The 72,089-nt window shown below is 44.1% G+C and overlaps 1 protein-coding gene and 1 pseudogene across 1 annotated transcript; both read right to left on the bottom strand.

The window, feature by feature from the left end:
• Positions 1-16,858: 16,858 nt before the first annotated feature.
• GRXCR1 (glutaredoxin and cysteine rich domain containing 1) lies at positions 16,859-59,479 on the bottom strand. Its single transcript, XM_066632835.1, has 4 exons — positions 59,078-59,479; positions 29,705-29,944; positions 19,831-19,896; positions 16,859-17,038 (listed from the first exon to the last, which is right to left on the bottom strand). Exons 1-4 carry the CDS (start codon positions 59,474-59,476, stop codon positions 16,859-16,861), a joined length of 885 nt encoding a protein of 294 aa, XP_066488932.1. The 5' UTR covers positions 59,477-59,479.
• LOC136656708 (5S ribosomal RNA) lies at positions 51,353-51,466 on the bottom strand (annotated as a pseudogene).
• Positions 59,480-72,089: the final 12,610 nt, after the last annotated feature.

A 72,089-nucleotide genomic window follows, 5' to 3' on the forward strand; every position in this document is an offset into this window, starting at 1 on the left:
GCATAATATTGCTCAGAGATTACATTCATTTCTTGCTATGTGACTCTTCATATTAACACAGAGGGTTGCATAATACAGTCTTGCCAGTTACAGTTATTACAGGCCTGACTACAGCATGTCACATCGCTGACTGTCAAAATGTAAACAGAGACTGTTTTCTCTCAGATCAGGTCTCCTCGACCAATGGTGATGCTGCCTAATTGGCATGGATGGATGACTTGACCCAAAAGACTCTGACCCGAGTTTTAAAACTTGCATTTTCCATAACTTATGCAGACTCAAGTTACGCATGTTTTGAAAGCGGAAGTGACTCGGGACTCGAGTTTTTCTTGGGAACAAAGAATGTGCAGTCCTAGTATCCTCTTCCATGGTCATCTGGGAAGAAGCCCCATTGACAGCAGTGAGGCTCAAATTGGGACTTCTGAGTAGAGCTGCAAAGCAGTGGGTCATGAGTCTCCCAGCTGCTATGGGTGATCCACACACCTGCCTGCCTGCCTGCCCATAAGCCACTTCTGTTCCCTTGCTCATGCTGCTCATCCTCTCTCTCAGAGCTGGAAGCCTCCTCCCTCCCTGTTAGTCTGTCCACGGTGCTTGGTGCTCTTTCTGAGGGTTGAATCAGGAGCTGTGATGTGAATGGGGTGGGGTGCATTGCTGGGGTTCTTAAGGAACCAGTTGGTGCTTTCTACATTGCTGCACTCTCTCTAAGAACAGCAGAACTTTGGTTTACAGATGGGATGGAACATCAGAGGAGTGTTAAATGAGAACTCTCACGCAAACACACACACAAACACACGTATACCTTAACTGAGCCTGACTCGTTCCAAAAGACTCTGACTTGAGTCAAACAGTCTCAAAAAGTCTCTCACCGATTCCCGAAGGCTGCCCATTAAGACTCATGCACAAATCAAGTCAAAGGAGGTAGGGGGTGGGGCTAGACTCAAGTGTCACCTCTGTGGATCAGCATATCCTTGCTAACTGGCCTGATTACATATCAAGTATCAAGGGTCTGTTTATGCATGTGATTGCAGTTCTTTCTATTGCACAGGAAAGTCAAGTACTGTGTACCTCAATTGAGGCAAAAGAAGAAGAATCCCCAGGCTAAAAAGATATTCATTTGTGGGGGGGGGGGGGGGAGGAAGTAGACAAATTACTCAAGAAGAAGGTATCAGAAGAAGATTCATCTGGTTGGAACTTGTTATGGAACAGACCACTGCTTGTCGTTCTTCCTATATGGCAGAAGTAGAAGATGATGGGAAGAGCTACTTCTGAGAAGATGAGCCAAGAAGATGGACCTCCAACCAATGTTGTGAGCCTTTGGAACTACAGGCTTCTTGCTGGAGAAGGCATCAAGGGTACATTGCCTTGCCTGCTGTTTTGTCTCCCAAAACATTCCATGGTAGTAAGTGATTGGCTTCTTGATATGCAAAATACACAGCTGTCACTGAAGCAACACTAGCCAGAATGCACCGCTTCCATTCTCTGAAAACACAATACACACAGCTGTACTTTCCTGCACCAAATGTTTGAATGGTTTTTCTGGATTTTAACCTTCTTCACTGTAAAAATTCACTGTGAAAATACCCTAAAAATTACAACCAGGATAAAGAGTGCTAGATCAAAATACTTTTGGCCTGCAAGTGCTGCTGGGATATATGTGGACGCAGGAGGTCTGTCGCAGGATGATTGGCACCACCTGAGGAGAGAATAGTTCAGCTTTCCCCTTGAAGAAAGCCCTGGGTTGCAGCAAACATGTGGTCACAAATCCCACGTGAGTTGAAACTCACAGATGTACATTCCCATGAAATAGCCACGCTTTTGGTTTGGTCCTCAGTGGCTTAACCACGGCTTGTATGTGCAAAATGGTTGCACAAGGCAACTGGCAAGAAAATCGTTTAGCGATGGATCTCTTTGGGATACTGCTTCATGTCACATTAATTATTTCTTTGTTGCCTGTTTTTCTTTTTCAAATTAAGTTGATGCATCAGCCACTCCCGGTCAAATTAATCAAATGTCCAAATTGACAAGAGCACACTCCTATCCAACTTTCCACAGGGTGTGCGCTGCAATCTGTGGTGGAGGGGCTGTAACAGAGGCCTCCTCAAAGTAAGGGAATGTTTGCTCCCTTACCTCAGGGCTGCATTGGCACCTGAAAGTGGGATAGGAAGGGGCTCTAAGCAAGCCCATGGAAATGTGCTTGAAACCAGTTTCACAGCTATGACTCCCTGTTTGTGGGTTGCTGAGAACCGTTTCTTACAGAGCCATTTCCGTTCTTTTGGCAGAAGTCAGGAGAATGAAAATGTGTTTAACTGGGTAAGACGCCAACAGCCATTCTATTCCTAACTGCACTGCTGGAGTACATATATTATTTTGTACCGGCAAAGGGAAATTCCTGATGACTCTGTTACTCAAAAGGCTATTTCTCTTGTGTGCCTTCAGACAAAGAGGTAGTTTCTCTATGACAGCTCCAAAAGCCAGCCCTGCTACCTTCTTTATTCTTTTAATTTATATTGAATTCCACTGTTGGGACATAGCTCTTTTTTATGCTACCTTTTCCGTGCAGTCGTAGGTATAGCGCTTTGCCATTTGTCACAGTATCTCTCAGGGTTCTGTGACCTTTTCCCTGTGCCATAAAAATAGCACTGTGACTTGACAACTCCCAGATCAAATATCTCCAGAATCATCAAGCCAAGTTGTCATTGTCCCCCCAAGCACACACACAGCTAGTTTTGATCTTGGACAATTGCTCCTTGCTACAGTCCTTGAGGTGAGAAATCAGAAATTCTTCAAAAAGGAGAAAAGTGATTGACATCACCTGATGCAATCCTCACCTTCTTGCAAACCTTTTTGGAGTATCTCAAAACTGGGGGGTCTGACCAACACTACTGCGACAGGACAAGTAAATCATGAGTAGATTTCCATTAGCACTGCAGCAAATTTTTGTTTGGTTTTTAATGAAAAATCTGAAGGTTAGAAGGGTACAAAAAGTCTGCAGGGAAAAAAAAATCCCTTTCTTCTCTTTTGTGAGTTTTACCCTGCCTGTTCACATGCAGCCCTTGTTCCTCTGTCTGCTGCTGAGTCTGTGTCATTTTTTGGTAACACTTGAAAGGATGTTCCTTGCATGCTAATTTCAGTCCTGTTGCTGTGCACATGTAATGCACATTAAAAGGTTCTTTTTCAGAAAAGCTGTGCGTTTATGTGCAGCCTAATGCATGTTACAAGACTTTTGAAGCCCATTGCTGTGTGCCAACAAGCATTAAAGGACTTTTAAGCACTGTAATTTTGCATCCGTGTACATAAATGCCTTGATTTATTTTTTTAAAGGTCCAGTAAAGCTCTTGCAAAAATTTTCATGCCTTTTGTGGGACGATAATGAAACTTGGCTGTTTTGGATTAATTTATTATTATTATTAGCTTAGCACTCATTTCAACCAGTTTGATAATTGAACTAACTGGCTAGAAACAATTGTATCAAAGTGCGCCATTTGCTTGATACAGAACGATTTTTAATTAATTTTATTTAATCTTGCAGACGTGTATTCAAAGGCACAGCTTTGTTTGAAGGCATTGATTAGGAGGAATGGAGATCCAAATTCCATTTATGAGTGGAATAAGCCCAGTTGTGTCACTAGAGGGGTGTGAGGGGTGCAGACCACAACAGGTGACACCTTTGGGGGGCTGACACCACTAGTGGCCACAGTTTTGGAAACCTTTTGGAAAATTTGTATTTATGAATAATATCATCATGTTATATACTATTGAAAAGGCAGTTTCATGCAGAGTGTAATGAAACAAAGTGGGGCATATCTGTATTCTATCTAATGTTTCTTTTCTAAACAAAGAAAACATATCTGTATTATATCTAATGTTATGGCCAAATAACCAGTAAAGGAAAACATAACTACCTTATGTAACAAAAAGTTGATTTCGTTAAATCCAAACTGATCAATGAGACTGATCGTTTCGAGAGCCAGTGAGGTGTTATTATGACACAGCAGGGAACCAATAAGGTATCAGTATGAGTCAGCTTTTATTTCCATGGATCAGAGCTAATACTAGAACTCTTATTCAGTTGTGTGAATGTCATCAAGTTGACCACCGGTTTTTTTTTTTTGTTGATTACTGATTTGTTGGGTGACCTATACGGCTATATTAAAATAAAGTAAATGGGAGTCACACCAACTCTAGTGATGCCACTGCATTTAGGTTGTTTGTATGATATTGTAATTTAGTCTGTGTGGTCTGGTATGTAAGGAGGTCCATCATGGGAGTGACACAATGTGAGCTCGCACCAGGTGATACAAATCTTAGGGATGCCTCTGATTAAGCCTGAAGCGTTTGTTACCCTGCACATGCCCCATCTTGTCTGATTCTCAGAAGCTAAGCAGGGTCAGGCCTGGTTAGGACTTGGATGGGAGACCGCCTGGGAATACCGGTGCTGTAGGCTTATACTATAGTCTTTCGAGACTGAAGGTTGCCAACCCTTTATTTCACCCTTAGAAACGCTGGAATTTCTATCAAAATTCCAGCGTTTCTAAGGGTGAAATGCTTCAGGCTTTTCGCCCTTAGAAACACTGGAATTTTGATAGCCCAACCCTATCCCATGCCAGCAAGCAGGATGCAGTGGCCGCTATTGCAGTGGCTGTTATACCCTGTGCACTGGCAGGGGACCTGAAAAACCTGAGCACTGGGACAGTAGATAAGAACAGCAGGAGAGGATGGGGGCTGAAGCAGGAGGGCTAGGACAATGAAAGGACTAGGAGTGAGGAGGACCAAGTTCCAGGCCTGAGATTCCCCAAGCTTGGGAAGGGCAGAGGGAAATTCCTACATCCCTCACCCCATTGAGTCTGTCACCTCCACCTTGTTAGGAAGTGGAAGGGGCCAGGACTTGACTTGTCCAACCCCTGACACTCGTCCTGGAATCAACATCAGTGTAAAACTTGATCTCATACATCCCTTCTGATATTTAGCCTGTAGACTATGAAACACAGCAATGAATTGCTTCAGGCAAAACAAGCACGAGTGCCTGAAAGAACACTGGGATGCATCTCCCATTTTAAAGTCAAGTCACACATCAACATCTCTGAAACACATTTTAAATAAAAACAATACCAAAGCTATTAGGTTTGGAATATACATAGGGAGGAGCTGAAGCAAATGGGTGGATTAGGCTTGGGAGGGGGAGGGTTTGCTGGCAGTGGCACAAACCAAATAGAAACCTCCTTTCCGGGCCTGGTCCACTTACAGGATCAATGTGAACTTGCACCAGCAATATTGTGGCACAGGTCTGGGTTGGCCCATAATGGCTGCTGGGGCTTACCCAGAGGGAAGGAAACAGAATGTCCTCTTATTCCGAGGACACCTCCAGCACTGAAAACTCCCCACAGGGTGTGGCAGAGTGCCACTTTGCCAGCATCACTGCATCACCTTGTGGGGAGTTGGGTAGGATTGGGCTGATAGTTGAAGTTGAACAGCAGTGCTCTCACTGGGGGGGGGGGGTTGTCTCTTCATTCAACATACAAGAGGAGGCCCAACAGTTCTTATCCTCACCATGATCCAGATGTGCTAGGGATCTGAAATTTGGTCCACTGACTCTTCCTTCTCTACATATCCGCCTCCTAGGACCACTTTCTTCTCACACCGGTGAGACAGTTCTTTAATACCATCGTCCTAGAAGTCCACATATTTGGAGGTAAACCAGCTGTCCACAGCGGTAATGACCTCATCATCATCATCCTGAAATTTTCTTCCCCGTAGATGTTCCTTCATATCTGAAAACAGGAGGAAGTCTGAAGGTGCCAGGTTGGGAGAATGGGACAGGGGGATGGGACAGGGGTTCATAGCCACCATTGCACACAAAAGTGACTGTTTCTGCATCTGACAATGAGTGGGCACATTGTCAGCCAGTAGCCACATACCTGTTGACAGCACACCATGGCTTTTTCATTAATAACATCCTGTATCTTTTGTAGCAAGTTCCCATAGTTTGCCCCATTATTGTCAACTCTTCTTGTAAGTAATCTGTCAATATGAGATCTTTGCTATCCCCAAACACAGACAACATGACCTTGCTGGTTGACCACTGCACCTTAGCCTTTTTTGTGGGTGGGTAGCAAGGCCTGTTTCCATATGATGCTAATTTCTTTGGTTCCAGGGTCATATAGTTATACCCAGCATTCATCCATGGTCACTAATCAGTTTTAAGTCCGCTTCATTCTTGTGGTACAGTTTCAAAATGCTTTGTGTGCATTCCATACATTGCTGTTTTTGGAAAGGCATCAGCAACCTGAGAATCCACCATGTGGCTACTTTGCTTGTGTGAAAGTTGTTGTACAGTACATTGTAGACTGATCCCCTGCCAATGTTCACCCAGTTAAGAAATTAACAGTCACACATCTGTCTGCAAGGACTAGCTGCTCAACTTTTGCCACCACACGTGGTTCTGCAGCTGTCAATGGATGGACTTCTCTTGGGTTATCTTTTAGACCAGTGGTTCCCAACCTTTAGGAGACTGTGGACCACTGAGGGAAAAATTGGAATTGTCATGGACCACATGCAACCCCCCCCCCACCCTTGAACACAAAAATGGTTGGCAACCTTCAGTCTCGAAAGACTATGGTGTAAGCCTACAGCACTCGGTATTCCCAAGCAGTCTCCCATCCAAGTACTAACCAGGCCTGAGGCTGCTTAGCTTCTGAGATCAGACAAGATCAGGCATGTGCAGGGTAACCAGCTGCATTAAAAATACATTTAAATTTGTCATATAGGTGGCCTTCATTATCCATGGGGATTCCAATTTCTGGAACCCCTGTGGGTAAAGAAAACCAAAAGTATTTGAAACCTGCAGTTTTTGCTCCCCTGAACCAGTCTGGAGCTAAGCTCCAGTCAGTCCGGAGGTTCTTCTGAATCCCACAGAGGCCTCAGGCAGATGTGCACAGCCTCTGCAGGCTTCAGAAGAGCCTACGGAGATGAGAGGAGCACAGCTCCCCTCACCTCTGGTGGCTCCAGGTTGGCCTGCACCGCAGACTCGGAAACCCATGGATGAAGTCATCCATGGGTACCAAACCTGCAGAGAATGCAGGTTGCCTGTAATTAGAAAAGATTTACTAGAGATTTATTATTAATACAGAAGATTTGTGATTTGCTGCTTTTGCTGCCAGCTGCGGGCGGTCCATTCTCCGCCCTCTCTGGTGTCCATGGGGGACTGCTTGCTCAGAGAGACACCGAAAGTGATCAAAACTTATTTTTTTTCCCTAAGACCTCACGGACCACTTCTCAGGGTCTTGCGGACCACCTGTGGTCCCCGGACCATGGGTTGGGAACCGGTGCTGTAGACCGATGAGACCACACTTGAATTACTGTTTCCATTGCTTGACAGACTCATATGATGGTCATTCTTCACCGTGCACAGCTGACATCCCTTCTTGGATTGCATGTGCAGATTTCCCTTGAAGGTGGAAGAACTGGATCACGGCTCAATACCCAGTATGACACCTTCTCCAACTCTCATGGTTCTAACTCCAAGAATCACAGAGTTAGAATGATCTGGGTTGATGATCTGGGTCCTCTATGATCTGGGTCCAGGCTACCTAAAAGACCACCTCCTTCCATACATTCCAGTCTACCCTCTTAGATCATTGAGAGGGCTCTTCTACAAGTGCCACCTTTGTCCCAAGTGAGAGGGGTGGCAGCTCAGGGCAAGCCTTCTCTGTAGTGGCACCACAACTATGGAATTCCCTCTCTCATGGCTTTTCAGCAAGGGCTCATACCTGTTTTGTCTGGCATTTGACTGCTGAATGGATATTTGCCCTCTATACCTCCAATAATACTACTGTGACTTGACTGCCTCCCTGGAATTTAACTGTTAGTTTTTTTATGCTGTTCCTTTTACTTTCCACTATGTGATGTGAAAATTTAATGTTTTTAATGCCATATTTGATGTTCTTACCTGTTACGAAACTTTGTATTTGTTTATAAGTTTTGTTAGGCGCCTTGGGCATTTGCTTTGGCATGGGAAAGGCGGTATATATATTTCTTAAATAAAAATAAATCAACTCCAATTTAACAGGATCTATAACACCAAAAACTGGCATGCATATTATGAAGGTCCCCACCTATAATTTTGTAAAATTACAGGGTCTTAGCACACCTACAACACAGTGAAGGTAAGAACTTTTTGGCCTCCCCTCGCAGAACTTCAAGCTAGATCACCTGAGAAGGCAGCTTGTAATCACTTCACATGATCTGTTTTGTTAGAGTAGAATACAACATGGTCTTCTTTTCATTGCGCATTTGGTTGCTGCTAATTGGATAATAAGGGAAGTTCCTTTACTGGGAGATGAATTGTCTCCTTCCGAAGGCAGCCTGGCTGTCAAAACAAGAAGTCTGTGTCAGTCTTCTGTGATCATCGCAAAGTGGCGAGGCTCTGCGGAGAACTTATTGGATTTCATAAATCTTTTAACTGGTTCGAAAGCCATTTTCACCCCAGCACTGATAAGCCAGAACCGTTTTATACAACATTGCTCTTTTCCTAACCCCTTTACGTTGAAGCAACATCATTTCCTGATTCAACACCCCCAGGAAACAAAGCCGATCAGAAGGAAGATCAGGATGAGAAGCATCAAGAATTATTTATTTCCCCGAATTTTCATGCTGCAAATTGCAGCTGGATTACAGTACTCCATCGTATCACCCCTGAATTATTTAAAGTAAGCTGAGCAATCTAAATTCTCCCACCACTTCAATTATTTAGGGCATAAATGTTTCCTGTTGAACGCTTTTGTGGTCACATTATGTGTCTTACTCCTAAGTGAATAAAATGAGCTTTAATGCCATAATACAAAGCAGAGCTTGAAATAATACAGGAAGCTTCTGCCAGTCTCTTTTTAGCCATGGTGATGGTGGTGAAGCGTGGTTCATAAACATCCATTGATGAGTTTTCTCCTTCAATATCCAGCAGTTCTGAGAAATGGATCTGTCTTTTAGCATGGAGGAAGATGAAAGTACAGGCATTCCCTTGTATCCACGGATCTAGTTATCCATGGTTTTCTTTGTCACATCCACCCCTGTGCCCATTACCTCCCTGTTAACATTCTGCTGTGTCCCTCTAACATTCCGGCTGCCCGCTTGCTTGTCTTTCTATAAACTTGCATGCTTCATTCCTCTCTCTTCCTTTTACAGACGCTATAAGCATGCACGCTTATAAGGAAGAGAGATAAATGAAGGTAATGGTTGCGGAGGTGGCACAGAGATAGAATTCCCTTTTATCTGTGACTTTGAGTATCCACTGGGGGGCAGGAACATATCCCCCATGGATACTGGGAGATGCCTATACAATGTAGTAAAGTTTTCTCTCAACTTCTGGTGTAGCCAAACAATGGGGAAAACATATACAATCAGACCAAACAAGCACAAGGGAGGAAAAGAAAAAGATAATTTCTTTGAAATTTAGTAACTTAATTGTAGTGCAACAAATCCACAGAATCCAATTAAATATTGTTCTCATTACAGGCATGTATTGTGTGTCTCTTGAGGCTGAAAGCAAAATCCTAAACATGTTTACTCAGATGCAAGTCTCACTGTGCAGAATTGGGCTTGCTCCTGAGTAAATATGTTTAGGATGGCAGCCTTAGTCCATCCTTTTTGCACAGGATCCTGCAATAACAGGCCATTGTGCTGCAGTGTGCTAGAGAAAAAGCCCCTTACTGTGCTCCTTTGCATTGTTTCTACAAATCAGGAAGTACAGGCCTGCCAGTTTTATTTAAAAGGAATGTATAAACAAAGGTCCCATCACATAAAACTATAATTCCTGCAGAAATCATGTAATGGATCACAGTACGGAAGTGGTGGTACTGTGGTACAAAGTGGTATGGGGCTGCTCGGTTTTACTGAGTGTGAAGTGGATCAATGTGGCTCACATCCTGCAGCAGAGTGGAGAAGAACCATGAGTGGCCTTTAAGCAACTATAAAACACTGCAGGTGTCAACTAGAGGGATTAAGGGAAAGGGGGGAATTAAAATAGGATGCAAGGAAATTGGTCTGTTTGAGCACTGAGCACATAGCAGCTCCCAGGGGAGAGATATTAGAGGATGGGGGGGTTGGGTGCAAGCCACATATTCTTGATGTGGATAATGATAAAAAATTGTGTAAGAAATATGAAATAGCATCAGTAAAGAAATGACAGAACACCTGTCTGAAAAAGGTGGTAGAAACTTAGAACAAGTCATAATCTTGTGGGTCTTCAAAATACAGACAAAAAAATGGAACACAACACACCCAATATAACTGGCTGAGAAGAAACAAGTGACACTTATTGATGTGGCTATTCCAGGAGATAATCGAATTGAGGAGAAACAATAGGACAAGATCACAAAACACAAAGACCCAGAAATTGAAATATTGCACCTCTGGGAAAGAAAACAACAACTACCTCTATGGTCATTGGTGCACTATGCGCAGCCAATGCCCCTAAGAAATATCTGGCCAATGTAGGCATTGACACGATAATAACTGAACATCTGCAACGAGCTGCATTACTAGGAAGATTAAACATAATAAAGTGGTATCTTGCCAGTCCTTACAGTCTTGGGTAGGATTCGAACTAGTGAGCACCCAAAAACCACAGGCCAGTGGGCTGTGACACCACTGATAATGAAGGTGATGGTAACCCCTCCTCTAAGTCTAGGATGGGACAAGCTATTCAGTGCTCTGATCACTTCAAAGATAAAAGAGTCCCAAAAGCACTTCCTATGATCTAGCTTAGAGCAGCAGGAATGTGAAGTAAGAGAAATAAAATGAGGGTTTGAGAATGCAAGCCCGGAAGGAATTTTTCTCTGTTTCCCATTTCTCCCCCCCCCCTCAGGTTTTTCCATATGCCACAGGGAGAGCTCTATCCCCTACCTCATGCTCTACTTCTCAGGCACATGATGTGCCTTCCACTAGTGTAGCTCCAATCTCAACACTCACTGCTGCAGAGTCCGCATCCTGCTGAGCATCAGGAATAGTAGGTAAGCAAGATGCTACTCAGCTAACCCCAGAGCTCAGTGCACGCATGCCGTTGTGCAAATAGGGGCAAGGTTTGCATGATTGTCCAATTCACTGCCCCAGTTACCCCTCGTGTGCCCTATTTGTTCCTTCAAATAATGACCTCGATGGTCCTGTGTCTACCTCATTACCTCAGTAGCTCAGAGCACCAACCTTGCCCAGGACTGCCCTGGGATCAAAGGTACAAAAGCCACCCCAAATGAAATGGGTGGACATCCAGCTGGAAGGTGTTCCAACTAAACCATGAGTCATCACTGGAGTAGCCAAAGCTCATCCCAGCAAGGACGAGAAGAGCTGCTTGAACATCTCCCCCTCCCCAGGGGGTTGTTGGCCCAGAGCCTTCAACAGGACTGCTGGGCCGGGGCACCGCCTGACCATTTGCCTCAGTTGGGGTGAGAATGGTGTGGCACCAGGAACCAACGCCACCGTTTCTCTGCCTTGGAAGTTAGCCTGGGAAGACAGTGAGGAGGCTGCCCCCACCACCCTTCTGGACCCCAGAGCTCACCCCAAACTGAAAACCTACTGGGACTAAGACAAAGGAGCAGACAAAATGCAACTGGCATGAATATCTTACTGGCTGTGTGGCAGCGTATCTGGCATCAGTGCCCTGCCCAGGATGGGACTGATGCTATTGCTGTGATCCTTTGCCCCCCTTTTCCCCTTGGTGAAGTAAACAAGGTCAAAAACCAATAAACCCAGTCGTGTTCAGTACTGCTCTCTCCTGTCTTGGACTCAGAACCAGGAACCCCAGATATGTTCAGCCTGAATCCTTTTGATGCCCCCTTCCTCCCTAGCGGTTTAGGATGGCTGCTACAGCTGCAGAAGTGACAGGTACTATTCCTGTGAGGGCCCAATACTATCTAACTGTCCAGTGCTGATGTAACTGCAATGCAGCCGTTTTGCCAGATTCCCAGCCCAAGCTTCACTTAGAGAACTACGCCCACTTTAAGCTAATTAGGTCCCCTTCTTTCTCCAGCAGTGACCCTAGTTCTGCACTGCTGGACCCCACCACCAGGGTCGCTTGCCTGCAGAGGTCCTCCGTCCTCCTCTCTCCTGCCAGCAGCTTCTCCAGCCACTACAGCAACACCTTGGTCCTCAGCAGGTCTTAGGCATGGCAGCCACACATCAGTCTCCAGCAGTCTCTTTTCCAGCAGTCTCCAAAGTCCATTCACGCATCTGCCTTTAAGTCAGTTAGTCCACCAGTAGTTCCTCAGTCTCCTTCCTCCAGCTTTCCTTCTTCTACTACCCACCAAACTCTCCCTTCATCAGCTGCTGCTTTTATCCCTGAGGGCCCTATTGCCTTCAAGAGGCCGCAGCTGTGCAGCACACTCACTGCCATCTAAGGCCCTGGTGTTAACCCCATGCTTGCCTGCCAGAGCAAGGGGCCACTGTTCACCACACCCTATATCCTCGAGTGATCTTGCGCATTTCCATTACAGCAGCCCAGAGATAAGGGAGCACGTGTTCCCTTACCTTAAGGAAGCCTCTGTGACTGCCCCCTTCCCCACTACAGGATGCAGTGCATTTGGTTGGCCACATGGGAAAAAAGGGCTGGATTAGAAGACCCTGGACTTGATCCTGCAGGGCTCTTCTTATGAAAAGGGAAAACACTCCCCAGAATGGCCCATCAAAAACTGTGCAAGTGCAGTGCTCTCCAGGCACAAAACATTGAGGAAAGCTGAAGAAGAAGAACATGCAGGGCACAGGCATAACCACTGCCCCCCAGTGCCCGGGGCAAATATGTCACATGGGCTTTACACTGCAGTGGTTTCACACTTGCTGCAGTGGCTTCTCACCCCCATTCTTTCTCCTGTGGAGGTTCCCTTTTGAAGGAGAAGGAATGAGGGGCACAAAGACACCTCCTCCATAACTAGAACCCCCACCTCCCCTGAGCATAGCGCCTGGGGCACATGCCCCTCAGGCTCCACCCTAGTTATGCCTCTGATGGAAGGGGAGGTTGTCCTGAAGAAGCCTGGTAAACAGCAAACCAGGCTTCTTCAGTAGTCTAGTAATAAATCCATCTTCTCCATAACTGTTGGCCAGCTTAACTCTGCTTAGATTATACAAAGACATTTTTTTGGATCTGTTCATTCAGTGGCGTAAAAACATCTGTAATTCTCCAAGGTTTGATCTCCAAGGTTTCAAAGGCTGAGCCATCGTGGGCTGTGGCAGTCATCACAGTAGCACAAAACATGTTATTAATTTAGCCTATTATGGGACCTGACAGAATCTCTGCTATTATATATCTCTTCAAGCCATAAAGCAGCCAAACACATCAGAGTTGATGGAAATCAATTTCCAGAGGCACTATTTCTCATCAGAAAAAAATATGATTGAATATCTCTCAAAGCAATACAGAAAGTAGCCTCTTCTTATGCACTGTGTATTTTTATCAATCCTTTTTTAAAAAACCAATTCTGTACATCAAGAATCTTATTATGGACTATGGGATTAAATGGAAAACGTTGACTACCACAACAACGGTGCAGAAAGAAAGGATGGAGCACATTATAAACTGGTGTTTTTTGCTTTTTCCCACGCTGCGTTTATTAAAATCTTGCAAGATCTTTCAATTAATCAAACAAAGCAGGAAGCCTTCCTGGTCTCCTACAACTACTAGCACCAGTGAAGACTACCTTACCCCAGTTGTAAAAGCATCTCCAGCAGTTTGCAAAGCCACATGCTGCTAGAGCACCAGCGGGGAGACCGCCATGCTCAGTGACAGATCAGAGAAGGTCCACTGACCCAGGTAAGCTGGCAGGAAAGGCAGAACAGGATGCGGAAAGGGTGGAATGGGGTGGCAAAATGGACAAATGATCAGGTCTGGGAAGGCGGTTTCAATGGCAGAATCCAAATCCCACTTCCCAGACCTGATCCCCCGACTTAGGTCCATGCAAATTTACGTCACCGATTTCGCTGGCACAGGTCTGGGTCTCAGAGGCTTACCTCCAGGTAAGGGAACAAATGTTCTCCTACCCAAAGGAGAACTCCAGGATTCCCCCTCTGCCACAGAATGTAGCACAAGCCTTTTTGGCTCAGTTGCATCAGCAGGGAGGGGGGTATTGTTGGGTAGGAATGGGCTGTGATTCTCTTTGGCTACGTGTGTCAGCTCTCCACCTGGAGGGGGCGTACATTGATTTTACAAACTTCATAGGACTGGATGCATATTTTGAGTGCACAGAATTGCAAATATGAATGCCTTATGCCAGCACAACCCTCCAATGAGTGAGTATGATGCAACAAGTTATATTTTGGCCACCAATTAACAAAAATACTGAACAGGTGGTAAGGAAGTGTGGAACATGTGGAATGCATGCAATGAGATCTAGTTACCTTCAGGATTACTCTCCTCCTGTTAGGGTTGCCAGTTTGCCCAAAATGACCCTGTTTCTACAGTGTTTTCCTTTTGTTTCAGGTAGATGGGTAGCACAAATTAACAGGACATGCAAAAAATAACAGGACAGCTTCTAGCAATTTCAGCCTCAAAGCTTCCTGGGTCACCTTGGGCCAGTCACTATCTCTCAGACCAACCTACTCACGGGGTTGCTGTGAGGACAAAAAGAGGGGCGGAACTATGTACACCCCATTGAGCTCCTTGGAAAGAAGGCCAGTATAAAAATATGGAAAATAAAGAAATAAAATTGTTTTTACACATTTTGCAAGATAGGCAGGCCTGTGACTTCACCAAACCCGTACCTCAAAATCTCCTGTTTCTGGATGTATCTGACCTGCCAACTTTTCCTCCATAATGTACCTACCCACACACATCGATCAAATCTAATGTCTTCCTTACTCCTTGTCCTTCATTGGTGGCTGAAGTTTGGTAGAAGGACATGCAAGGCATTTTTTGTCCCTGTTGTAGAATATCCTTGGCAAGGAAGCCTGCCCGGCTGAAATAACTGGCTGTCTTCCACTGAGTTGCCAAAAGTTTGCTTTTTCAGAAGGATTTTGGGGAGATGTTATGCTCTGATCAGGGCTGGCCTTAGGAGCTGTAGGGCCCAATGCAAAATATTTTGAGGGGACACGCCATGGAGATCCCCTACTCACCAGGGTGAGCAGCAGCAATGAGGCACATGGCAGTGATGTCATCACCAGTTGCTTCCAGGGGGCAATTTCAAGTCAATAGAATCCAGGGTCAGGTGGGAGGTAGGGCCATCCAGCAGCAATTCTCTGCTTGCCACCCCAGTTCAGTGCCCCTCCAGGCATGGGACCCAATGTGACCAATTTGCCCTAAGGCCAGCCCTGGCTCTGTTTCTTTTCAATTTTTTAATTGATCTCTCTCTCTCTCTCTCCACACACACACACACACACTCAAAAGGGGGGGGGGAAGCACAGTATTAAAAGAACCAACAAACAATTCCTTGGAATAAAGTTGGAATTGATTTTTCTTCCCAGCTGGCAGACCATGAAATGTATTATTAATGGGCAATGTCACAAATTTTTTAGACTGAAAATCTGTGCAGGAAAAGGCAGTGAGCTAGTATCTTATGTTTGGAGAAGTAGGTGAAAATCATAATGTGTTAACAGATGGGGCAAAAGCAGGACAGGTAAGCCCACATGCTCAAAACTGAGCTCAGTGTTTTTGTAGACATACTGGACACCTGCCATATTGCATCTGAATGTGATGGTAATGGGAATGACTGACCAGGTCTCTCTGATGCACTAGACCAGGGGTGTCCAAAGTTTTTGGCTGGAGGGCCACATCATCTCTCTGACAGCGTGTCAGGGGCCGGGGAAAAAAAGAATTAATTTACATTTAAAATTTGAATAAATTTGCATGTGTTTACATAAATGAATATATTAAAGATGAACTTATATGAATGAATGAAGGTCTGGCAATAGCTCAAGGCCTAGAAAAGGCCTTGCACAAAGCAAGGCTGGCCTTTTCTTTGCTGCCTCTGCTGCATCACAGACATGAAACAGCAAGCAGTGGAGGCAGCCCTCATCCCACAACTCACGCAAGAGGTCAAGCAGTCGCGCTCATGCAGAGAGCAGTTGCGTCCGGCCAGTGCGGATTCCAACAAATCTCTGGAGGGCCAGAGGCTCATTGGAGACTGCGGGCTCCCTGAGGGCTGCATTGGGAAGCCTCAAGGGCCGCATGTGGCCCCAGGGCTGGGATTTGGGCACCCTTGCACTAGACCAAACTTCCTGGCAATGGTGGGAGACATTGTCAAGTTGCCAGGGTTTCTGGTGCCAAGTTGCCAGGGTCTCTGGGACAATGCCCTGCATTGGTTACTATCACTGTCACCAGCACTGAGGATTCAGGGGCTAGCCTGGCCAGGTAGGCCCACTGATGTGTATGGTCATTTTACCAGCATTCAACCTGGCTGACCCCTTGTGCCAGCCCAGGTGAGGAAGGACCTTTGTGTGCTACATAGGCTGCTGGTTGGGCAAAGACCACTAGGTGTTGGCACAGCTTAGAGGCATCACTGAATCACAACAGCAAGGTCCAGAGCAGTGGGGGACTTCTGAGAACCCACAAGAATTTAACACCTTAAAAAAAAAACCACTTCAGTATCTTTGTAGGTAGAACCTTGAAACGTGGTCCATAATCCACCCTGAGTGACATTTAGCAGCATTGGAACCTTCGCTACCCATATGATGGACCCATATGCTACCCCAGGGTATCTTTATTAGAATTAGTGACATACCCAGGGGCTAGAACTCACTGCAATCTTTTTTTTTTTTTTTTTTTTTACAAATGAACTTTATTGATTGAATTAGGTAAACATGATGGTTTTTCTTCATATAAAAGAGTATAACAAACTGCTGCATTGACATAATAAAATGAGGTTGTCGTGTGTATCAAAGCCCCGTCTTAGCTCAGGCAGCTCTTACAGCGTTGCAACCCATTCTCATTGCAAGCGGTGCACTTGAGGGCCTTGAATGAGTCTGTAAAACAGTTCCGAAATACTGACATCTTGCTCCCATGGCACGCTGAGCATGGAACAAAACCAAAGCCCCCACATGAGAGGCATTCGTGGGGGTGTTGAACTCTCTGCAAGAAAGAACACCATTATCCATTCATTTCCATTATGCCCTGGATCTTGAAGTAGACCACAGATGTCAATGCCAGCTCTATGAGTCAACAAAACCATTGGCTTTCCTACTGACTTTTATTTATTGGCTGTTGGGGTATTGTCCAAGTGCTGTCTAAATTCATTACAATTTAGGAACAAAATGTCCCAGATTTGCTTTCCCACTTGACTAGAACTGCCACCGACTGACATTTCAACTAATGTGATATCAGAAGTTCTTTTGGAGGTTCCTTTTGATGAAAAGCGTCACAAGAATTTCAGCAGAAACAAACAACCCAATCCAATGCAACTCCCCTTGCAGAGATGCAGCCATGCCAACAGGGCATGCACTGTGTCCCATGGGGAAGTTTCAGACCCTGGAGACCTCCTCAGGATAAGGGAACATTTGTTCCCATGCCATGGGGTAAGCCCATACCAGCCTCCTGGATCTATCTGGACTTGAGCCAGATATGCAGTTGCAATCCGCATAAATTGATAGGATATTGGTGGCACTGCTCAGCAGCGGACCTCCCAAGCCCATGCCAGGGGCAAAGGCCTGCAATGGCGCCCCCCCCCACAGGCTACCACTGCCTCCCCGCACAGAAATCCGCCCCCCCTACTCACCTGAGGCTCACAGAGCCTCACGTCGGAGAAACCTGTGTCGAAGAAACCTCTGTGAGGTTCCCTGCTTTAAACTGTGCTTCCGGAAAACTGGAAGCACAGTTTCCACCCCCCTCGGGAGCCTCAGAGAGGCTTCCACGGGGTCCTAGCACCTCACATCTGGGGCTTTTGCACCATCAAACCCTATGGTAGGTCTGCAACTGGCACTGCTGTCACTGATACTGTCCCCTTTCCAGCTTTGATTCACCCTCCTCCCCATCTCTGCCCTATTCCTCCCCCTCCCAGCCCCATCTCTCCCCCTACCCACCTCCGTCCCACCCCCTACACTGAGTTACCAGCACTGGAAGGTGTCCTCTGGCCACTGGTGCACAGACCTGGGCACTTGCCACTTTCAGCAGTGCAAAAGGCCCTAATAAGGCAGTGCACAAAGCCCCAATAGGGTTGGGTCAACGTAAGAGTTTTCGTGTCATTAGACCAGGGGTATCCAAAGTTTTTGGCAAGAGGGCCACATCGTCTCTCTGACAGTGTGTCAGGGGGAAAAAAAGAATTTACATCTAAAATTTGAATAAATTTACATAAGTTTACATAAATGAATATATTAAAGATGAAATTATATGAATGAATGAAGGTCTTGCAATAGCTCAAGGCCTATAAAAGGTCTTGCAGAAAGCAAGGCTGGCCTTTTCTTTGCTGCTGCTACTGCATCACAGACCTGAAACAACAAGCAGTGGAGGGAGCCCTCATCCCACAGCTCACGCAAGAGGTCAAACAGTCGCCCTCAGGCTGAGAGCAGTTGGGCCTGCGTTGGGCCGGTGTGGGCTCCAACAAATCTCCGTAGGGCCAGAGGCTCACTGGAGACTAGGGGCTCCCTGAGGGCCACATTGAGAGGCCTCAAGGGCTGCAAGTGGCCCCAGGGCCAGGGTTTGGGCACCCCTGCATTCGACAAACAACATTGCTCCTGTAAACCCAGGGATCAACAGACAATATTCATACAGAGTGTCCAGCAGGCTCGGTTGTGGGTGATTTGCCTCTCACCACCACTGCTGGGAGCAGGGCCATGTTTAAGCCAATTGGACCAAATGCTCCCATCTGGGCCCCATGGCTAACGGGGGCCTGTGCTAGGGTAATCTACTTTTTGAATTTTTTAAAAAACAAAAATAAAATCAATTATTTTTTACTAAATCATTTCACAGTCACTAAAACAAGTTTTGCAACTATTTAGGAATTTCATAAATTTGAATTTTAGCAAATCAAAACGCATCCCAATAAAGCAGATGCTTAAAATATAACATTTTGAGAGACCAGCACGTTTCATAGGTGGAGTAGATCTGGTCAGAGAACCTGATTCTTCTCCACCTATTTGTAACATTTCCAGATTTTCCACGCTGCCTGGGAAATAAGAACCATGGTACAAACATTTCTTAGGATGAAAAAAAAGAGCGTGCAACAGAAATAAATGAGAGGAGAAAAGAATAGCCCAATCCTAACTAACCTTCCAATGCTAATGCAGCCATGCCAATAGGTAGGAGAAAAAGGCTTTTTGTTTTTGTTTTTGTTGCAGATTATGGTGTTTTCCAAAGTTAGAAGTGAAGAAAGCGGTGCTATGTGTTTTTATTCAAAATTTATTGCATTGTAATTGTAATAAATTACATTGCATTACAATGTACGAGCATTACAATTGTACAAGCAATGTACAAGCAATGTACAATTGCATTACAATTGTAATTGCATTACCATTACATTACATTACAATTATAAATTATAAACGCTTTAAATGCGTACTGGGTAGGTGATATAGGTGGTGTAGTGTCAGCAGATGCAGCCACAGTATTGACCCATGTACCTTAAATAATAAATAAAATCCCAATCAAATGGTTTTATTTTTTTCACAGATTTCATGGGCATTTTATTTTTTACAAAAATTAGAAGCGCAGAATGTGTTTTTATTTTGTTATCACCGTTTTCTCGCACCTCTACCAACACGGTGTGCACTTCATTCTGAGATTGGTAGTCATGAACACTTCCTCAAGGTAAGGGAACCTATGTTTCTTACCTTGGGGTTGCATTACGGCTGCATCGGTGCTAGAAAGTTGGTTGGGATTGGGCTGTAATGGGATTTTAGCATGTAGTCTTTTATCTCCTTTTTAATTACCTCAATTTTGGTTAAGAGATCCTGCAGTTCTCCAGATTCATTCATTGACAAAATCTTTTCAGCACCCTGTGAGGAAACAGACAAAATCTGTTAGTGGTGAGGTATATACATTGCTGGGAGTTCAGGTCTTGAATATTTAGCTGAAAGAGAAAGGATGCAGATTAGTTAACTTTAGACTCATAGCTTGCAGTTACCCAAGCCTTGACTGGGAAACCTATGAGCACTTGTCTCATAAATGCTGAACTATGTGAACACTGACAGTTTCATTCATTTTCACAATACATGATTTTGTATTATTTTTAAAAAGGGAGGGAGTTGCTTGTTAAAACCAAAGAGGCAATTTCTTAAATTCATAGTACATCGAAGAATGTCGGTAAATGAGCAGGAAAACACAATATTTCAACTACCCATGCATTGAACTCATGTTGCTTATATAATCACATACGGAGGAGAAAAGCAGATGAAAAATGTAATGGCGCTGAAATCAAGATTCAGCAGTGAATAATAAAAATAATTCAAGTTGAGTACATTGGACCTTGGGGAATTTCTGCACTCTGAAGCAAGACAGTAATGAAGATGTTCTTTTTTTTGTCTTTCCTAAAGCACAAAAAGTTACTGTAAAGAAAATGAAACTGCCAAGGAAGAGATAAAATTGCTAATCAGAGATGATACACTGAAGAAGTGTTTTGTCTCTAATGTACATGTTATTGTAAGAGTGATCTCAACAGTGGCTGTGAACTGAAACCACTTCCCATTTTGGCAATTCTTTTAGCACACCATGTGACAATGTTCACTCAATTTGTTCCCATGTCCTCAGTAATCTAATTACAGGTGCCCCCCTGTATCCAAGGATCCAGTATCTGTGGTTTCACTTATCCGGGGTTCTCCACAGCCACTCGCCCCCTCCCCACACCCATTACTTTCATTTTTCTTTACTAGCAGTGGAAGCAAGCATTTTCTTTCTTAACAGAGAAGCAGTTTCTTGCATAACTGAGGAAGCAAGCAGCCTACACACTAGAGGGACACAGCCAGAATGTTAAACGGAAGCAGGAACTGTCTGGTTTCTAGTTAGTCTTCTCCCTCTAGTGTGCAGTCTGCCTCCCTGCATGTCCTCATTTACACAAGAAACTGTTCCTCTGTTAAGAAAGGAAATGCATGCTTCCCCTGCTAGTAAAGAAAAGCGAAGGTGGTGGAGGAGTTCTTTATATAGGGTTCCCCTGCATTCATGGTTTCCATAACCCCATATCCACAGTGGGGCTGGAAAAGACCGCCTCCCTGCGTGGTTATGGGGGGGGGATGTCTGTAAAAGTTGTGTGGAGGCTCCTCCCTTCTGCCCAAGGTTGTTGCAGGGGTGACATTAGGTAAGGGAGGAGCCTCCACACAGCCAGAAAGAGGCTGCAGGCAGCTCAGAAGGTTGCATGGAGCCCTGAAAACACAGTGATTGTGATGTAACATGGTAGGAGAAGCTATTTTAGGGTGTTTTCTTTATTTGCCAGGCCTTTTTAAAGTGCATCTCTGGTGTTTGTGGATTCATGGTATCCATTGGGGGGGGGGTCCGAAATGGAACATCTGTGGATACACCTTCAAAAAAAATTTTTTAAATTAAATGCTATTTTTTTAAAAAATTGTCATCACAAAGGTAATTACAAAGGTAGGTTATACACTCTACGCATCTCCAGAAATAAAAACCACAGCACGAAGAGCACTTCTTGGTTAAAAAAAAACACCACAAAACTACTGGTGATGTATACTTTCCATATGCATAAGTTTCTCCGCAATGTTTTGTGCAATTTAAGGATCTGCTGTGGCTAAATGAGACCACCTTTTTCACCTTTTCTGCCCACTGATTGCACCAAATTCACCTGCTCATCCCTCAACCATACAAGCTTCCAACTGCAATCTATTAAGCACACAGGTGCTAGCTGACCATACAACACAGAGTCTCATGGCACCTTAAACACTAGCCACTCTATTTCAGCATAAACTTTTTTGTGGACTACAGTCTGGTTCCAAAGATGCATCAGGTCTTCAAGTACAACAGGTGAGTGTGTGGGTCTCTCTCTCTCTCTCTCTCTCTCTCTCTCTCTCACACACACACACACACACACACACACACACACACACGTACACGTACACGTACACGTACACGTAAATGGAATAGTATAGAGAAAAAACAAATAGACAAGCAAAATGGAAATGAATATCAGATGGCAGGCAACAAAAATGGCCTTGTCTCATGACAAGCTTACATATACAGGATAAGCATACTGGTAATTCACAATTGGAAAGATTGAAAAATCAGATAAAAGTTTTGAAATAAGCAAAAACTACTTTAGAGAGCAAAAATACCTCATCAAGATGGCAATAACTAACTTGTCCAGCATTAAAAAAACAATATCTTTCAGCAGCCTATACAAAACTTCTTTTCTGTTTCTCTTTCATTTTCTTGCTACCAGAACGTCTCGTTATCAATAAATTACCCAACATACAAGTCTCTGGGCACAATCCTAACTGGCACTTATGCTGGTATTGGTGGCCCTAGAGGATCGCAAACATGCCATAAAGCACGTTTGTGCCTCCTTAGACGGTTGGCGCATTCAGATGTACCCCTCTGCCGCGGCTCCTGTGCCACTGCTTGTGTTGGCGCGAACGCACCGACATACGCAACAAAGGTAGGCGTGGGGGGCGTGGGGAGGGGGTGGGAGGGGGCGTTACTGGGCGGGGAGGGCGGGCCTGGGGGCAGGCGAGCAGGGAGCCGGGGGTGGGACTGGGACCCGGCAGTTATGTCGGATCCCAACCCCCGTCCGCAGGGTGAGCAGAGCGTGTTCAAATCACTCCACTCTCACTGGAGTTGCGCCACCTCCAGAGGTGGCACAGGTCGGAGGAGACCCATAGGGGCGTGCAGCCCTTACCCTTACAAGAGCTTCCCCTTGTCCGTGGCTGAGCCGCTGCTCGCTGCAATCCCGCGTTGGATGCAGCACAAGCCTGGCTTGACTGCTCCAGCGCAGGTTAGGATTGCGTCCTCTGTAGTTTTTATTTTCTCTTGAGGTGAGTTTATGCTTCAACCAACACCCTGCTTGCTAGAAACCCCTTAACCCCCTTTTCCAACAATGACTACATCCAACACCTTCACCAACAGTTATTTATATGGTTGGGTCCTGTTTCCTTCCCCTTAATTTACCTCTGCTCCTTTTGCCACAATAGGTAAATGTGTGGTCAATTTGCCATGCCTAAAGGACAGGTGAGAATTGTGCCAGGAGGTTGGGCGTATGCTTGTGATTCCCTTTGTCATTTGCTTTTATGTAAGGCTTTTCAGTATCATAAAATGATAAAACGTCAAATATTATATAGCACAATCCTATATGCACATTTGCTTGGAAGTAGATCCCACTGATCAATGGGACTTACTCCCCATTGCAGCCCCAGTTCCTTTTCAGGCTAGAAGCTGGAATCATTTCCTTAGAAATGCTTCATCATTATCCCAGCAGAGGGCATGATTCATTTTCTGATATAGGCAGCCTGAACTAAAATGTTACAGATGGAGATGGACTAAATAGAACCAAATTATATGAAGGCTAATGCCATGACCCTAAGCATCTTTATTTGGATGTAACCAAATGGGTATGTCAAACACTTAATGCACTTTAGCTTGTTAATTTCTGCCTTGTGATGGATTAATCAATTGATGAATATCAAGTACATGTTCATATTAACAAAATCTCAATATAGGTGCCTCTGAGATATAAAATAAAGGGTGGAATAATTCACCAAACAAAGCTATTCTTTGGAAGAATATGTCATCTTTAATATTTTCTGTTTCTGAAAGTGGAATTGCTTGGTTTATTCTAACATTCCATTATCCAGACTAAAACACTTTAAAGAATTAGAGGAGTGGACAGATAAGGCTAGCAGGACATATTTTGTTTTTTCCTAGTATCCTGAGGTCCACCAATTGGAGCCAAGTAAAGAAATAGTGACTTGGTGTGTGGATCCATTTACTGTAACCCATCAGTCATATTTTATACACACAAGTGTGAAATAATTTGTAATCCAAGTTACTTCAAATCAGGGATTCTAACAGTCCAATGGGAGAGTGGGGGAGGACATCTTTTTATTTGTTGCGATATTGTGAATTCACTGAGGGTCAGAAGCCGTTGCTAACCTTCTGAAAATCATCCAGCAATCTACTGGTAGACCAGTGGTTCCCAATCTTTAGAAGCCCATGGACCACTGAGGCAAAAATTGGAAGTGTCATGGACCACTTGTGGCTGTGGACAGTCTGTGGTCTCCGCCCTCTCTGGTGGTCCGTCTCCTAAGAGCTCCCCCATGGACTATCAGAGAGGGTGGAGAATGGTCTGCCCATAGCCACAGCTGACACTTCAATGGTTGTGGCTGTGGGCAGTCCATTCTCCACCTTCTTTGGTGGTCCCTGGGAGATTGATCACTTCCAGTATCTCCCCATGCAACTAAAGTGATATTTTTTTCTGAGATCTCGCAGATCACTTCTCAGAGTCTTACAGACCACCTGTGGTCCCAGACCACAGGTTGGGAACCAGTGTAGTAGACCCCTATATCCCCTGATGCTTTCTGAGATCTCTCTCACTGAGGGCATGAGCCTATGCATGTCTACTCAGAAGTAAGTCCCATTGTGTCCAGTAGGTCATACTCCCAGGAAAGTGTGCAGAGGGTTGCAATCTCAGTTCCTACCAATAAGCAGGAGCTCAGACTTCTATCCTAATAAAATGGCATCCTAATAAAACAGCTGTGGCACTTTTCACCTAGTAAATCAAAGGGATGGGAATTACAAGGCTGCGTTCAGCACAGCAGGCTTTCAACAAAACAGAGAAAATGAACATATTTCATGCATGATATTAATGCTCACAGGAAGTTCAGACTTTATTTTTAGCGGCACTTTTTTCTAACACGCTGACATCAGGCAGCATGCTGCAAGCGCAGCAGGGGCATGTGAGCATTCACACAAGTGCTCCATGGTGCAGAGACAGCACCTGCATCTCCCCCTTGGGAAAATGCACAAGTTCCACTTTTAAGCATTGCACAGGAATCATTAAACAAGAATGCCTGATCTGCAGCCCAATCCTATGGCGGCTCGGTGGATCTCACAATCTGCCAGTTTGAGGTTGCTGGCACTGCTGCCATTCCATCATTCTGCAGCCCACTACTGACGGCATAGAAGCCAGTAAGCCCCACTCCAGCAGGGGTGGGCAGCAGAACCCCTACTGCAGCAGGTAGGTTGGCAACAGGGGTGCTTCAGGGGCAGATCGAGACATGGTTTGGGGCAGGAGGGGGTGGATCTCAGCAGGTGGATCTCATGCATGCCAGATTTGACCCCCCCCCTTCAGATCTGATCCCGCTTTCCCAGCCTGGACCTGTCCCAAGTCTCAGACTTACACCAGCTAAATAACCAGCATTGGTCTGAGGAGACTGGTGACTAGAAGGCTTATGGGGAAGTAAGTAAAAATATTCTTTACTTAACTCTCCTGGGCTGACTGATCCTCTGCTGGTCCATAGCATGCAGTGCACACTCCATTGGTAATGCTACAAGTTTTGGGACAGTGGCAAGTAGGTTTGGGCTGTTGCACTTCCTGAATTAAGCCTTCCTATCTGTAACACGAAAAGTATTCTTGGTCTTTATGAATCACCACCAATAAAAGAGACTTTCTTACAACTGCATTCTTTTCAGCTTATTCACTGGACTACATTAATTTATACCTCTTATTCAACTAATTGCTTTAATTGTCTTTTGATACCTTATTTTCTGCTGACCAGTTGGCATGGCTTTACTGCCTTTATATTTTGGGTTTTGCTTGATTTGTATTAATTCTGTGATCACTTTGTACCCTTGGCTCTCTTGTTCTTAAAGAAAAGTGGGCTATAAGTGGGCAACTGCACAGACTGAATTAAAAGGGTGTCAATATTTTCCACTACACTTGGGTGGGTGAAGCATTGATTTTCACAGTCTGCTTTCTCATGTGATGAGAAGCTCCAGAGAAGCACTACTGGGTCTAGTTTCTTATGGCTGACAGCTCATTGGAGATGTGTGCCACCTTTGTAATATTTATTCTACTCACAAATATACAAGCAGAACATAAATGGAATGAGAAAGGCCCACCTACAAGGCAGGAGATCTCTCTCTCACACACACACACACACACACACACACACACACGGGGGGGGGGGCAAGAGTTAGTCCAAAGGAGAATCAGAGATTGGAAACCCCAAAGACCATGCAAAAACCAAAAACCAGTGAATCCATGGCAGAGAGTATTCAGAACCCATGCAAAGCGGAACTAACCTGTAACCCCCAACTTGAAACATGGGATCAATTTTTATACTATTCAATGGTGCAAATAATACATTTGATCAGTCTTTCTCAAGATTTTAGCACCAGGACCTACTTTTTAGAATGAGAATCTGTCAGGACCCACGGGAAGCAATGTCATGTCCAGAAGTGACATCATCAAGCAGGAAGAGTTTTAACACTCCTACCCACACTTACCTAGGAGTAAGCCACATTGACTATCATTGTTAGAAGCATATACATAGTAGCCTGTTCAAAGTAGAGATCTGTAACATTTTCCCAAATGCAGTCACATGCTCTGGTAGCATCAAGTCTAATATATTAAAGCTAAAATATTGAAATGAATGGGGACCCACTTGATATTGGCTCACTTGTGAGTGTGACTCACTTAGTGGGTCCCAACCCACAGTTTGAGAAACACTGCATTCGATTGATCTTTTAAAAAAAACTTATTCGTTGGTTAAAATTAGGTCTCCCAGGATTACTACGCTAAATAGTTCATAATTTTAAGCCTAATAACTACCTAGTAAAAGGAAACAGTTGGGCTGCATAATTCAAGGTTAAAAAATATTCAAAATAAAACAACAATGTGGGCTCATCCTCCTAAAATAAGTCCTTAGGCAGGTAGTCAAACATGATCTGTGAAGGTTCAGCAGTGTTTCATCTCACATTTAAGTGTTTAGTCATTGCAATTAAACACCCATCTCAGAAGTCTCACTTAAGGTACAGTTGACAGCATGGTGAAACGCACAAGTAAAACCAGTCACACAAACAGGTACATCCTGCATTCATTCTCCTTGAAGCTCATGTGAAGTCCAATCCTATGCACTTTACTCAGAATGGAGTCCCACTATGTGGGCTTACACTTAGATTCACAGGGATTCACAGGGATACACTTAGATTCACAGGGATCTGTCTACGCTTACACAAAATTTATAGAGCATTTGGAGGGACAGTGTACCCAGCTGCAACAGAATGCACCCCTTAAAAACAGATGCAAAAAATAAATAAAATGAAATGAAAAAGTGCAGTTTGTCGGAGACATAAGGAAGCAGCAGTTTAGAACTGAACCTATTCCAATGCTATGATTTTATTAACCCCTTTTCAGCCAGAATCCATCCAGAACAGGCTGGAACTAGCATTTGATAACTCGTCATTGTGTGTGTGATAATTGGGCTCTCTCAGTGCCTCAGCAGTGTCTCTCTTCTCCCTTTCTCACTCGTCTTGGTCTGCCCTTTCCCCTGTACCACTCCTTGCCTTCTAAGGCCTCCTTTTTTCTCTCCCTCCCAGCGCTTCTGCAGAAATGCCACTGAAAGGGTGCCCCACATGACAGTTGGGCAGTCCCAACCAGTGGTGTAGCTAAGGGAGTGCAGGGGGTAGTAGTTGCACTGGGCAACAAGCTTTAGGGGGGGGCAACAAGCTGGGCTTGACACTAGTGGTCAAAACTGTGAAAAAAAATTGGTATGTATGAATAATACCATCATGTTATATATAATTGGAAAGGTAATTCAATGAGGAATGCAGTGCAATAAACCCCACTGGAATATCTGTATTCTATCAAAAGTTATGGCCAGTTAAACAGATAATGAAATCACAACTGCCATATGGAACAAAAACTGATCTCTGAGACTACAAAATCTTCTTTGAGCCCAGGTAGCAGATATATGCCTTAGCGATGCCACTGGCTGGGGGGAAGTGGCAGAGAAAGCGGGTGGCAAGCTTCTGGGGGGAGGAGGCATGTTCTCCCTTGATTTTCACTTTTTAAAAACTTGAGTGTGACATCACTTCCAGGGTATCATTTTGAGCTCAGCACCAGGCTACATTAACATTAGCTATGCCACTGGTCCCAACGCCACCCTTTCAGCAGCACTGCATCTGTTGATGCATGACTTTGCAGCTGATGATGGTGTTGGGAAAACCCAATTGTAATGTGGGCTCGTTAAAGAGCTTCTGTGGGCTGTATCCAGACTGTGGGTCTTATGTTTGACAGCCCTGCTATAACCATTGTGGGGGGAGAAAGGGGCCAGAATTTCCCCTGCAAGGTGAGTCAGGGGATGTTAGGTTCAGTTGGACTAATCTGAGTTATATAGCATGTCACAAAGTTTTTCCAAATTCCATGGTCCAATACCTCTTCCAACTTATGAACTGTTTTGCAGAAAAAGTGGCAAACTTTGTCAAAAGACTTCAACTTTTGAGTTAGGCAGACCAATCAGATTCACAAGCCAGTGATGCTAGTTGGGAGACAGATATCAAGACACGAAACATCCCTTATTTTGACATTCCAGGACCTGTTCGGGGCTCTGAATGGTTTTGGGAGGTCTTCAGTAAAGTTAGCATTCCTTTTTCTGGAAGGCCATTTATAGCCCAGAACAGCTACTAGAACATGGAAATGGGGGAGGTTTACAGCTCAGAATAGAAAGTATAATTTGGGGAACTTCGTGGCCTCTTTCCCCTCTAAAAAAATTCCCCCCAAAATGTTTATAGCATCAACCAGGTACCAGGGGACATCCACTAAAATTGAGTATGGGAGAGTCAGAACAGACAAAAGAAATTATTTCTTTACCCAGCGTATTATTAATCTGTGGAACTTCCTGCCACAGGAGGTAGTGAAGGCATCTGACATAGATGCCTTTAAAAGGGGATTGGATAGATTTATGGAGGAAGAGTTCATCAAAGGTTACCAGTCAGGTTACATCATAGGTTAATTGTATGCAACCTCCAAGTTTAAGAGGAAGCCTACCTCAGAATGTCAGGTGCAAGGAAGTGGCACCAGAATGCAGGTCCTTTGTTGTCTTGTGTGCTCCCTGAAGCAGCTGGTGGGCCACTATACAATACAGGAAGCTGGATTAGATGAGCCCTTGGCCTGATCCAGCATGGTTCTTAGGTTATGTTCAGAATGTGGAAAGGGTTGCTGTTTTGTGGCATGCTATCTGACTGTCATCTAGTGTCATAGATCTTGTGAATGTGGTTGGCCTGCCTAGCTCAGAAGTTGACATTCAGGACCCTTTTTTCTGGAATTCTGTTTGCTGCCTGGAACAGGTGCTGGAACAAGAAATATATAATTCCCAGTTAATCCAATGGGACCGACAAATTTGGTTGTTCTGCCAAGCTCAGAAGTTGGTGTTCAGGCCTCTTTTTCTGGAAAATCTTTTAGAGCTCTGAATAGGGAATTTATGTGACCGGACCCAACTTCAGGCTCATTCTCCGGCTACCACTAAATGGCGTTGAAGTCCCCTTCCAACTAGGGTTCTAAGATTGCAAATACCCTTTCCCTAATTTGAGGCTACTTTATGTGTACAGAAGGAGAATTTCTACAGTACACCACCCTGTCTTATCTATGATTTGGTTTTTTCCATGCTGAAGTGCAGGCCAGGTTTAGCTGGTATATTTCATGTCCCAAGTTTTGAGAAAGGTAAAAACGATTTCAGCTATTTCTAGCTCTCAGGATATGATGGTTTGGATGTCTGATGAAATTCTGGTATTCTCCTCTCTGTCATGCTTATAAGGTTAGAACATGCATTGTCAGGGTCTGGCTGACACACTTACTGTACTTACCCCTAGATACTGGCCTTCAATAAACACCACTGGAAGCGATGGGGTTTCACCCACTTTTCTGCACCTCTCATCTAGTTCTTTTCCATAGTCACTGTTCAGTGCAATGTTCTTCTCCTGAAATTTCACTCTGTGGTTTTGGAAGATCTTTCGAACCAACTCACATCTTTCAAAAGTTGTTCTCACCACCCTAAGGCCAGTTGTGTAAATTACTATGCGGCCATATTCCAGAACTGATGATACCTGCAGAGAAAAAAAAAACACATCATTATTCTTTAACACTATCATTAAAATATTTTTAGTTTAAATGTCATGACTGTACTGTCTTTCTTTAATAGTTTCAGATAATTGTGCGAAAAATTCAAAGATGGATTTTTTTAAAAGTCCCAGATAAACAGAATAGGTAGATTAGGGGCCCAATCCTATCCAATTTTCTAGTACCAGTGCTGTCCCAATGGGATGTGCACTGCATCCTGTAGTGGGGAGGCAGTCTTGGAGGCCTCCTCAAGATATGGGAACATTTGTTTCCTTACCTTGGGGCTGCACTTAGCTTGCATCAGTGCTGGAAAGTTGAATAGGATTAGGCCCTAGTGTGCTAACAAATGCAGGTTTATTCAAAACAGAGTTACATTGTGTTCCACCGACAAAATCACAGATACATTTGCCTTACTTAACAAGAACTACATCCTGTTCCTCTAGTAGCCCATGGGAGAGATGATGACTGAGATGTAAACATGCCCCAAGCAAATTTCTCAGTTTGCCTCCTGCTGAGCCAACTAAAGTCCTTTGGAGAAAAAAGTTTCAAAAGCAGCACCAGATTACATAACTGCTCCTACTGTAGAAGTCCCAGAGCTCCACTCTATCTCCCCTGACTTGATTGCATCCTTAACCATACAGCCTCCAGCCAACCTGTGGTTTTGCTGCCCTCAAGAAAAGCTTTCCAGGAAGGGCAAGCCTCTTTCCTCCTTCGTTACTACACAGTGGCAGCAGCTGGGCGATGCATTCAACCCTCCTCCCCCTACAAGCATTGCTTCTCATCACTGCCACTTCTAAATAATCATAGAATTAATTCTACTTTCTTTTTAAAAATCCATATTTTCTCCTACTGTCCTGAACATCCAGATTGGTTCCCTTTCAGGAAGCCCCACCTGGATTCCAGCTTTTAGTCTGGTGTTCAAGCAGAGTTACTGGTAACCAAAATACAGGTGAACAATGATACTCATATGACTCTAGCAGCTCTGTGGATTCAGCAGAAGGGATCAGCACACCTTCAGCCCATAGTCCAGAACTTAGGCATGATGAGGCATTGTTGAAGAAATTTCCTTACCCAGCATGCAATTAATCTGTGGAGCTCTTTGCTACAGGACATGATGATGGTATCTGATCTAGATGCCTTTTAAAGGGGGCTGGACAGATTTCCGGAGAAAAGGCCATCACAGATTACAAACCAGATGGGTGTGTGCAACCTCCTGGTTTTAGAAATAGGCTACCACAGAATGCCAGGTGCAAGGGAGTGGAAACAGGATGCAAGTATTTTGTGTGCTCCCTGAGGCACCTAGCAGACCACTGTAATATACAGGAAGATGGACTAGATGGGCCTTTGAACTGATTCAGCAAGGCTCTTATGTTCTTATGTTCCACGAGTACTTGAGACAGAACTTTTGCACTATGCATGATAGTGAGATCACCTTTTGGGGGGCCAAGAAGGAGTGCTAAGGGGCACTTTTTCAAGTGGGTGCTCCTTTTTTTAGCAGGGGAAGAGTAACTGGCCCACCTCACCCCAGCACTGTCTGTTCTAGTGGCTGTCTGCTGGTATTCATTTGCATCTTTTTAGATTGTGAGCCCTTTTGGGACAGGAGCCATTTAGTTATTTGATTTTTCTCTGTAAACCACTCTGTGAACTTTTAGTTGAAAAGCGGTATATAAATACTGTTAATAATAATAATAATAATAATAATAATAATAATAATAATAATCTGAAGCTGTGGGCTAAATCCCAGAACTGGAGAAAGTAGAAGAAACCCCTATGGAGCCTTTACCCCTTCTTCTCCTCCCTACTCTTTGGCTACTTGGCTGTTGCCCAAAGCCCTCATCAACAAGGGCTCACAGCTGTGTCTTGTCTTGGAGTTGAGGCGCATCAGTCCAAATATTCACGGAACATGTCTATGCAGAAGTGGTGCCCATGCCACAAAGACAACATATATATATATATAAACTCTCACTCTTTCTTGCATCAGCTCCGGGTGCAAAGTTCAGTGTCACCCCTATGTTCACCAACCAAACAGTTGTGAAAGTGGCAGAGAAGCTACCTGTTGTGGAAGCAAGTGAAGCTGCTTTGGAAAGCAGCTGCTTCATTGCAGAAGGGTTCTACGTGTCATGATGCAGCTGCTATGAAACAACTGATTCTCCAAACAGCATAACCCCAGCCACACTCTGATTTAGATTTCAGTGCTTAAGGGGAACAGACAGTGGGGGTTGCCGAATCACACTGTCTCTCCCATTCACATTAATAACATGTGATGGTCAAGTGCAGAATGGTATGACCAATTCTGCTGCCAGATGCCCCTTGTGCCAATACAGCCAGTAGGCTTAGCTCTGCCGTGATGAATTTTGTATACTATTTTACTTGCAGGTTGAAATATATACTATCACACAAAAGTAGAAATTGCCACAAGCAAGGATGTCAGGCTATGTCCTAAAATGGTTGCTTTCAGAGCAATAGCCTACAGCCTTGCAACAGGGGTGACCTTTAGTCTCTGTCCCTGAAAGATAGAATATGATAGGGTGCTCAATTTGATATTATAAAGTGTGTGTGACTGTCTTACCACACACTCAGAAGGAACAGCATACATCTGAGCGCACTGGAAGTGTCTTTCACGTACCACTAAGCAAGTGCAGCCTCCCTTCCACCATGAATGGGTACACACTGAATTGAAAAGCAAAGTTTTAGAGAATGAAGGTGCATATCTTGCAGAGATTCAGAGTGCAGTTCTATGCACACTTACCTGCTAAGTTTTTGAGAACTTAAGTCTTTGTTTTGATAACAAAACGGCTAATATTATAATGCCATTGTACAAATCAGTGGTAAGGCCGCACCTGGAGTGTTGGGTCCAGTTCTGGTCACCACATCTCAAAAAGGACATAGTGGAAATGGAAAAGGTTCAAAAGAGAGCGACTAAGGGCGCAATCCTAACCAGGTCTACTCAGAAGTAAGTCCTATTTTGTTCAATGGGGCTTACTCTCAGGAAAGTGTGGTTAGGATTGCAGCCTAAGATGTTTACTGGGCTGGGGCACATTGCTTATGAGGCAAGCCTACAACGTTTGGGCCTCTTCAGCCTAGAAAAGAGGCACCTGAGGGGGGCATGATTGAGACATACAAAATTATGCATGGGAAGGATAAAGTGGATAGAGAGATGCTCTTTAGACATTGTCCAGGAATGGTCATTTTCATCATTTTATCCTTAAAACTGTAGAAGAAGGTCTACATATGTTGCAGTCATTTTGGTTGGAAAATATAGGGGACAACCAGGAGAGTTCTGTCACTTTCTTTTCTGGGTTTGCACTGTAGAAGGTTGTTCCTGGGTACCAATCTGATCTTTTCAATCTGTTTTCTTACTTCATTGAATCAGCATTGTCATTTTAGGGATGCCTTATGTAAATCCTGCTGGTGTGTATCCCAGACCGACAAGCTGGAACAAATGTGGTTGTATCATAAGTCCAGGCTGTCAGTGATGGATTGTGTGGTGTGTTCTAGTGGAAGCCGGCAGCCTGAGTCTATTGATTTCGGTGGATACTAAATGGCCTGCAAAATAATGCTGAAGGCAAGCTGCTTATACAGCCTTATCTACTGCATTTCTTGGTCAGCACTCAGTGGATCAGCACTCTCCAAGCAGCAAACTCAATAATTAAAATTATAATATAACCAACATATAATCCCACTGACTATTTAAAACAGCAGGCACAACCATAATCAGGGCTAATGCTAACCGTACATTTGCCTGCCTGCCCATTTGCTCCCAGTAATGCTTCCATTTGCTTACACTGTCCACCAAATGCTAGCCAAACAAAGTCATAGTTCACTTATGGAAAATGAGAACCGAGCACCTGAAACTATTGTGATCAAGCTGAATACAGACTGAATGCAGAGTAAATAGGGATGATCTTAAATATAAATGTGATGTTTTTCCATTCATTCCTTTGACTGCCTGCTAAACCTTCACTCTTGCCCTTGTCTCAACTCTGCCTCTTTCTGGAATGGATTTTTGTATCCAGGGTTGGCAGACACCATAACTTGTTCCTCATCTGGAATGAAATATTTGATTACATCTCCAATTTCCTTTGACATCCCACTTCCAAGTGACCATAACTAGGATAGTGATATCAATTTGAAACAGAAGCGTTGGTGTTTGGGAAGATTCTAATCTGCAAGGCAGATCTTTCCACTCACCGCCAAAATAATGGTGTCCCTCTTTGCCCCATTTCTGAATCTATTTTTTTTCCCCCTGCAGTGGCCACTGATCACAATAAACAATCCATAATACCATGAGACACACACCAAATTCCATGGAGAAATGAGCAACCCCCACAGAAAAAGGAACAGAATGCACATAATATATATCTACTTCCAAACACGCTCATTTGAATAAAACCATCTTAACCATTTTCCTGAATATCTGGAAATAACCAACCAGGCACAGGTTCTTTGAAATTACAAGGAAGGCCTCCTATACTAATCACAAAGCACAGAGGGAGGAAACCAACGGGAGAAAAAATGCTCCTTCAGACCTAAGCCAACTAAGGGCCTTGAAAATTAATGACAACATTTTGAATTGAGCCTGAAAACAAATGACAACCAGTTCGATTCCTGAGCTATGAGATCTCCAGTTAGACCAGACAAGAAGTTTGCCAGATCTGAACCAAGAAGTTTGCCAGTCCTGAGCTGAAGTTTTTCTGGGTGCTCCACAAGGATAGTGTCAGCGCACATTGCAGCAATCCATCCAGATGTTTACCACAGCAGGATCTATGGCAAAATACACTTCTGGCCTCTGGGCTGCTATAGAGAACAGAGCCACCATGTGAAATGGGAAGTAATGTGAACCTTAGTGTCAACTCCTGAGATGACTGCACTACAGTAGAATTCAATCATCACTTCCAGACTTTTCTCAGACAGTACAAACTAGCGAGATGTCCATCAAATAATGGGAATGACAAATTCACAGAAAGATGGTTCGCACATTCTTCTGTGTGCATACACCAAATGCCCTCTTCACTCACATTTATCCTCTATCTTGCAGGACATCTCCTCTGCTCTTGTTCCAGATGCTCTCGGGCACATCAGTGTGGTATTCCCTATATCTATTTAAAACACAATTTGTACAAAAGCCACCAATCCCCAGGGAAGAAAGCTAATTCTAATATTGTTTAATTACCTATTGGGTAACAAATGGCTTTTCAGCAAAGCAATTTACATCCAATTACAGAAGCAAAGATGTTCTCTTTGTTGTAGTTAATCATTGGGTGCACTAGAAGCTAAAATTACTATATATACAGAAGACCAAATTCATTCTCTCCATCATAGTTTACACAACGCCATAGAATGATGGTCTAAATAGGCAGTAAACTGTCACATAGTTAATGGGAAATAGGGTAGTGGGAGGTGTCAAATCCAGCAGAATTATCCTTATCTGTATGCACAGATCACTTATACCACCCATTCAACTGGTATGAGCAGACCATGTGGCATGGAAATGCCAACTGAGAGAATCATACAGTTCCACCAGGAGACTGTACTGAATTGCGCAGGCTTGATAGGTAGGCCGAAGTGAAGCTATGCCAATATACTGGGATACTGGGAATAGTAGAGGAATGCAGGGACTAACAGCCTAATCCTATTGGCCTTTCATGCTGCCAGAACACATGTTGTGCCAACATTAACTGCCTTAGGGCCAAATCCTATCCAACTTTCCTGTGCCAGTGCAGCCATGCTAACAAGGAGTGAGCTGTATCCTGAGATGAAGGGGAGGCCGCTCAAGGTAAGAGAGCATTTGTTCGCTTACATCAAGGTTCCATTGCAGCTGCACCGGTGCTAGAAAGGTGGATAGGATTGGGTCCTTAGGTAGTTGTGTAACACACTCTGACAGTGTGTGGAGTTAGTCATGGTCATAGCCATCCCTTTCAGATCATTCTGGAAGGCGATTCATGACAACATGCACATTATTACATGTACACCCACCTACAAAGGCAGCAGCAGCCAATGCCTCAGGTATATTTGGGGTTTGGGCCACCCATGGGACATTGGGGTTATAAATAAGCAGCGAGGTCTATCTGAGGCAACCCCTGACAATGGGAAAGTCTCTAGTGAGATATTAATGGACCTACCTCCCACCATGAAGTAAGACTTCATCTTCAAGCCACTGTGTAACCCAGAGAATCCAAAAGGAAAGACATGTAGGAGGACTGTACTACTTAGCTGATGATGGCCAAAACAGAGTAATTTCACTGTCCAGAAGAGAGATTTTAATACCGGTGGAAAACCTATTACTTCAAGATGGAGTTTCTTCCATGCCCTCCAGACAAGTAGTAATATTACCCAGTTTGACTTCTAGTGACTTTGTACCTAATTCAGCACCTAAAATGAATCTCCAGCTTTGCTTAAAACACAACCCTATGTAGGTTGAACTCAGACCTTAGCTCTGCTGAGTTAAATGGGACATCTCCATGTAGGTGTAGGGCAGGCCTAATTCTGAGCTTCCCAGCGCCCAGGGCTCTGGGAATGGCTATGGCCCACCACAATGGCTATCACTGCATCCCATGGGGCTTACGCTCCCTTACTCTGTGTAATCCCTAGGTGACCCCCATTGGTCTCCTTGGATCTGCGCCTGCTCAAAGTTTGCTTATTACCTTTTAATACTGTAATTGGTCCTTAGCACCCCCAGTGACATTCCCTGAGGGGGGCACAACGACAAGTTTTGCAGGGCACCTCAACATGCTGCGTAAGCTGCCTCTTCACCTCCCCTTCAGAGCCATTCCTGGCAGTGCCAGCAAAGCGGAGGAGACACCTCCACGTTGCTCTTGCCACTGGGATTGGCTCTAGCAACAAGGGGTAGTTGCAGCTTACATGGCATGTTCAGGCAGCCTGCAAAATTTAGCACTGTGCCCCCTTCTGGGAATGCCACTGAGCATTCCTCTCCTGAGAAACTTTTTTTCCCACTAAAGACAGCTCTCAGTGAACACTGAGACATATTAGGAATCAGACCATCAGAATCTCCATTCTGATCAGAACTCTAGGGGCCCAATGATGCAGCAGTGCCGACAGAGGGGGGACCAGACAGCCCAAGAGAGGCTGCTTGATCTCCAATGGGCCTCCTTTTGCTGGTGTAAGTCAGAGAAGACTCCTTGGAGCAAGTCTGAGCCAAATAGAGGGGAAAGGATCTTGACAGGTGCTGCTACTGCCAAGATATTCCTCCTCTCACCCCCACTCAGTCCACTTCCTGTCCAAACTGCCCATGATCCTCTCCCATTCTGTTTCGCCACTAATTTAACACAAGATGGGGGATGTTCTGCAGGCTGCTGTTGGCCACACATGACCTCTTGTCATTTGTCTGGTAGCCAGAGCCCCCAAAATAACAGAGCGACTTTTGTGCAATTGCTCTGGGACTTATGCTCACAGATGGCAAGAGGTCAAAGAGAACAAGGTAAAAGGCCAGGGTTACAATCCTAACCACACTTTCCTGAAAGTAAGCCCCATTGAACAAAATAGGACTTACTTCTGAGTAGACCTGGTTAGGCTTGTGCCCCAAGTTTGATAGCCTCCAAGTCATCTGCCTCCTGGATAATACAACACCCCTAGTGTTTTGCAGGCAGTGTTGAACCTATTTTCCAACAAAATCAGCTTTCACTTTACAAGTCAAAGTCAAAGTTTATTAGGTTGATCAGCACATAAGCCATACAGTTATTAATCTAAAATCTTCAAACCAGAGCTTAAAAGTACATTGAAACAATATTTGGTTACATCCACCACTCACTCTTTACAAAGACTACTTAACAACAGTTTCAATCTTAAGGAATGAGAAAATATAGAATATTTATGCATCCATTTTACAAGTGTCCCCTGGTATTTGCAGGGGATACATTCCCACCCACCGATCCATGGATGCTGGAAACCACAGACAAGTGGGAACCCTATCTCTGTACTAACTCCATGCCCATTACTTTTGTTTATCTCCCTTACAGTTGCGCTAAGCAAGAATGTTTCTCCTTCCTGCTAACATTTGCTTAGTCTGCTCTAGCAATCAGGATATCTACCTGCTTGTCTTTCTATAAGCTTGCACGCTTATAGCATTTGGGAAAAGGAAGAGACATACTTGCTTAGTGTGACTGTAAAGAAGATAAACAAAGGTAATGGATATGGAGAACTGAACCTGTGGATACAGGAGGATGCCTGTATTCTGGAACTTGGTCTCTTGATCAGAAGCATACAATTGATGTCTGGGTTTTTTCCCCTTGTTTCTTTTTAGTCAGCAGTAAATCTTTGCCTTTGATTTGATTAAAGCAATCGACCTAGTACTTTAACCCATATAGAGCAATTGACCTCCCATATGATACCATACTCAACCTTGCATGCTACTCAGAGAAGGAGAGCAAAAAAGAAAGAGAGAGAGGTTTGTATGGATATGTGCAGATGAGACATAGAGGCAAATGAAGCAAAACAAGGAGATTGGTCAAGGAGATTGGCTCTCCATCCTTCTCCCTCTGTCACTTGGCAGGCAGGAAACATGACCTGAGCCTGCATTTCTGGTGGCAGTCGAAGTTCTACCCCACATGTGCAGCCAAGCGATGATGACTACTAATGGGGCACTTTCCTTCCATTTTCTCTGTGTTTTGCTGGTCAAAGACTCAAACCCAATGGCTCAAAGAGCTATTACTAATTTTCAAGACGAGGTACAAAATTTGTCAAGCTTGGTTTAGTTCAGTGGTGTCCAAACTTTTTGGCAGGAAGGCCACATCATCTCTCTGACACTGTGTCAGGGGCCAGGAAAAAAAGAATTTATTTACATTTCAAATTTGAATAAATTTACATAAATGAATATATTAGAGATGGAACTTATATGGATGAATGAAGGTCTTAAAATAACTCAAGGCCCATAAAAGGCCTTGCACAAAGCAAGGCCAGCCTTTCTTTTGCTGCTGCTGCTGCATCACAGACGTGAAACAGCAAGCAGTGGAGGGAGCCCTCGTACTACAGCTTACGCAAGAGGTCAAACAGTTGGCCGTCACGCTGAGAGCAGTTGCGCTGGACCAGTGCAGGCTCCAGCAAGTCTCCAGAGGGCCAGAGGCTCATTGGGGGCTGGGGGCTCCCCATGGGCCAGATTGGGAGTCCTCAAGGGCCGCAAGTGGCCCCAGGGTTGGGGTTTGGGCACCCCTGGTCTAGTTGCTCAAGGTGGGAGGGGAGGAGAAGTTTTTCACTCCACTACAGTAACAGTGCCCCTTATGGACTCCCTGCACCTGAGAATCCCAATGCCTTTTGCAGAGAGTTATGAACACAGTTTCCACAGCCACGGCTTTATGGCTCAGCAAGGAAAGAAGCCCGGCTCACATGCTTCCTGGCCTTTGGCTTTCTCATTTCTTCCCTCTTCAGCCTGTAATTAATCTCAAATTCCATGCAGCAGAGGGAACCATTGTGCCCCCCCCCCCGCTAATGTACTGTGTTAGCTCATGCAACATTTCACACTGTAAGTGTGACTCACTGGAGAATTCCTTGCGATAATGAAGGTTACAGGCAGTGAACAGCAATCTGGGTCACAATCCGGGAATAGCAGTTGTCAAAATGCAGTAGTGACTTAATTCGTGAGCCAGTGGGGCCTGGTGATTAGACTTCTAGGGCGAGTATTGTGTGGCTATTGCTACTACTAGTAGAAATATCAATACAATATCGGTATGGATATCGATATGTTATCAATATTAGTAGGTTCCTATTACTGGTAAAAGACTTCTTGAATTGTTAAACCTCATATTGCAGGTGTATGTGTGTGTGTGAGGGACATGCAGTGGGTGGGGAGGCAGGGGAGGCTGGGCCTCCCCACCAGAGTCCTTCAAAAAATGCCGCCGCCATGTGAGGCACGCAAGCACTCACAACCCATGCACAAGCACGTGGGTTATAAGTGCTAGCACACCTCACATGGTGGTGGTGTTTTTGAAGGACCGTAGTGAGGGGGGCTCTGCCTCCCCTGCCTCCCCACCCACCACACGTCTTTTGTGTGTGTGTGTGTGTGTGTGTGTGAGTGAGAGAGAGAGAGAGAGAGCGCTCTTGTGCTCTTGCTCGCTTGTGCGTGCTCTCTCTCTCTCTCTCGCTCGCTCTCTCTCTCCAGAAAAACAAATAAAAAAAATCCCTGGGCATTAAAAAAGAAAAGCCAGGTTGCTCAGCTGCATTTCCTGACTTGTCAGATTTCTGTGCATGTGAAGTGCTTTTCATGGGAGAGCATTTAAGCAAACAATTCCCCTACGTGCAGCATGAAGTGGTACAGTCCAGGGTGAGTCTGTTGACTGGCTCTTAGACTTTAATCTGAGATGCCTGGATTCCAATTCCAGCTCAGCCCTGCACTTCATTTCCAAAGCTGATCTCTGAGCTTCCTCACCTGTAAAACATATAATAACATGCCGCATTGCGTGTGATCATTGTAATGAGCAATGTTGTAGCTTGCCCTAGATCTTACAAATATAAATATAATTAAGTCGCTAAACCCACACATTTATTTTGCCCTTGCCTTGAAAAACCTGTTTGCCATCCTCAAGCCTCTGGTTCAGATTACTATACAAAGTTTTCCTTGTTCCAAAGTAACAAACACTCTGCTCAGATCATACTACTATGTAGAAGAAAACATAGGAGAAGCCTGCAGTATGTTCTAAGTGAGCCTGTGGTCTAGAAAGCTGCAATTGGCCTCAGCTTTCCAGCTGTGGTCAAGCACCAGTGGTGGTGTATCTAGGGAAAATGACACCCATGACAAGCACTGAAATTGCACCCCTGTTCAAAGAGAGAAGGGGAGACCACAGGGTGGGAAACCAGCCCTGTCCCATCAAGTGAATTTGTGTGCTCAGTAAAACCACTTCTTTTTTTTTAAAATTTTCTTGGGCGAGATCAGCTTCTGACTATGATTTATATAAGGACCTGCATGTCAGCACCCTAGACAATACTGCAAAAAATGACTCCCTTTCCTACTAGTGTTGCACAGTTGCAACACCTCTGTTTCAGATATATGGAAACATTTTGAATTTTTCCAGAGGGCCCCTGAAACTGGTGTGCAAATGCACCATTGGTAGAATATGGGTAAGTCCACACCTGGTGCCTTCTTCATATTCCGGGGCAGATGTCCCCACTTGCCACACTCTAAATAAACCACTGAGTGACAGACAAGGAGAGAGCAGGTGGGCCCAGCAAAAGCCCTTTTCCTGGGTCCCATCTAACTGATCACACATTTAACCCATTTCTGCCCAGCCCACAGGTGTACACATTTTATTCCTGTTGCATATATGCAACATTGGGCAGAAATGGCTGAACCGGAAAACCACCATTCCTCTTAAGGCATGGAATCTCACAGGCCCATTGTATTTGGTGCTCACTTGAAGCACAGCATGCCTGGGGTGCATTAACAGCCCAATCCTGAGCTGCCCAGGGCGCCCAACCTCGGCAGCACCAAGAACGGCTGCCGCCGGATCCTGCATGCCCCAAGCTACCACGGGAGGTGCCTTTCATCTCCTTCCCCTGGGTAAGGTGAGCAGCCCCACAATGGGGCTACTCACTTTACCGCCAACCTTAAAGGCGCTTGTGTAGAGCGCCAAGCTTATTTCACGGCATGTTTGCAACAGTCCGCCGCGGCACAGAGCTCAGGATTGGCTCTAAGCCCCAAAGAGAGAACCCAAATGCTTTGGGTAGCCACACTGTGGTATACCAGTGTGAAACTATGCATCTGACACAATGGGAGTCTACATAATGTGTAGTCTGCCTATGAAGATGATGTTTCCCCACGGTTTGATTGTTCTTTCCTTCAGGGATATGCTATAGTTGCATACATCAGAGTCAGAAGTAAAGCAATAGGTAAAACTGCTCCAGACTTCATTTTTGTGTGTGTCTGTAAGATATTGTTCAACGCAATCAAATAATCTCTTTGCAGATCTCAGAACAGCCACCGTGTTCCCTTTAATTAAAAGGCATTACTGCGCATTGAACCTCAAGCACATGGTTCTGCAAAGCCTGCTGCCATTATTTGCTGTGGAGGCATAAAACATTGATCCAAAACATGATATCACACTTGATTTCTTCTCTACCTTGTGTTTTGCATTCATAGCTCTCGGCAGATTGTCATTTCATAGCAGAGACATGCAAGAAGCTGATCTGTGTGTGGCACTTCCTAATTCCACACGTGATTTACCAACCCTCCGAGATTAATTAAAATGTGTGTCACTGCTTCTAATCGTAATTCTCTTAGTATCATAGACTGCAATCAGCGAGCTACTAGCAGTTGCTGGTAAAGCTGCTTTCAGAGACACTGAGCTCTGTTGAAAATTTACAGCATTTTTCCTTGGTAGCTGAGCTGACCTTTCATCCCAGATTAATTACACTCCAACATCCAGCCTGCCTACACAATAAAACCATTTTGTCTGCCTTCCAGGATGCATTCAAACTCTGATATTACCAAAAGAGGCTATCAATCCAGATTGCCATCCGTAGACCAGTGAAGGAAAGGGACATTTATTGATTTTACTTTTTGCCACTCTTGCTGGGCAATAAAATCTGAGAATCTAATTAATTAGTGAGCCTTAATTTGCAGGGGTTATACTCTTTAGATGACATTACGTTCAGAATCCAGTTTGAAACCATTTTTTAATTGGGTGATGCAGCTGGCAAGGTGGGAGGTAGTTCTTGTCTCCTGTTAAGAGGTGAGTGTAATGGAAATGCACAAGATCTCTTGAGGTGACAGGGTGCGGTGTCAACACTGACCCCTTGCTCTGGCAGGCAAGCATGGGGTTAACACCAGGGCCTTAGATGGCAGTGAGTGTGCTGCACAGCTGTAGCCACATGGAGACAAAAAGGCCCTCAGGATTAAAAGCAGCACCTGCAGGAAGGAAAAAGGGTGTGGGTGAAGAAGGAAGGAGTTTGGAGAGATTGAGGGCCCAATCCTATCCAGTTTTTCAGCTGTGCCAATGGGACATGCACTGCATCCTGTAGTGGAAAAGCAGTCACAGAGGCCTCCTCAGGATATGGGAACACTTGTTCCCTTACCTTGGGACTGCATTGTGGTTGTACTGATGCTGGAAAGTTGGATAGGATTGGGCCCTGAGAGAACAGAGGGAAGGAGCTTGGAGGAGAGAGAACTAAACTGATAGATTAATGGACTGAGGAACTAATGGACTGGCTGATGGGCTTACTGAACCTGCTGACTGACTAATAGACCTACTGAGCAACAGACAGATGGGCAAATGGACTTCAGAGGATTGCTGGAACAGAGACTGATGGAGACACTGGAGAGTGGTGTGTGGCTATCACTCCCAAGACCTGCTGAGGACCAAGTTGTTGCTGTGGTGGCTGGGGAAGCTGCTGGCAGGAGAGGGGAGGAAGGAGATCCTCTGTGGTTTGAACAGGTGAACTACCCTGGTAGTGGGGTCCAGCAGCACTGCAATGCAGAACTAGGGCCACTGTTGGGGAACAAAGGGGAACTAATTGGCTTAAAGGGGGCATAAATTCTGTAAGTGAACCTTGGACTGGGAATTTGGCAAAATAGTGAGTGAGAAGGAAAAGGTGCCCACATTCTTCCCAGCAAGCACTGAGAGATGGAGTTGGAGGTAGGCAACAGCAGAATGGCAGAGGTGCCTGGTTGCTAATTTACCAGCTCCATCCTGCATGGGCACAGATGTCAGTACAAGGCACAGATGTCAGTCAGCTATCCAAGGAACTGCCTGTCTTCTTCCCATTTCCAATGCTGCCTCTTGAAACCCATTAGTTAGGGTGTGTGGTGGGGGGGATCCCTTCTTTCATTGCCATTCAGTGGCAGTGGTGAAAAACTACCTAGTGCCCCACATCTCACTGGTTGCAATGGCCAATTTAAAGGAAAGACCATTTCTGAATTGCCAGTCTGGCAACCCTACAGGCAGTGCTGTAGCAAAGAACACAACAGGCAGAGCTTCTATATCTCTGAAAATACAATACTTTCCAACTGAAATCGTTGTGTGTTCCAAGTGATGCAGACATCCCTCTGACAGTGGTTCTCGAACATTTTAGCACCAGGACCCATTTTTTAGAATGATAATATGTTGGGCCCTACTGGAAGTGATGTCATTAACCTGGAGTGATGTCATGGCTAGAAGTGATGCCAACAAACAGGAAAAATTTTAACACCCCCACACAACAAAATCAAACCAAATCAGTCAGGTAAATTAAGAGTTTACAATAAGTTTAAAAAATTATTTAAAATAAAGAAAAACCCACCTAAAACTTCCATGCAGTTTCTGATCTGTTTTTAAAAAATTCTTCAAACATCTCAAAGGCTGCACTCCTATCCACGCTTATCCCCATTGACTATCACTATTAAAAGCATATACACAGTAGCCTATTAAAACAGACCTGTAATGTTTCCTCAAATGCTGTCACATACCATGGTAGCACTAAATCTAATATATTAAAAATAAAATACACATTGAAATGAATGGGGACCCACCTGAAATTGGCTCATGACCCACTTAATTGGTCCCCGACCCACAGTTTGAGAAACACTGCTCTAAGAGATTCTCTAGTGAAACAGGCCATCAAATAGTAAAGTTTTTCCTTAACTGTACCACTGTGGACAGAAAATTTATCCTCTGTATTATTATTAAGAATACTATACTTGTATACCACTTTTCAACAGGAGTAATTCACAAACTATTATTGTTTGTCCCTTTTCAGTCCCATTAAAGGGATATTCAGGATGTCTTACAAATTAAAAACTATCATAATTAAAATACACTCACCCTCCTTGCATAGGGAAAGCTAAACGGGGAAAGGGACTCACTTATCTTTCTCCTGACCTGCTAGCTTTCTTTGTGTAGGATTTTGTTTCATGCAGGAGTATCCAGTCATGCAGCTCCTCAGGCATAATTTGAAGTGGGACAGTTCAACAGCTGTTTCAACATAAGATGACCTATCAGTCATATTAGCTTCAAAATCAACCCTCACAGTTCTATGTCTGATACATACAGCACCGCTGAAACTACACCCATTCAGACTTTTAAATCCTGTCCTAATGCATAGGCCTGCCCCATAATTAACTATCAGGAAGTTCAAGAACATGCTGTCTCCTTGCAACTTAATTAACAAAATTGGAACCATTCTTCCCAATAGTTCCTCATTATTTTATCATGTCTAGAACAAGGATAGGACTTTTAGTTTATTAATGCCCGTAGAGCAATTTAAAATTGAAATTACCTAGACTAAATTTCTTCCTAATTACATTTAGTATGCTATCATATGTTCTTGAAAATGCCCTCATCTTTCTTTGAAATTTACCACTGGAAAATAAAGTATTGACCTTGAAGAGAATTTTCTAATAAAGCCAGACACACAGTTTTGTCAAGAGCTCATGTGAAGGTATGTGATGCTCCTTTTTTTTTGAAGTTAATGGATTTAGGTTGAGCTGGTACTTGGAGGGGAGATCACATTGGAACCCTTTGTATACCACTGAGAATCCACTGACTCTTCATGTGATTCAATTTGCTGGTTACCTTTAAAGCCCCACATGGCTTTAGGAACAAGACACTTGAAAGGAGGTGTCTTGGGTGCAGTTTGAAGTTTTGCAGTGGCATGCAAGAGGGCCTTCTCAGGAGTGACCTCCATGATGAAGAATTCCATGACCCTGCTGTGCATCCATCTTTCTTCTTGCCAATATTCCACTAGACCCTGAAAACCTGCCCCTTCCACAGGTGTTTTCTGAGTTTTTATCATCTCTTATTTCCTTTGACATTTTGTTGCTTATACCCTTGGGCTTGTTTTAATTGCAGTTGTTAGAGGTTTTTTAAAAATTATTATTATGCTTTCTATTTGCTTGTTTTTAATCACATTGTAAGGCATTTTCAATTCCTAAAGGAAACAAGGTAGGATAGAACCTTCGGTTGTAAGAAGGCAGGATAGAAACACAATAAACAATGAAGTAAGGAGATATGTGCACATTAAGTAGAAATGAGCAAGAAGTGGTAGATTCTAACATGCAACATTGATAACAAGCATAATTGAAGAATTTGCCCCAGAGAGATGCATCCTTAAGCCTTCTTTCACACTGGTCCTTCAAGGAAGAATCACTCTCAGGACACAATCCTAAGCAGGTCTATTCAGAAGTAAGTCCTAGTATGTTGAATGGGAATTACTCCCAGGAAAGTAAGGACAGGATTGCAGTCTCAATCTCTCCCTCTCTCTCACACACAAAGCTGTGTATACAGTACAAAACAAAGCTTAACCTGTATACCAGGGTTTGCTAGAGGGCAAATGTTCAGTTTAATCCTCTTGTTTTCGGTGCCTCTTCTTCTCATCATTTTAAATAATTTGTTTCATGGTAATGGGCTTTTGAATTATTTGTTGCATCTAATGGGGAGTTGATTGTTTTTCATATTATTTATGTATTTGTTTGTTAGCACCATTACTCTACATGACATTATACAGGGTAACCTTGGCAAAAGACATAGGCCACTGTGCTGAGCAAAGGGAACCTAGTTGGAAATATAAAACTATAAAATATTTAAAAACAATCTTTCAAAAAGGTCATAAAGAGGAACTTTAAAGTACAGATATATTCATTCTTTTATAGAAGAACTTGGGTTAGTGCCATAAACAAATGGTAGATTTTTATGGATTCGTCTTCAATTAGCAACCCCTCATTAGGCATACAAACTAATGTTCCAAATGAAGGATCAAACTGATAGCAGAAAAGGTTTAATTAAGTGTAAACATTGGAAGATTAATACCTGTAGCTATCTGTCTACAGCAGTGTTTCTCAAACTGTGGGTCAGGACCCACTAGGTGGGTTGTGAGCCAATTTCAGGTGGGTCCTCATTCATTTCAATATTTTATTTTTAATATATTAGACTTGATACTACCATAGTATGTGACTGCATTTGGGAAAATGTTACAGACCTGTACTTCTAACAAGCTACTATGTATATTCTTTGAACAATGATAGTCAATGGGACTTACTCCTGGGTAAGCGTGGGTAGGATTGCAGCCTAGGATTGTTAAAAATTTTCCTGCTTGATGATGTCACTGCCAGTCATGACATCACTTCCGGTGGATCCTGACAGATTCTCATTCTAAGAAAGTGGGTCCCGGTGTTAAATGTGTGAGAACCACTGGTCTACCGAACACAGCCTTATGACTCGTGGGCAACTTGAGTCAAGGGGGCAGAGACTCAGGACTCAACTCAAGTCTAGGCACTGTGGCTTCAGTATATTCCTGCTTTTTCCTAGCTGGGCTCTTGGACTTTTAGCAGTTGTATGACTGGCAGAATTCCAAAATGGTATTCCAGCATGGAAATGCAGTAATACAACTGTTAGTTATCTGCCAAGAAAACAGAGAGAGCGCAATCTAGCAGCACAGCTGTATCCTTAAAACCTTGGAAATAGGTCCCATTTTGTTCAACAGAGCTTACATCCATGTAAATGTACATGGATTGCACTGTTAATCTTATTCATGATCTAGCTGTGTGAATGCAACCTTATTCGAGTAACAGATGAGAGCACCCTTCTATATCCTAATGGGCTTTTTTTATGGTATGGCTAGCATTTCTCTGACAACACTGAGGGATTATTTCCTTTTTGTTTCTACAGCAATGCTGTAAAGTGTTTTCCATGGTGCAGGCAAGCTATCCAGATGGCTCTCCATCATCTTGCTTGTCAGGTGTGAAATTAGTATCTACCTCACTAGGTTTCTTCAGTGACCTCTGAGGTGGCTTTGGGAGAGAGGGAAACGATGAAGATTTCTGTGGCTCCTATTCTTGAATTATGACTCAGAAGATGAATAGATAGTGTTCCATTTGGGAGGGATGTTTTTCCTTGAATTTTGCCCTGTTTTCTCTGAAGGCATTGAGGCTGAAAATAGGAAGAACTATAAAGGCATCAAATGCCCTCCTCAGCAGAGACTCAGACTCATCCTTGTGTCCAGGGCTTTCCAAAGCATGAGGCCAGGTGAAACAGCTGTTTTGAGAAGCAGAGTTGGGAGAAAAGACAAACTGGGAAGGGGTGCCTTGTACCTCACACCTGTCCACCACCACCCCAGCCTACTGTCACTTTTCCATTTGCCCCATCTTCAGGTAACCACTTGCCCTATTTCTGACAATGGGGAGACCTGAGCAAGAGCCTCAGAAGATAAGAAACATTAATGGGCAGGTGTCATTGTTGCTGCTAATATTTATATACTGCTTTTCAGCAACAACAAAAATGCAACAAACAATCCTTGATCCTTGATCCTTGATCCTTGATCCTATGCATGTTTACTCAGAAGTAAGTGCCACGTGTTTAATGGGTTTTATTCCCAGGAAAGTGTGCATAGGATGGTAGCCAAAGTGACTTACAAAGCACAAGGGATGAGACAATAAGCAAGTGGGAGAAGGCAATTCTTGAGATAGTCTGGTTCCAGGCCATTTAAAGTTTTGTAAGTCAAAACCAGCACTTTAATTGAGTCAGGAAATGAACTGGCAACCAGGTAAGTTACTATACGATCAGTGAAATATGATCTGATTGCCAGAATTTTGCCAGGAAACAATCACATTTTGAACATACTGAAGCATCCAGCTTTTCTACAATGGTGGCCCCTTATTCAAGTGTATTCTGCTGTTCAAATCTGACCATAGCTTGAAGGTCAGGTCTGCTCAAAAAAAAGTTGCAGTTGGTATATAAGATGAAACATGTAGAAAGTACTTCTGGCAACCACAGCCATAGAAGTAGGACAGACTCATTCCCAAACTGTAAACTGTCTACTTTCAGTAAGTGCAACTCCATCCAAATGAGTTGTACTCCTGACTCATCAGAATCCCCAACCAACCATATCTCCATCTGGTCTATATTAAGCTTCAGTTTGTTCATCCTCATTCAGACAAAAACAGCCACCACCCCATCAGTTCAGGACTTCCACAGCTCCCCCAGGAGTAGAAGATGGAGATGAAAGATAGAGCTGATGGCACCTCAAGTCCAATCTCCTGAAGAATTCTGCCAGCATTTTCATATAGATGTTAAAAACCATGGGAGACAATATCACATCTGGTGACAGCCCATATGCCAAAGGTTACAGGGCAAAGTAATATTTTCCCAGCAACATCTTCTGCAACCTACTCACCAGGAAGTACTGGAGCATCAAAATAATGTCACAGATGCAAGCAAAACTATCCTTGCTAGGCAGCAAGGAAGGGTAACATAGATAATTGTATTGAAAGTCACTGAAAAGTCCAAGAGACTCAACAGGGCATACTTCCCCTGTCAATCTATCAGTCATTCACCAAGGCTACCAAAGCATTTACAGTATGTTCCTGAAACCAGGCTGGGATTGGAATTGGAAAAGACAGAAAACATGGTTCAACATCACATGTTTAACTATCTTGCCTAAATAAGGAATATGGGAGGGGCAGTTGTTTAGATCAGTTGAGTCAAGTGGTGCTTTTTAAGAATAGATTTCATCATAGCATTCTTCAGAGGTAACAGAAACAAACTTTTCCCCAAAGAGACATTTACTACCTCCCCAAACCACCCCTGATTTAGCACACTTAATAAGACAGGATGGGCGAGGACTCAGAACACATGTGATGGGCTTCACCTGTTTCACAGAGATGGTCTTACCCATATCCTCAGATTGTACACAAGAAAGCACCCCTTTAACACTGACAAGATGGAGTCCTACTTGACATCACAATAATCGAGTTCAAATCAGAACATATGCAAGCAATTTTATTTGCAAAGTGATCAGCAAATTACTCACTATGAACTTCCCAGGAATCTATCACACCTTATTGGCCAGGTTATTATGGCCAATTCTTTCCCCTTACCCCAGGTAAAGCCGCAACAGCCCCAATGGGTCTACTCGGATCTGTGCCACCTCAAGAGGTGGTGCAAATCCGAGCAGCCTAGAGCTGGTCTGGGCCATCCGGGATCAGGGTTAGGATCTGGCATAAACCCCCCCCCGCCACCTGCCCATAGGCCCACTTACTGTCTGCCCTCCCCCAGCCCCAAAATACCTCTGCCCTCTGCTCACCACCTCAGACCCCTGTGCCAGCCTGATTCAGCCAGTGCAGCATTACAGATCTGCTGGCCCAATGGGGCTTGGGCTGGCCTCCCTCCTCGAGTGGTGGCGTAAAAATGCTTTACAGCACTTTCACAACACCGCTGGGCCGGCACAAGGGACTTGCACAAGGGAATACAAGCTTGGAATTGTGCCCTTAGTTTTCATGCCATTGCACTGTAAAATAAGCTTTTGGTTACCACATATAATAATAATAAAAATAATAAAACTTTATTTTTATCCCGCCCTTCTCCCTAACGGGACCCACATATGAACCCTTATCACTGGAAAACTGTCCCCTTCAAGCTGCACAAGATTTCTGACTTCTTGGTGATGAGGATTGGTGCTTATTTTTCCTTATGCTGGCTGCACTTGCAGTTTTTTTTTCTGTGGCAAATTGGGAACTGGATACTAAAAATCAGCATTGGCATCATTGATTCAAGAATCTATGTGTGCCCTGTTAATCCATCCTACTCACTGGCAGTGAAGAGGAATGACTTCCCAACCACAGCATAACCCAAGATCCTAGCATCCATGTAAACACATATTTATTTATATAAAACATTGTTTTCTGTGCAACCTTTCCAAAGCTTAATGAAGCTGAAAACAACTCTTAAAACAGATTAACACATTATAAGAATCAAACACAGAAGATAAAACAGTTACCTAACAAAAAAAAATATTACAGCCAAAAACTAGCTAAGCAGAAAACAACAAGAAGAACTAAATCAGGGGTGTCAAACATAAGGCCCATGGGCCAGATGTGGCCTTTGGAAGCTTTTTATCTGGCCCTCAGGCTCTCAGCTGCTGAGCAGTGCTGAGGTGTTACTGCTACAAGGACAACCCACATGAAAATTGGGCTCTCTCATAACTTGAAATATGATCACCATTTGTGTATTTTCTCTTCTGTCATTTGCAGCTAATGAGTTCCTAAGTGAGAAAAACTGCTTATTTTTGGATATGACCTGTTTAATGACATCACTTCCTGCCTAATGACATCACTTCTGGCCCTCAGCAGGCACCATGAATGCTATTCGGCCCTTGGTATGAAATGAGTTTGACACCCCTGAATTAAATGGAGAAAACTAAACAGACTTGTCAACTCAATTTTAAAAATTACCATCCAATTCTTACAAACCAGCAAGAAAACTACACCAAAAACCTTTATTTTCAAAGCAGTATTTTTGATACATTTAGGGTGCAATCCTAACCCCTTATGTCAGTACTTTCCAGCACTGGCACAGCGATACCAGTGGGACGTGTGCTGCATCCTGCAGTTGGGTGTCACTCACAGAGCCCTCCTCAAAGTAAGGGAATGTTTGTTTCCTTACCATGGTTGGCAACCTTCAGTCTCGAAAGACTATGGTATAAGCCTACAGCACCTGGTATTCCCATGCGGTCTCCCATCCAAGTACTAACCAGGTCTGACCCTGCTTAGCTTCCAAGATCAGACGAGATTGGGCATGTGCAGGGTAACCATGGAGCTGCATTGCCCTTATGTCAGTGCTGGAAAGCACTGGCATAAGGGGTTAGGATTGTGCCCTTAACCTGCCATTTTATACACACTTTCCTTGGAGTAAGCTGCATTGGATACAATGGGACTTGCTTCTGAGTAGGCATAGCAGAACATTTATTTAGGGTTGAAAAATGAGTTAGGCACTGACTATATACATCACAAAAGCACTTCAGCTCTGGCTAGAGTACTTACCATTTTCAAAGCTTTTTTTAAAGAAACAGAAGAAATGGGTGCTACTGATCTTTGATCTCTCCATTTACTCAAATAACATGCTAATCACAAATATATTGATATGGAAAAAAACAGTTGTATTTTATTTGGTAAAGATAATAAAGTTCATTCTTTATGACTATAAAGCCACCTTTGAAGAGTTTTAGCAAAAGTTCAATTTTATTTAGTTTAATAGCCCATAGGCCATACACCATAATTTAAGAATTTAAAAACACATTGCAACAGAAATTTGCCACATCTACACTACATCTACACTACAGTGTTTACAAAGACTGCTCAAAAGTAATTTTAAGCCTGCAGCCTCAGAGAGGGTTGAATATTTAAACACACATTTATTTAAAAACCTCTCTCTTACTATTTCATATTTCAGACAATAAAAGAAAATATGAAATTATGTGTCGGGTTCTGACAAGGGACAGTTACATTAGTGTTTGTCCCTGGGTATCTTAAAGAATCGGCCCCTCATCTGGGCTGTTGAAAGTTCATTGCAACATGCAATCATATAAGATTGTCTCTACTTTGGGATTACCAGCATATTAAATAGAGAGGCAGATAAAATATGGGTGGAATATTTGATTCCCAAATGGAAAGGGGAGCATTTACACCTAGCATCCGCTTGAAGGAGTTTTAGTAAAATTCATTACCTATAAAATGAGACGTGTTCTTTAGAAATTTTTGAGGATATCCCTGGTATTTCGACTAGTAAGATCACCAAGCTCCTAATACAGTTAGCAGACACTTCTATAACTTCAGGGTTTGAATGAACAATTATATCCAGGGGTAAAGTTCCAGAGTCCCTGCTGATAGCTGACAAACTTACATTGGCCTGTTGATTCAGTTTCAGTTATAAAAGTCAGCTCAGGTTAACTATGTTCAACTCACAGATCTGGTATCGGGATGCTTGCATCATGAGCTCTCAGAGAGGATGCTGACATTTCACGCCTGGTTCTAAGTGTCCTGCAAGGATCATAGGAAGATCCACAAGAGTGCCTATGGGAACAACAGACTTAACAATATGGTGCAGTAGTTCCCAAACTTGCATGGCACTCTTTGTCCACGATACCCAGTTGCAGTGGTGCCATTGTGTGAAGTTTCACGTGATTGTGCAAGATTTCACACAATCTTGGCCTGGTGAGCTGGGAAGGAGAGGCCACCAGGGAAATCCCTGTGAGTGTGCCACTGTACCCCAGGGTGCCACGGCACAGGTTTTGGGAACCACTGGTCTAGTCTTATGCATATTTACAGAAGTCCAAGAAAAAGGATGTTATGATTGTGTTTTTAATGCATACTTTGAGCATACATGGTGGCAGGGTGCCACTCTGGTCTTCAATATCAGCTGCAATCAATAGTATGATCAGGGGTGCCATCATAGAGGACCTGAGAGGGCAGTTTCCTGTCCCTCCTCCCCATGTTTCAGACGACCTGTAATTGTATCGCAATCATAACACCTTATGCCCACCTTATTGGTTCTACAGTCCGATTGTTATAAACAATTAAGTGGGCCTATGTCTGCATGCCAAACAACAGAAACCCCTTTGCTTCAGAACTTTTTTTCCCCAAACAATGCGTGCTTATTCTATGTTTGATAAAATTGCTCTTGTCATGAAGTATTTACAAAAGATATAATCAAATGTTTGGGGGCTGGACTGCATTTTCAGAATTTGATTGAGAAAGTCAGCAAAAGTCAATTTCTGGACCGTGCCAAATCTTCTGAATCAAAACCACTGTCCTTCAACCTGATCTCATTTTATACCACAAGGCCTGGCTACTGAGTAGCACAAGTCTACTCAGAAGTAAGCCCCACTAAGTTCAATGGACTTACTCCCAGGAAAGGGTATACTGTATAAGATTTGCAGCACAACTATCTGATCCTGTGGGCCTGATCAACAACAGAGGGCCTGATCCTGAGCCCGGCACACCAGCTTACCGCTGGCACATTCTGTCGTAAACGTGCCATAAGGCATATTTGCAAGCCTTACCACGGGCCCAGCGCTGGAAGGAACCCAGCACAAGCTCATTCTGGGTCACTTCCGGCACTGGTCTGCTGCCTGGTGCTCTGTGTGAAGCGCTGGGTAGCAGAGAGGTAGGACAGGGCAGGGGAGGCACACACCGGGCAGCTCAGGATTGGGCTGAGAGTCACCAAGGTGGTTATATCTTAGTTCTGAATACCAGACAATTTTTCTCTATCAAATTGCTCCATATAGATTACTTTTTAGTATTTAGATCCAACACAATAGAATTTACTTGCTTTCTCGAGCACACAAAACACTGGTGTGAGCAGGATCGCCTGCCCAGGTGGCAGAAGATGAACGCAGATTAATAAAAGACATTTGCTAAGGCTAAGGCTGCATTTGCTAAGGCTGCATCCAACTCAGCTGAAATACCTGAATTTAGAGCTCCAAGTATAACACTTCATGCACTGAAAGAGAATCAGGTTCACGGTGTCAGAAGAGAAAAGCGACAACTGCATCCAGGCTTCCTATAGCACCGGCATGGCAGGATGGCTCATAATTATAGCTCCTCATTCTCCATTGCAAGGCCTGAACGCATGCAGAAAGGACCACCTAGGAATTGCTACATCGCTTTCTTTCCAGGCTGCCGCAGAACACCCAGAGGATGGGAAAGACGGCACTTCCCTCCTCACTGAAGCAAGCAGAAGAAGATGAGGGGGGAGGCGTTGCCATGGCAACCTTTCCCACTCCAGACACCAGCAGTAATCAGAAGACTGAAGGGGAAAAAATATCACACTCCCATTGGGGCATCAAGCAGAGCTGCTTTCTTGAAAGCTTGAACGACCCAGTTTGGGTCTAAGAACTTGGTGAAAAGCCATGTGCAAACCAGGGATGCACCAGATATTTATGGTGATTGGTTTGTGTTTTTTGTTTGAAAACTTGCCATTTTGAAGACCATGAAAGAGTCTGCCAAAAAAAATAATAATAATAATATCACACAACTGTCTGCTTTTTCATGCATTGATTTGTGCCTTTTCATAGCCATTGCTCCTCTAGATGCTACTCAGTGGTGGTCCTGGTGGTTTTCCCACCAGGGCCGCCCCCCTCATTTGCCGCCCCCTGACCCAGAAGTAATTGCAGTGATGTCACCGTCACCATAATTACTTCTGCATTGCCACATTCTCCGTTCCCCATTTGAAAAAAGGGGGGAGCGAACCAGGCTCCATTGGAGGTTTTTTGTGCCACTGGAAGTGGCACCCAGGAGGTAAACACTGCCTACCTCCTGGAAGCAGCAATCGTCTCCTGGACGCCACTTCCAACAGCGCCAATAAAGCTCTAATGGAGTCTTTAACACCACCTAGCAGTGATGCGAAAGGCTCCACTGGTGCTAGAATCAGCACATATCTCTTCCAGAACTGGAGGAAATGAACACTGCTTCTGAACAGCTACTCCACTGTATCCAGCGCAGGTTAGGAAGTGGTTGGAGGTCTTCTCAGGGTAAGTGGATATTTTTACCCTTACCCTGAGTAACACCCCTGCCTGCTCAGATCTCCACCAGCTGTTCAGCTGCCACAAGTCTGAGAAGTCCCACATAAGGCTGCCTGGCCTGGGTATAGGATACTGTGGAGGAGGTATCTGCCAATCCGATCCCCCTCCTGGGCCCTATCCACCCTGTTCTGCCCTCCCCTGTCCCCCTGTCCCCGCTGCCCTCCCAAAGCCCCTGCACGGCTTGGCACCAAACATACCTCCACCAGCGACCAGAGGCTCCGATCCAGCACTGGTGGGGCAGTGCAGGCATCCCACCAGTGCTGCTTGCTCACAAGTCAGTGTTTTGTGCTTTACAGCACTTTTTCAATAACTTGTGCTGGCATAGTGGCTGTTACACCAGCGCTACAGCAGTTAGGATTGGGCTGTTCGGTGTAAAACTATTGCAACCCACTCCAAAAGTATAGGATAAAATGAAATTTTAAATGTATAATCCAAAGCAAAAATAAGCGTCAGAGAAGAAAACATTCTCATGAAGAAATGCAATTTTTGTTGTTTTTGGTTGCTATAGTCTTGTGAGATGTAGCTACTGGGATATGACCATAGGGCATGCATGTCATGATGACACATGACTTTAGCACTTACAATCAGTGAGAACAAAGTCACATTGCCTGCAGTCTATTTTTTTTTTAGCCCAGTTCCTGAATGCTGATGCTGAGAAACACCAGAATTTAAGAAGCTATTTAAGAGGCACCTCAATGCCTGCATTTTAAAACAATTCCAAAACTCCATTGGATTCAAATAGTGCAATTTAATTTTTCCTTCAAATTTATAAGAAGCCAAGAGAGAGAGCTCAGTTACAATGTTCACTCTCCCTTCCCTATAATGCATTTGCGTGGAAATTGTCATTGGCATCATTCACATAACACCAGAACCAGGGGACATCCACTAAAATTGAGTGTTGGGAGAGTTAGAACAGACAAAAGAAAATAGTTCTTTACTCAGCGTGTGGTTGGTCTGTGGAACTCCTTGCCACAGGATGTGGGGATGGCGTCTAGCCTGGACGCCTTTAAAAGGGGATTGGACAAGTTTCTGGAGGAAAAAATCCATTACGGGGTACAAGCCATGATGTGTATGTGCAACCTCCTGATTTTAGAAATGGGCTATGTCAGAATGCCAGATGCAAGGGAGGGCACCAGGATGAGGTCTCTTGTTATCTGGTGTGCTCCCTGGGGCATTTGGTGGGCCGCTGTGAGATACAGGAAGCTGGACTAGATGGGCCTATGGCCTGATCCAGTGGGGCTGTTCTTATGTTCTTATTCCGTAACGTTCGTATCAGGACAAGCCAGTGGACACCCATAAGCTCAAATTTTTACATAAGGAGGATATAATATATTCTGGCTAAATCTGATTAAAGTTATATATGATTGACTAGCAAGGTGATATGGCCACATATTTCCATTCGTAATTTTCAACATCTGAAAACAGATTTAACACTTCACATATTTAATCATCCCAAAATTGAACATGAAGTATAAATAGCATTCATAATTTTCAGTCTGCAAATCATGAAACGGAAAGGCTGCTAAGAGAGATTCATAATTTATTTGGAATGGAAGCTTGGTGCATGTTGCCAGGAATTATGGTCTTCCTGATCAAGATGGATAGACATAATCCAACCAAGGTCAAGCATATTTAAGGCTGCAATCCTATGCACACTTATCTGGGAGTAGGGTCATTTGGGCTTACTTCTGAGTAGACATGCCTAGGACTGCACTGTAAATCTTGTGTATTTCAAAAGGAGAGTGTCCTCTATGAACAGAACTCTTCCACTGAAATCAGTGACTCCTAACAACTGCCGAAATTGTTGGGCTGGTTTGTATCTCCTGTTTGTATCTCCTACCAACCACAATTTGCAGGGGTTAATCTGAGCCAGTTCACACTTTGGCCTAGCACTGCCAGGGCTGGAACAGATTAAGCCATTTCTGCCCAACGTTGTATATATGCAACAGGGACTAAATGTGTACTCCTGTGGGCAGGGCAGAAATGGATTAAAAAGTAATAAGAAAGAAGATGTTTTTGGTCATCTACAGAGTGCTTATTCCTCACACCTAGGGCTGCATCAAACATTTTGTCCACATGGATGAAAAAGGTTTGCAAAGCGCATGTGCTCTTTTCCACTTACAAAGTAGTGCAACATGGTATAGAAAAGAATGAGTGGCATGGGGAGGCCCCATCATTCAGTAGCAGAGTGCATGTCTTCCATCATGCATGAGGTCCCAGGTTCACTTCCATCCCTAGTTAAAAGAGATGACTGAGCTGTGACTCAGAAAGATTACTGCTCAAATCTTGACTCTGCTATGAACCAACTAGGTAGCCTTAGACAAGTCACCATCTTTGAGTCTGCTCTTCCATCTGTAAAATGGGGATAATAATACTGATCTCCTTTACAAAATTGCAAGGTTTCCTGAGATTAGGTACGTGAAACTCTTTAAAGAATCTGAAGTGCTATGCCAATGTTTATTACATGCTTGCCTTTTTTATTGCAAAAAAACTGACCAGTTTTTAGAGTGGTCCTGTGACCACAATACATCTGGGATTAAGATGAAGTTTCCAACAAGGTCAAGTTTGTTTCTGAGATGTTATAAAAGAGTCCATTTGGAAAACAGATTCCAAAAGGAATACCATTTTTTACTCTCCAGTTCAAAAGACTGGAGACTGCAGAGTCTGCATCTTTATGAGGTGAGTTCCATACACATAGTACACACAATGAAGTGATAGGTGAGGACTGGATACTCACCCCTCCCTCCACTGCCCCAGGTATACAATATTTGACATTCAAAAAATCATCCAGCTCATTCCATGTGCCCAAGGAGGCACTGAGCTTGTGTTTCCAGGTCCCTGTGTCATATGGCAAACCACTTTTGAAAATAAGACGTTTCAAAAGAAGTATATGTGATATGGTATAGTGGTGATATCACAATGTTGAAATTAAAGGGGAGGAAAGTTAAAAAAAAAAAAAAAGCAGTAGACACGTCCAAGCCCTTGGGCAAGATTAAGGTTAGCTCTTTGGATTCTGGTCAATGTATGTACTTCCATATGCCAATTCACACAATTTCCCAACCACCACTACCACATTCCATCTGACTGGCATACAGGCAATCAGGCATACAATGCCTGCCCCAGGCATACAATACCAGTGTGTACAAACCAAGTCACACTGTGAGTGTAAAGATGCATATATCCTGCCCCCATCACATCTGGGACCACATGGGTTCAGTCTGTGTGAACAGGCCTTTCAGTTTCCCTTGGCACTTGCAACACCTCCCCCAACAGCAATGATATAACTTCCCATATGTAGACAACTGGGGTGAAATGACTGTCCAGATACTGAAATTTTATTTAAAATAATTTATGTATCCCAGCTTGGGACTAGAGTTGGAGGTCATATGCATGTGCATGTGTTGAGGAGCCAACAGAAACAAAGAGAGATAGACCAAAAAATTTTTAAAAAAACCCCAAATCCACAAGGGAACAACCTCAAAGTTGAAATATAACTTTCTTGTCACTTTTGAGATGTCAAGATATAGCCTACTGACTGCCAGTTGGCTGGCGGTCATGATATAAATAGTGACCTCTGTTCAAGAGCAAAGGGTGTCTATTTTATGCCTTGCTGCAGTTTCTGCAAAACTATCAAGGTTGACACTGATCAAAGGCCACGAGGCCCAGAACTAATCATGAGCCCTCAAAACCTCTCATTTTACAAAATAATCTATGGAGTGTTGTTATGCTCTAGATTTTGAGCAGGTACAAACCAACCTGTCCTACAGAAAAAATAAGAAGTGCTTTGGAATACATGAAGGAGGTGACAGAAAGCGGTTGTAGATGAGGAACAAAGCAACTTCACTTACCTCAAACACTTTTGACAAATTATCAAAGAGGACTTGACCAGCACTGACTTTGTGCTTGACTCCCCTAACAGTACCATTTTTGCTGAGGATGTTGACCCTTTTTGTTGCAAACCCCCTCTCTTTGGCGGCTCTCACGAAAATGAGCATATCATCTGATTCGTTCTCATTTTCGTCATATTCAGATCCTAGGTTTCCATTATGTTGTCCATCTGATTCACTGAGTCTGCTGCTATTGGGGTCGGTTTCTGAGCTGCTTGTGCATTCGGAATCCAGAGAATCCGACGTTTCTCCATCAGCATACACTTCCTTGAGCACTCTCCCACTATGAGAAGATGCAATTCGAAATCGGACTTTCCTTGGCTGCCTCTCGCCCTCGCCCTTGGTGTCACTCTTAAACATTGTCCCATCCGTTGATATAAGCTGCTTACATTGTCCTGGTCTAGGTTGTCATTGCATTTGCCAGTTTCTGACACTTAAAACAATATCAAAGTTGTTTTCCAGTGACAGTGGCGCTGCTCATATGAAAGTAACATCTAAAGGAAAGAGGATTCCCAAGAAGCTACAGTGCTGTTCAGCAATTAATAATGAATGCATGTGTGTGCTATGGTTACCTTTAAACTAAAACCTGTAAAATGAGATCATCAATTAAATATTAACAACCCATTGTGTACTTTTTTCAGTGGTGGAAAGGGGAAAAAAGGAAAGATAGGAAGATTCTATGATTTAAAAAAACAAACAGCAACAACCTGAAGCTATCTCTAAGACACACCTGTTGATATGCATGGCTTGGAGAAGTAAAAGGCTGCAATCCTATACACACTTTCACAGGAGTAAGCCACTTAACACAGTGGGAGTTACTTTTGAGTAGACATGCATAGGATTATGGTGATAAAGATATAACATGGACATGGAATCCTCCAGAGCTCTGTTTTCTAGAGAACTGTTGGTGGATCCCAAAGGTACCCAGCAGAAAGTTGATGTCCTCAAATGACATGTTCTAGATCAATCGTAAGCAAGTCACATGTGGCACTTACCAAGCTGAGTCTTCTTGAAATTGCTCAAGGCAGTGAGGTGGCTGTGCTTCTTAGACCAGGAAAAAAACTGGAAGAGAGACTACCTGTCAGATCAGGGCCAGGTGACTGATTTTTTTTTTAAGTTAAATTGATTCCTTCTTTTCATTACTTTCAGTCCTCAAACAGCATATTCTAGAAATAGCAATCTCATGCCAGCCTACACTGTGGTGCAGAGGCCCAGTGGCGGTTTCTAGCATACTGACTTGCCGTGTAGTTTGACTGTAGTTCCATAGCTTTGAATGTGAAATTTCAGGATCATTAGCACACTGTCTAAGTGGGAACTTCACATACTGTTGTGATGAACTAGTCCAGAGTTGCAATCAGAATGTTCTCTCATGCCAAATTCACAGGAAATTTGGAAGTTCCTTCTCCAGCAACTTATTGAGGAAATCTCAGAAGAGCATGAGTAATACACACTGGTGATCCTGGTCCCTGTGCTACCCAGAGTCAGGACTGAAGAAAGCCACACACCCCCCATTAGTTGAATGCTGCCACACCCACCGGGGGCTTTCTCATTCTTCCGGAAGGCCTCAAACGTCCCTTCTGGTTTTCACCCAAAAACAGGAAGTGCACTTTAAAGGCCCTCCAAAGGTCTCAGAAGGCCTTCGGAGTACCACGGAGGCCACATGCGGCCTCCTCTGGCCCTCCAAAGGCTTTCAGGCAGGGCAAGGAAAGCAACAGGCCTTATGCAGCATTGTGCCTCAAAGCTGGTCTGCATAAAATTGAAACACTGGCCTGGCTAAGCTTCTTGAGATTTTGGCTAAGGGTCGGTTTCGCGGCAAATCAGAACACCATGCTCTCCAATATTCTTGCTGATGTTTCTTTTTCCCCTGGTCTAACTTTATTTCACAAAAGACTCCAGCTCCTAGGTCTATCAACTGATCTGATAGGAGGATTACCCATGTCTGCGGCTTACAATCTTGTTCGGACCCAACTATTTGATATAGAGAAACAGGATTTGCAAGCTTCAGCCCGTAAGTCTTGTTCACCTCTAAATATTGGTCTTTCATGGCCCTCTGATTTGGGTTTAAGCTATCTATCATTCATGTGTTCACCTCAGATCCGTAGAGCCTTTACACTGGGTAGGTTTAATATCCTACCTACTAATGTACTAAGAGCAAGATTTAATAGACCATTGGAAAGTCCCCAGTCATGTTCTTGCGACCTGACCTCAGAGGAGTCCTTGACCCACGTACTTTTGTATTGTACCCCCTGTATTGATTTACGCCATCGATTTCTATATCCATTCCTGGAAAGCTTTCATGGTTCAGATACAAATTTGGTCCAGTACTTGTTAGACGGGAGAAATGAGTGCCGCTCATCAAATGTAGCAAAATATATATTTAAAGCACTGTCGCGGCGTAAATTCCTCTGTATTTCTTTGCCTGTTCAATGATTGGTGGTTACCCTGAATGTTTTAATTTTGTTTTCTTGTTGGATTGTTTATGCCAATAAAGGTGAATGAAATGAAATGAAATGAAAGCAACAGGGGGCAAGGAAGGTAGCTGCACCCCCCACAGACATAGTGCCCTGGGGCATTTGCCCCCCTCGATCCCCCTATGACCACCAGTACTAATACAGGTTCAGCCTTGTTATACACTGATTTTTTAACACACAGATTTGACTCAACATGAATGGCCACTGCAATTGAGAAGGAATGTGCTGATCCCTGAAGAAGGGGAAAAATGCATCCCTTTAAAATCAGTTTAAAAAACTGAACAGTCTTTTAACAACAGCCTCCTTAATGAGAGAGAGAGAGAGAGAGAGAGAGAGAGAGAGAGAGAGAGAGAGAGCAGCTGGCTGACAAGCCATCAGTCCTTTTCTCCCTAGGCAACCCCTCCCTTTCTCCTGAGCACGTGAAAGAAAGGTGATCACTTTGCATTGGTGAAGGGAGGGGCTGAGCGAAGTGCCTTTCTAAGCACTTGGAGGAGGACTGAATGATGGATTGTATTCTTAAGGACTCTTATCTTACATCACAACGGTCAGCAAGGCTGTTTTTAAATCACTGGAGCAAAGAAACTTTATTTTTTAAATTGATTTGCTATAGTGCGTTTTTTGCCATCCACTGAGTTCTGGGAAAGGAACCCAAACAAATAATGAGGTTCAACCTGTAGTTGGCAACCTTCAGTCTCAAAAGACTATGGTATCGCGCTCTGAATGGTGGTTCTGGAACAGCATCTAGTGTGGCCAATTCGGGAGTGACAATCCCTTCCACACTGGGAGCAAGTGCAGTCTGTCCCTGGTCTGTCTCCCTGGCTATGGGCCTTCCTTCTTTGCCTCTTTGCCTCAGACTGTTGGCCAAGTGTCTCTTCAAACTGGGAAAGGCCATGCTGCACAGCCTGCCTCCAAGCGGGCCACTCAGAGGCCAGGGTTTCCCACCTGTTGAGATCCACTCCTAAGGCCTTCAGATCCCTCTTGCAGATGTCCTTGTATCGCAGCTGTGGTCTACCTGTAGGGCGCTTTCCTTGCATGAGTTCTCCATAGAGGAGATCCTTTGGGATCCGGCCATCATCCATTCTCACGACATGACCGAGCCAACACAGGCATCTCTGTTTCAGCAGTGCATACACGCTAGGGATTCCAGCTCATTCCAGGACTGTGTTGTTTGGAACTTTGTCCTGCCAGGTGATGCCGAGGATGCATCGGAGGCAGCGCATGTGGAAAGCGTTCAGTTTCCTCTCCTGTTGTGAGCGAAGAGTCCATGACTCGCTGCAGTACAGAAGTGTACTCTTGACGCAAGCTTTGTAGACCTGGATCTTGGTATGTTCCGTCAGCTTCTTGTTGGACCAGACTCTCTTTGTGAGTCTGGAAAACGTGGTAGCTGCTTTACCGATGCGTTTGTTTAGCTCGGTATCAAGAGAAAGAGTGTCGGAGATCGTTGAGCCAAGGTACACAAAGTCATGGACAACCTCCAGTTCATGCACAGAGACTGTAATGCACAGAGGTGAGTCCACATCCTGAACCACGACCTGTGTTTTCTTAAGGCTGATTGTCAGTCCAAAATCTTGGCAGGCCTTGCTAAAACGATCCATGAGCTGCTGGAGATCTCAACCTGTACAGTCTTTTAAAATGTATACCAACTATTTTCCTGCTCTTTAGATTCTTATTTGTAAGGCTTGAACTTTCAATTAAAATAAAATTCAAATTACAGTTATTAATTAATCTAAACACAAAGCATTTTCAACGTCATTTGGCATATATCAATTCCTGGCCATCTTTTTCCATGTTTTATTGTTTTCCATGTTCACGCATGTGCTGACATGGACTCTTGCGCATTGTAAAGCTGATGTCATTAGAAACCTGTTTGGCTTTAAGGTGCCACAAGACTCTTTGTGGTTTTTCCTATGGAAGATAATTTGCACTTTGAAGTGCTAATTATTTCCATTCTCTGTAGGAAAATGTGATTGGGGAAAACAAAGGCAAAAGAAAGCCAACCTTATAGTAACCTGAAATAGACTCTCTAGGTACTGGAAAAGCAACTGTTTTGGTTTCCATTCAGGGTTGCTTAACTAAGCCAGGCTGTTTCCCTACCATTGCTGTGACTCAGACACAGTCACTAATTGTAGTTCTAAAGACCTGTGGGCTTCTAGAATTTCTCCATATGCTCTTGCCACATTGGGTCTTGCTTCCTGGCATACCTGTCATCTCTTGTATAAGTCTTCCTGCTCTGTCTCTGTCAAGATATGCACATATATTCATCAGACTTCAGTGGCAAATCTTGCAGGACTACTGTAGACAAAACTAGAAGCAGCTCTCACGGTGACTATATGTTACCTTCTTCCCTGTCAGATCCTTGGTCTATCTAGCTCAGTATTGTCAACAACAGTTTACCAGGGTTTCATGGGCGATGCTTTCCCAGCCCAGGGATCCAACATACAAAGCATATTTGCTACCACTAAGCTCCAGCCTCTCCTCAAATGGAAGCTTGCTAGGAGAGAAAGCAATTTAAATGCCATTTTCTACCTTTACTACTGCCCAGTTAGTATTTTTTGGTCACAGTCCAGTGAAATCCTGTCCATTCACTGCCTGAAAATCACCCAGGATTTAGCATTTGTATAACTTTTTCCATGAATTTCAGTAATTCTTACAAAAACCCTGCAATGTAGGCCACATTTAGGCCCTCCACATGTAGGACAAAAAGGGGGATCTGAATCTAATGAGATATGCTGGCCTAAGTCTACTTGGAATAAAAGGCTGATTTACACTGTGGATTTCCTAGCATTTTTTCTTCATCAATAGATTAGCAATGCAATCCTAACTTAGGTTTGAGCCAGCGCAGCTGTCCCTGTGCCATTTTAGAGTGTAACAAACATGCCGTAAGGCAAGTTAGTGATGAGTTGTGAGCTGGCAGCATTGGCCGAAAGACTCGTGTCGGTCTGCCGACGCTGTATCTAAAAGCAGAGCCAACCAGAACAGGTTGGCTTGCGCCAAGAGGCGTAAGGTCGGTAGATGGTGGTGGGAAGGCATGTTGGAGTCAGGGAAGGGCATTTTTGGACAGGGGAAGGGTGGAACAGAGTAGGACAGGTCCAGGGGGGCAGGATCAATGGAGGCCTCCTCCAGTGTATCCTAAGCCCCTTCCTGGGTGCAGCAGACCTATACAGGGTTTCTTGGATTTTTGCCAGCGATATAGCTGGCGCAGATCCAAGGAGCCACATGAAGATGTCTGGGTTTTACTTGGGGTAAGGGGAAATATATCCCTTCATGCCAAACAGATCTCCAGCCACCTCCTGAGCTGCAACAGATGTCGCTCAGGCCCTGTAGCCCTGTTGCACCAGCACAGCTTAGGTTTGGGCTGTAGTTCTCTGCATTGTTAATGAAAAGAGGAATTCTGTTTGAGAATTCTGGTTGTGTTGCTGTGCTGCTTTTTGCTTTTTTTTCTTGCCTTGAGCTTCCTGACAGCGCTGTTCTGTGGTCCACAAGATAGCCTACTCCATCAGGATGTCGCAATACTTTTCACTGACTAAGAAAGAACAAAAAAAAAGTTGGCTTTTCTGCTCCAACAATCCTAAATTAATTTTGGGTGTGAAAGAGATAAGAGGAAGAGATGTGGCCAACGGGTACATAGATGACAACTATGTTATGCTATACAAATTCATAAGATGATGATATGAATCAAAGAAAAATATTTAGGCACTTTTAGCATTTTTATGAGGTTTTTTTTAAAAAAAACCATGTAAACAGTGTTAATGACACTTATGTTGAAAACTGGTATATAAACATTGTAAATAATTCAGCTTTGCAATACTGAGTGATTTAACTGGGAAGCAGCAAAACTCACTCAAATGTGAGTATACCATGTATTCTGTCACGGTCCTGATTCTCATTTCATGCAATTTAGTGTACAGTAGAAAATGTTGTGTAAGAGAGATCAGAGTAAGGTCTCAACTTTCTAAGACTACTCCTTTGCTTCAATAACCAGAAACCCTAATGGTTAATGGCATTTCATCATCTTAGTATCTAGTTGTCAGACTTGTTTTCCTGCTCAAAAAAAAAAAAAAAAGATGATTTATGCCTTTATCAGGTGCTATTTACACTGAAGATGTGAGCTAGGAATAATAAATGACAAGCGTCTGAATGTATTATCGTCCCCAGTTCGAACAAAAATGAAAAGCTAATATCTAATACTTCTGGCAAACAACATGAAGATATTTTGCTGTGCCTGATAACAAAATTGCTGGATTTCTACATGAGCTGTGACAAACTTCTTCATTATTACATTACAGAACTGTGGAGGAGGAATCAGTAGTATTTTGTGACTTGCTTTAAAAAAAAAAAAATCAGGGTTTGTACACAATTGTGTAATTATTGTGTCATTATGTAATTACTAGGCAGGTAGATATGGCCTCCAAGTCCAGGCAGGGATAGGATTTGGCCCAAAGTGAGATACAGAACCTGAAACTTGCAATGAAGTCACTGAGCACAATAATTGAAGGACCAAGAATGGGGGGGGAAGGTGGGCAGGAGGTATGAGGACGAAAAGGAACTTGGAGCCCAGATCTACCTCCCTGGTTGACCTGGACTCTGCAGTTGTAGTGACCATGCCTCCCCCCCAAACCCAAACACTGGATCAGTCCCTGATGCTGGCCTATACCTCCTGATGTGGCATGCCAAATGCTGACCCCTCTAATCTGATGCTGTGTCTGCTCCTCCCATTCTCTTTCTTTCTAACTTTCTTACCTCCAAATTTCCCCTTCCTCTCTGGTCTCCTCTTCCTTTTCCATTCAAGGAGTGAGAGGAAGAGGAGGTAAGTAGGTGGGCAGAGATGGACGTCCCTCAACCAATCTGCTGCCTGAGGCAACTGCTCAGTTGATTCTGCTTCAGTTGACCTCATGGATGGGCCAGCCCTACCGAGAATTTCTTATGATGCAGAGGATCTCTCCCTGGGTTCTGTGTTTATCTCTGCAGACAAATACTGTAATGGTGGAGGGTGAGGCTATGGAGCATGTGAATGCTGGAATGGAGCTTCCCTGCCTACTCCTGTTGGACTGAATAGAGATCCAGTCCTGCATTACAAATAGATTCCAATGTTTCTCCCTAGTGAGCGCTAAATGGGATTTTGTGGTGATCCACTGTCCTCCATCCATAAGCACATGGCTGTTGTCATTGTACAGTCCACCACCCATTTGCATTCCCAGCCTGCAACATTCTTAACCCCTGCTGCTATGTAGGTCACACAGGGATGGAGGTTCCTTCAGGGTCTTCTGCCCACACAGCTATACTGACAGGCTGCTTGGCAGAGTTAGCCACATCCTTCAACTAACCTGTCACACTGGCAAACTATTTTCATGAGATCTTGAGGAAAAGAAACAAACCAAACAAAAAAACCCCACATTTTTTCCTTGGTGTTTTATAGAAAACGGCATCTTCCCTGCAGCTCTTCACCTCAGCTTTGCCTCATCTAAAATTAGACAGCAATTGCTTACCTTTCAAGGAATTCCTGTGAAAGAACTCGTGCCTAGTTTCTGCCTTGATATATTAATTAATAATTAAAGGCTCCTCTGAGCCCAAATCCCAGAGGAGGCTGCTTCCTAAGTCTCTGTGTGACTCACTGCTCCAGCCTTCCACCTCCTTCCAACCAGCACCTCCAGAGGGAAGATAATTCTCCTAGGTCTCCACTTTGATTCTGATTGGATCACTCCATCACCCCCAATGCAGACCCAGCAGAATGACCCCCTCGCTAAGGAACTATCTGCTGTCTTTCTGAATAAGCCTCTGAACTGGCCTCCTTTATACTCTGAATAAGACCCACAATGGGTTAGCTCCTCCAAGAGGCTGGTATTTCTTTTATACACTCTTAAATGCTGAATCTGGGGGGCATGTAAGAGAGGTGTGTACCTCCATTGTCGGTGTGTGAAATGGCAGCCTGCCCTTGAGATGGTGTCTCAGCGCCAAACTACTCGTATACATAACCTTAAGTGCATCAATAGCCCTCATGCACTATGTTTTTCTTTCCTCAGTAGCAGCTGGGGGGGGGGTGATGCCATGTTAATTGAGATGCCAACTGAGAGGGGTTTTTACCTGTTACTCCCCCTAAGTCCCAATCCAGATCACACACACCACAAGGAGACCTCCAGCCTGCTCCTAACCAGTGATGGATATGACATGGACTGTGTGGCCCTGCTGCACCAGCGCTGGTTAGGATTGGGCTGCCCACCTACCAAGGATAATGATGCTTTTAATGTTGCATGTAATGTGCCCTGAGCATTCATGTACTTGCAAATGCATTCATGTGCGCTACAGTCAGGAAGATGCCATCTCCCCACTCCTTAACAAAATTATTTTTTGATACTTGATACAGAAATATTAATTTTTGATACAAAATTATAAGGATACTTGGGGCCAAACTTCATGTCACACAGGCATAGTATGTAGTTTGGCTTTCGAGGAGAGGGAGGTTGAACTCAAGAACAGGAAAACTAGAGCATATGTCTGCATAGTAACATTGTTACAAAGACAACCCCTCAAATCTCCCCCTAAGGCAAAAAGGAATTGAAAATACAAAACCCACACAAATAAAACAAGTTCAGATAAGGAGTACCCATGGTGGGCAGCTGAAGGGGGGATGCCGTAGAATGGTTGCTGTCTCACCTGAAGAGATCCAGCTTCTTTTTGAAAACATTGACAAAATGTACTTTACACGAGTCTAGCTCTGAGAAAAGTGTGATATAAAAATTTTAGGTGACACCGAGCTGCTAGAACAACTTCCTTTACAACAAAGATGGAAACAGGAATTTAGGTTGAGTAACAGAAGCCGTGTGAAACAGAAAGGTCGGCCATGAGGAAAGAGATATTTTAACGGGCTCAGAGTCCAATTTTATGCATCTCCCCCCCACCAATGCAGCTACACCAAACTGGCAAACGCTGCAAAGCGAGAAGAGAAATGGGGCAGGGAGACTGCTGCTGGAAGGGATAAGTTCCATTGCAGACCGCCCGCAATAGATCCTCCCACTCCTGGGTCCTCCCCACCCCCATTACACCTCCCTCCCTGACCAGTTTCACCCCTTCCCTGCCTCCATTTCGCCCTCCTGCCTCCCCCTCCCGTCATCCTACTTCTCCGGTGAGCGGTTATTCCCTTGCTGGAAGGGGCAGGAAGGCACAGGCCTTCCTGCCCATGCCCTCAACAGCATGCTGACTTGCGTGACAGGTGCTGACTGCTTTATGGCAGTCAGCGCCATTGGGGGAGCCTTGCCACCATTGGGTGGAAAGGAAAGAATTGGGCCAACAGATCTGATTTTATTTCCTTGCATTTGGCAATACTTTATGCACTGCATCAAATAGCAACAAAATTAGAATATGTCCCCCCTCCCACCTAACCTTGGGGTGCTTTTACTACCCCAGAGGTGTATTTCTTGTTAAAATGTGAAAATTAGTTGTGCTGCAACTTGGTCTTTTTAGGACTTTGTCACCAACAACTTGGTCCATGGCATATCCAAAATCTCACCAAATACCAAGTACTGTTTGTATATCTGGAGTATAATAGAGCATCACATTGCGCATGCATTCCACCCAGTTTCTAAGTGGTTGCACAATCATAGGGAAGGTTGTGCTCTTGCCTGCTGCAGCCCTAGCCTCTCCCTATATAGAGACCAGAGCTGAAACAATATCCACTGTGATTGCACATGCGTTGCACAAAAATAATGAGGAAGCTTGGTAACCCAGAATTTTGGTGGTGACATGATGATGTCATCAAGCTCCGTGTACACTGCCTACTCATCCTTGGACCTCACCACATGTCACTGGCTTTTAGTTCCTACAACAGAGGCACCAGCTTTAGCTAGAGAAGCTTGTTGGCATGGGAGCAAAACATTTGATAAAGGGAACCAACATATAAGGTAGAGCTGAAACTTTTTTGTATGTGTGGCAACTGCATCACTGCACAGAATGTGTACACATGGGAAAAGCAATCCCTAAGGAGCTTTTGTGATGATAATATAATATGCCCTGCAGTTCTATGCATGTTTACTCAGAAATAATCCCCATGTGTTTAACTGGGCTTCCTTTTAAGTGAGTAAATGTTGAATTGTTTCCTTAATACAGTGTCTTGGTGTGCACACACATGTTCTGGAGTGCCCTTTTTGAGGTTCAGCCCTTCTCTCTGCAACTCCAGACGTCAAATCTCTAGCAGTGCAATCCTATGCATGTCTACTCAGAAGCAAGCCCCATCGGGTTGGGGCTTACATTGCTGAGACATACTTCCAGCTAAGTGTGTTACAGGATTGCAGTCTAACTTGGAGTGTAGATCCACCTTGACTCTTGTACTCATGCATGTAATTATAAATGCACTTTCCAGGAAGCCAAGAACTGCAAGGTGAGTCCTAACTAGAAAATGAAGGTAGCTAAACCACCCATTGCTGAATATATTAAAAGTAATCATTTTCTCATGCATGTGTTTATATTTAATGAACTATAACACTTATGACAATGTGCTGTGTGCACAGAACTTGTATTCTCACATTTCACATTGTAGATGGCTGCTCTTTAACTACATAATCAGCCAGGGTGGTGTAGTGGTTTGGGAGGTGGACTTAGACCTGGAAGATTCAGGTTTGAATCCCCCCTCAGCCATGAAGCTTCCTGGGTGACCTTGAGCCAGTCACTTTCTCTTAGCCTCACCTACCTCGCAGGGTTGTTGTGAGGGCAAAAGGAGGGGAGCAGCTGTGTACACCGCCCTGAGCTCTTTGGAGGAAGGGCATTATAAAATGTGAAAACTCGTAAATGTAGGGCTATATGCATTCCCCCATCTCACCACACACTGTAAACCATAAAAAGACCATGAGAATATTTTGACCATAATGCTTTTCAGGATGCATCCAGCAATCCAGTGGGGATTTCATTAATTGTTTAAAATTTTCCCTAGCAGCTGGCAACCATTTGAAAGATGGAGCAGCTGCTAGTCTGCAGTGTTTTGTTCTTATCTTGCCTGCTTGTTTATATTTGAGATGCCTGATCCCCATAGCTGCATTGGTACTGAGCAAAAGGATAGGGGTCATCACAAGTGCCTGTGCTGCTGCTCAGAACCTTGCCAAGTGTTCACTTTACTTTTGATGTTCCTTCTTTACAACTTATGAAGGGCACGGTCCAGCCATAGTTGTGTATTTTTCAGCTCCATGTATTTCAATGGGAAACTGAAGCATGTGCTTAACTCTGTCCCCTTGTATGAACAATGTCAAAAGAGGCTTGCTGGATCAGACCAAAGCTCAGTCTAGTCCAGGGGTGTCCAAAGTTTTTGGCAGGAGAGCCACATCGTCTCTCTGACACTGTGTCAGGGGCCGGGGGGGGGGGGGAAAGAATTAATTTACATTTAAAATTTGAATAAATTTACATAAGTTTTCATAAATGAATATATTAAAGATGAACTTATATGAATGAATGAAGGTCTTGCAATAGCTCTAGGCCTATAAAGGGCCTTGCACAAAAGGCTGGCCTTTCCTTTGCTGCCGCTACTGCATCACAGACGTGAAACAACAAGAGTGGAGGGAGCCTCATCCCACAGCTCACGCAAGAGGTCAAACAGTCGCCTTCACGCTGACAGCAGTTGTGTTGGGCCAGTGTGGGCTCCAACTAATCTCCAGAGGGCCAAAGGCTCATTGGAGACTGGGGGCTCCCTAAGGGCCGCATTGAGAGGCCTCGAGGGCCGTAAGTGGCCCCAGGGCCAGAATTTGAGCACCCCTGGTCTAGTCCAACATCTATATCCAACTCCTGGTCTAGTCCAACCCCTGGTCTATATCCACCAGCTGGATGCCTGCAGGAAGCCCACAAGCAGGGAATGAAGGTATATTAGCCCATTCCCACTGTTGCTGCTTCAGCAACTGATACTGAGAGGTCTATTATTGCAGGGACGTGCAGTGTGGGGGCAGAAGGTGAAGCAGAACTACCCCACCAGCATCTTCCAAAAATTACTGCAGCCTAACCTGGTGATCGCACATGCGTTCTGCCCACTTGCAAGCGAGTGCAATGCATGCACAATCACCAGCTTAGGCTGCAGCGATTTTCAGAGGACGCTGGGGGGGGGCAGTTCAACCTCACCTGCTGCTCCCAGACCACACATTCGTGCATTACTGCCAAGCCTGGTGATAGCGTAATGTCAATTGATTGTCTGCTTTTCGGTGCAAAGTAAAATCAGTAGCGTAGCTAAGGGGGTGCAGGGGGTAGCAAATGCACCAGGCTACAGCTGCTGAGGGGGCAACATCAGGGGCTGGGGAGCAACATTGGGGCAACTACACCTGCCTGCAAGTTACTTTGGGCTGCAGCAGCCCCGCCAGGCACATTGGATTGGGGGGGACGGTTGTCTGCTGTTATTGCCACATGCGTGTATGTGCATGACTTGAATTCGGCTGCAGGCTTGTGGGGCAACAGGCTACACTGTTCTCCCTCCCAGCAGCCGGGAGGGAGTGGGAAAGCCCCTTGGAGGGGGGGTCAGGGAAGCCACGCCTGGGCAA

Source organism: Tiliqua scincoides, chromosome 6, assembly GCF_035046505.1.
Source record: "Tiliqua scincoides isolate rTilSci1 chromosome 6, rTilSci1.hap2, whole genome shotgun sequence".
Taxonomy (NCBI): Eukaryota; Metazoa; Chordata; class Lepidosauria; order Squamata; family Scincidae; genus Tiliqua; species Tiliqua scincoides.

Excerpts from the sequence above, each read along its gene's own strand:
- GRXCR1 (XM_066632835.1), bottom strand. The coding sequence starts at position 59,476 with ATGTTTAAGAGTGACACCAAGGGCGAGGGCGAGAGGCAGCCAAGGAAA. Across the intron at positions 29,945-59,077 it reads ATTTGTCAAAAGTGTTTGAG|GTATCATCAGTTCTGGAATA; the intron begins GTAAGTGAAGTT and ends TTTTCTCTGCAG. Across the intron at positions 17,039-19,830 it reads ATCTCTTAACCAAAATTGAG|AGAGTTCAACACCCCCACGA; the intron begins GTAATTAAAAAG and ends TCTTTCTTGCAG.